Below are 72089 nucleotides of genomic sequence, written 5' to 3'. Positions count from 1 at the left end.
GTTTTTTGGTTTCAGAATTCTCAAATGTAACGTTTTTACTGTTGGTATACTATTCATGTGTACACAAACACATGGATCGTAATGCAAGGAATAAAAAGATCACGGGAAAGCAAAAGGGTGTAATTGTCGATAAGACGTAAATTCAAGATTTTAGCTTTATGAGTTTAAGATTATACGATTTTTAGTATTGAACATGTTATTATTTTTAAAAAAGTTATGAGGGATTGAGTTCATATTTATTACTTCTTGTAATTTTTTTACATAAATTTATATTTCACATCAAAAATATCGAAAAATAAATAAATTCGATATCAGTACCGTGCATCCGCTTTGGTGGATGATCTCTCTCTCACATACATAGATATATATATACACGTAATAAAAAGCGGTACAGGTAAATATAAATTTTCAAGAATATAAGTGCATCATTAAAAAAAAAATCTGTGAGAGTTAATCCCTAGTTTTATAGGTGAGTAACATAACATTCAATCAAGCGTACCATTTAACTTTTTTGTAGCATAAATGGCAGTAGATAATATTAAACTAATTTTAATAAGTATATACATAAAATATCTAATTTTACGAAAAAACCATATGTCCAATATTTTACCGATAAATTCTCCCATAAGAGACTGAAAATTTTGAGAGTCCTACAATAACTTAAAATTAATAATTGAGATCACAATAAAATATTCATAAATATCTAGTGTTTTTCTTAAAATATGTAGGTTCAAAATTAATGAACCCATATGCAACACGTAAGGATGACAAAATGATTGGAAAGAAATAAGTAACCATTCAATCTGATCCATTAATAGACATGAGTTGGATAACTGACTTTTTAAAAATGGATCAAATACAAATATTATCCACTAAAACAATTTAATAGATAAAAAAATAGATCTCACACTTAAGTTTTAACCTTCAAAGTATTCCAAGCCCATCAATTATTATTTTTATTTTACGAAAGTTTAAGCTTATTTTAACTTGTAACTTGCGTTTGTACTTGATGATTCCTATAAATATCTAGATTATATTATATATCGATCAACCCATTTTTAGTTCGTATCACATATTGATTGATCATTTTAACTTGTTCATATTCAATTTGACCCGCTCATTTACCACTTCCACATAATTTGAGTTAGTTACTATAGACTCTATTGAAATTTGTAACAACCCAGTACACTAGTGATATTGTTCGCTTTGGGCTTGGATCCGCACGATTTTAAAACACGTCACTAATTGGTAAAGTCTGTTTACTATATACCCAACATTTCTCCTGTATTTTGTTGTTGTAAGACTTTTTATCTTAAGTTGGGGTGCCATATAACCCATGCGCACGTCTAGCATCTAGCACGCACGACCGTCCATTGAAGAAGAAAAATTAGTATCATAATTAGTTTTAATCTTTTACGCGAGTTATATACATACACTAGTAGGTAAGTAGGTTGGTAGATAGGTAGAAATTTAAGAGAAAGGGACAAGGGAGAGGCAAAGAAGCTTTTGGTTTACTTTAGGTTATATATATATATATGGCAGAAGGTGGTATTATTTAGCAGGAGAAAGGAATCTAGACAGAAAGGCTCAAGAGTTTTGGCAGAGCAAAGGATGGAGAAATATCGATGTTTGAGGGCAATATTTAATACTCGTAGATGTTGATAGAGTGAGACAACATGTACTCACTATAGACACGTCCCTCTCTACATTTTTCATTGTTCCCAACCCCAACACACACAAAAATATTCTTTTTCCTAGTGAAGTTTTTTAAATTTAATCAGGGGTGGAGGGAGAGTATTAGTTACGAATTCATTTGTTCGAATCTTATTTGAACGGTGAGGATAACTGACTAAGTCGTGTTATAAGAAGTTATTCTTCAAATGGATGATGTCAGTGTTTAAGTTGTTGTTGGGTGATAGATCAGCCATTGGAGTACTCTGGATTTAAATTAGGACTTATGGGGGGTTCAGATGAACCCAATAACTTTTGGTTTGATTTTGTGTTTGTATTAGAAAATTAATTAAGTACATAAACAAGGTCTAAGCTAGGTAGGGACAAGGGGGTTTAGTGAAAAATTACATTGTTTATACATAATTAAAATTATTTTTATGTATATATAGTAGATGTTGAACTTTCTTCGGGTATTTACCTTTTCATATTATGAACCTTCAGGTATGAGTTCGATGAAAAATTCAAAACCCCATAAATTTTAAATTTTGACCACTCCAGTAGAGGATTCAAAATTTTCAGTAAAGAGATTCGAAAAATAAAAAATGTAATATTAGAATTTGAACTTGAAACTTCAACGTGAACTAATTTGAACCCCTAAACTAATAATTCAACCTCTAATAATCTTGTGTTATCAAAATCAAAGTATAATACTAAACATTTAAAAAAAAAACCTATATATATAATGTAACTTTTTACCGAGAAAATTCAGATGAACACCTTCACTTCCTCGTAAATCCGCCCTAGACCCACCTCTAAAAATAACCATTAATTAATGAGTGGTTCTAAGACTTCATACAATAACGAGAAGAGCACAAATTGGTCACATTTGCAGTAACATTGTGTCATTAATTGGAGATATAAATTGTGATATTGTTCTGAAAGAATCGAAAGAGAGAGAAGTCACATTATGGGATAAGTAGGGACTCTTGCGTAGGAGAAAATTGACATGTCCTCAGCTCCAAAATTAAACAACTTATGATGTCAGAATTGTTTATAAGAAGATAATAATTCATTCTCTCAATCAATGCGAGACACTTAGAATTTAACTCAATTCGAAAAGTTGATTCAAAATGTCCAAAAATATATACAAAGATACTTATTTTGTTTTAATTTATGAGACATAACTTGAATCCGGCACGGAATTCAAGAAACAAATAAGAATTTCTGAAACTTCTCGCGTTAAACATGTCATAGCTATTAATTTAGTATTTATATAATTACAAAACTATTAAAATTTAGAGAGTGAAAAGTGTGATACGGGGATGTCCGACTCTGATATCAAATAAAAGAAACAAGCCCTAGAACTTAACTCAATTTGAGAAGTTGATTCAAAAAGTCAAACACGTTTAAGAGTATATAAAAAGATACTCACTCTGTTTCAATTTATGAAACATAACTTGAATCAGCGTGGAATTTAAGAAACAAGAACTTAAACTTCTAGCTTTAACATGTCATATCTATTAATTTAATATTTATGTAATTATATAAAAAATTTAAAATTTAGAGAATGAAAAGTGTGAGACGGGGAAGTCTGACTCTAATACCAAATAAAAGAAACAAACCTTAGAACTTAGCTCAATTCGAAAAGTTGATTCAAAGAGTTAAACGTGTCCAAGAACACATAAAAAAAATACTCACTCTATTCAATTTATGAGAGATAACTTGAATCCCGCACGAAATTTAAGAAACAAATAAGAATTTTTGAAACTTCTCGCATTAAACATGTCATAGCTATTAATTTAATAATTACGTAATTATAAAACTCTTAAATATCAATTTCAAATAGGAAAACAATTTTCCATGCTTATTAGCGCGTAGATTAAACTTCATATGCGGCTTCGATGTTTGGGATTTTTAATATGGTATCACATTATGATTCAAGTTTTGATATATAAGTATAGGTAATTAAATATTAGGTGTTTTATATTATATGAACACCATTAACATTATGATATTTGTAGAAATTGAGGCTTAATCCTAAGCTAGAAATTTAGCAAATATGAGTCTTGACAAATTAGTTGGCATCAAGATTAGGTGGTTTCTTTTGTGTGGTGTGTTTCTTTATTGAACCTGTACGTTTGTGATGGTTGAGGTAATTATATGTCATACAAACATTTGATTGATTGAGACGCATCATCATCCCTTTTTGTTGATATTATATTGTGCACATGCATTGGCATGAGATTGAACATGAGTAAAGATCTGACACATAGAGATCATTCGTGTTGAGATCATTTTTATGATTATAAGTTAGGTACGTGGAGATCGTCTGTGCTGGGGAGGATTTGATTTTATGATAGTACATTGAAATCATTCGCACAGATAGGGGAGATCGCCCGTGTTGGTATACGCCTTGCGAATTCCCCATGGGTCATGAACTCTTGATGAATTTTCAAGAAGTATCGTATACATATGATTGAAAGAGTACTTGATATTTGAGGCATATCATTTCATGATGTTGCGTTGCATTGCATCTCATTATATCTTTCATTCTTGTTTGATTATGTGCTTCATTGGTGTTTGGACACTACGTGACATTTGATTATTCCTATTTGGTGAAACTTGGTTGATAAGTATAACGTAGACTTATAAAATTAAAGAATAATTTCTTATGTATACTCCTGTCAGTATTTTTTCGTTGTCGGTTTATAAGACATATTGGGTACACGTGATTTCGTACTCATACTACACTTGTTGCACTCTTTTGTGGTGCAGATTCGATTCTGAATACGAGCGCATCTTGTGGAGATTTCTGAGTCCGAGCTTGGATTATCTTGGAGTTGTGGTGAGTTGTTTGGCTGTTCTGCGACCCACACCTCCTATTAGAGTTTTGCCCTGATTTTCTTACCATATTTGAGTTTTATTCTTCTTTTGAAGGAAATTTAAAGTAGTAGTTTATGTGCTTTGACTTTTCCTTAAAGAAAAATATAATTCTCTTCCATATTTGGTTATTCTATCCTTAGAAGAACTGTATGTAACTCTATAAATTGAAGACCCCTCTTCTTATACTAGGAATACAATAGGATCTACAATGTAGACATTTGAGAGTTTTATTTATGAGGAGACTTCTCTTTACTGCTTTTATGCTTTTAATTAGTTTATTTTAATCATGTAGGCCAATTGGTCATATCATATAATGATATATGTTTCTATTAGTATAGTTTTATGTGTTGTCTAATTTATTGTGACATGATTTGAATTTGTAAGCTTCCACATGATACTCTAATTACTTTCGAACCCAACAAGTGGTAATAGAGCACTTGATTCAATGATATAATAAAATGAATTTGAAGACATGTTTAAGATGATTTCAGATCAATTTGTAATCAATGTGATCATAATAAAGATGTTCGTGCTACTACATGTGAAGAAAAAATTCAAATATATTTTCAACAATCCTGTTGCTCATCCTTAAAAACAAAATCTATTTTTAAACCATGCTTATTTAAACACATGGGCTTCAACTTTTAACCCCTGCAAACTTTTAATGCTCGGGCTCTACTTGAACTCATGTATCTTACTATTAATGCATCCGCTCCACTTTCAACTCCGTTCATAAATTTAAACAGAGAGCTTCTGTCACTCCCCGAGCCTACACCCTGGGCGAGACTGGCACTCGAGAATCATTGTTGGCCCAAAGCTAACCCTTGGCCTAACTTACTTACTCAGCATAAGACTTAAGTCAACATAATTGTACTTTTAAAAGTAAACTGAAAGCTCAAAGATAACTGAAAATAACATTCACTGGCCAAAGTGGCAACTTAAGTCTCAACATAATAAAATGAGAATGAAAAGACTAAAGAACTAACATCTGATTGTCTATCTATGAAGCCTCTAAAATTGAGATGGACGTCGAGACAAGACCCACGACATCCTAATGAACTAAACATACTGAAAGCAATAAAAGGGATCATTCGGAAGCAAGGAGGCTCACCAACAACTCTGGAGCTTAACCAGAATCAACGGTGCGCTGAATGCTAATCTTGGTTATCTGTGTCTGCATCATATAAAGATGTAGGTCAAATGGCATCAGTACAATGAATGTACGAGCATGCGAGAGGAATTCTAAAACAAGACATAAGCTTGAAAGGAACTGAAGAACAAACATGGTCTCAACTAAACTGAACTGAACTCATTTCAATATAAAGCAGTATAAACAAGTGCAATATAAAGAAAAGCCTTTTAAAACATGGATAACAACTCTGTGTATTTAGAAATACAATAGTAACTCTGTATGTATGCAAAGATACAATATAAACTCTGGATGTATATAAAAATACAATTTACTTTTGTGTATATAAGAATACAAAATACTGTTGTGAGAGTTTCTTTAATCGACAACCATCACTTAAGAGCTATTGTGATGATACAACGTTTTTCCTCACACTGTCAGGGCTATCCTATACCTTGCCGAGGGTATATAACCTTACTACTAAGTGGATCCACTAGTCTATGCTATAAAACACTAAGGAATCATCTAAAAAGTATGACCCTCTTCTACACATGATGACTACATGGTTTATGGGAGTTGGGAGTTGTTTGAACTCTCCCTCATATCGATGTTCAATACTACTCCCAAAATATAATACTATCTCTTATGTTTAAAAACATAACTTCTTTCTGTGATTTGAGATAATTGCTCAAAACTTAGCTCAAAGGATATCTTGGAAAACAAAGTTCCCTCTCTTGCTTAATTGTGAAAGAATTTACTCTTACTGAAAACTAGCTCAAAGGCTCTTTTGGAAATCAAAGTTTCCTTACTTGCTTAAATGTGAAAACATTTTACTCTTTGGGAATACATAGTCCCCATATACTCTTTTGAAAAAATGAACTTCAATCTTTACTCTTTACTCAACTCAAAACTCAAGTCTTAAAACAAAGTTAAAACATTTGTAATAGACTTTTGAAAAACTCTTATGAACTTCTCTTGACTTGACTCTTAACTTTGCTTGAATTGAATTATGGATTCAAGGCTCATGATCTCATGATGATGTTTAAACGTACCTTAGAGTGTAGAAGTCAACTAGAAAACATAGGTACGTTGCAAGGGAACTCGTACGGAAAGAAGTGGGAAAAAGTAGAAGACCTGGCGTCCCTGGCGCTCTGAGTGGCGCGGGGCGCTAGAGGCAAAACTACAGAACTGGAGTTGGGGCACACTGGCTGGCGCGGCGCCCCAGAGCCCCAACTACAGAAAACTTTGTGGGGTGCTCTGGCTGGCGCGGCGCTCCACCCCTTTTCCCTAGAATCTTTCGATTTTTCTTGCTCATTTTTCAACTCTAAACCCTCTAAATTCAATTGGTTCTTTCCCCAAACACTTAGATTCGACTACATAACCAAAATATGCAAGAATCTACTCAAAACAACATCTAATTTCATGAATTTAAATCAAGAACTTCTCAACAACTTCAACAATCAAGAACCCAATAGAAACTTCAAACAAATCCATTGAGAACTCAATTTCTATACTTTCAAGAACATAATTTCACTGAATAAAATCATGATTGGCGCGTGAGTGAACATACCTAACGCTATGTGATCTCACATACCTCGTAGGGATCAACCCTTGGCGGAATCCTCAAGCAAAACTTCAAGAACTTGGCGATTCATTGCTTCTTCTTCTCTTTTCTCCTCTCTCAAAATCCTAACTTATTTTGATAAAGCGTAAACTGAATCCAATCAATTTAGACCCCAACTTAATTACCAAAAATGAATTTAATTAATTGGGTAATGAAAAAACCATAATACCCTTCTAAAATCCGGCTTTGACTTTCCTTATCTAGACGGTCTAACTTCAAATGGGCATATCTCCCTCATACAAACTTGAAATTGATCAAACTAGGTGGCGTTGGAAAGATAATTCAAAGATCTTTCCTACAGTATCTTGTAGAACACCTAACTCATCCTGAGCTAGGAGTTATGGTCATTTGAAGTTGACTCAAAACTCATACTTAGCTTAACATTGTCAATTCCAAATTTGATTATTTCCAAAAACGGTTTCTTTCTAATTCTAAGTCTTTCTAGTAGCGGGGTGTTACAACTCCAATTTTCAATCCATATCAATTTTTTAAATCATGGTAAGCAGCAGTGATACATGAAGATTGTGTGGAGAAAAAGGAGCAAAATTATTTTGTCAAGAAAATCCAACCAAAAGAGGAGATTTGTTAGGGTTTTGCCTTGATTTTCCTACCATGTTTGAGTTTTATTTTTCTTTTGAAGGAAAGTTAAAGAATTGGGCAAATTACAGAAATCACATACTTTTAAGGCAAAATTACAATATATTCCTTAAAAGTTTATAATTATAGAAATCCCTCAAACGGATACAATAATATAAACATTGATACATTAATCTGATGCGCGAGATACAATAATATAAGCGATGATACATGCACGAGATACAATAATATAAGCGTTGATATATTAATCTGATGCGCGAGATACAATAATATAAGTGTTGATACATTAATCTGATGCGCGAGATACAATAATATAAGCGCTGATACACTAATCTGATGCGCGAAAATGAAGGATTTTGGAGATTTGTAAAACTTATAGGGGTAATGGTAATAAGTAAACTAAAATGTGGGATTTCTGTAATTTTTTCTAAAGAATTACCATAGATGTTTTAATTTTTACTTAAAGAAAAATATAATTCTCTTCCATATTTGGTTATTCTTTCCTTAGAAGAAATGTATGGAACTCTATAAATTGAAGACTCCTCTTCTCATACCATAAACACAATATAATTCACAATGTAGACATTTAAGAGTTTTGTTTATGGAGAGACTTTCTTTCTACAATTTTTATGCTTTTAATTATGCTTTTTGTTTTTAATTATGTAGGTCAGTTGGCCATATCATATAATAATATATATTTCTATTAGTATAGTTTTATGTGTTGTCTAATTTATCGTCATATCATTTGCAATTGTAAGTTTCAGCATAACGTCCTGATTACTTTCGAACCCAACACCTCCCTCTATCTTGTTATTTATTATATTGTTCTAGTATTCAGACAAGATATTTCTTACATTTAGACTGGTCACTTTAGTTTCAGGCTTGCACCGTATTTTAGAAGCTCTTATACTTATGACATCAAATCTTGGGTGGTACATCAGTTTTTCCGCATTTCTTTTTAAAAGACTTATTCTTGAGATATTATGTTTGTCACTTACCTTTCTCTTATTATATTAACTTGAATTGGTAAGATATTTAGATTGGCTTACCTATCGGTTTGAAACATAGGTATCATCACAACTTATGAGTTTGGAATCCGACTTTGGATCATGACAATTATAGAGTGAAAAGTGTGACACAAAGATATCTGACTCTAATACCAAATAAAAATAAACAAAAACCTTAGAACTTAACTCAATTCGAAAAGCTTATTCAAAGAGTTAAATGTGTTCAAGAACACATAAAAAGATATTCAATATATTTCAATTTATGAGACATAACTTGAATCTACACCGAATTTAAGAAATAAAAATTTCTGAATTTTTTGGCATTAAAACATGTCATGGCTAATAATTTAATATTTATGTGATTAGAAAGACTTTTAAAATTTATAGTCTAATTCACATCTTCTTTGACCTCATCTTTTTATTAATTTAAACTTTTCTCCATACACATTCCTCTCTTAAAGGGAATCTTTCAGTGCATGTTTGTTTCCTTTATGAAAGAAGCATGTTCTTGTTTCTGTCTCCTCTTCGAATCTTCTGTTATTTCATTGAATCACTTTTATACTTTTTTGTTAATTCCAACTATTATATTTTGTCATTATTCAAGTGTTCTATTCTACACTCTTAATAATCTAGATAAACGTTCTTTTAATTTTATATGACATTTTGTCAGGAATTTTTCATATTTTATTAATATTATTATTTTTGGACACTTTTAGACCTACCTTGTGGGGGTTAGAGCAACTGAGCAAGGGAAAAGTACTTTGATTAAAAGTAAATGTATAGTTCAAAGTTTTGAATGATTACTGAGCTAAGTTGAAAATTTGAATTTTTAATCGATTTTGGTACTACTTGGATTATCGCCCTCCTATGTTGTTGTCGGGATAAATCTGACTTGTTCTTCTATTCCCGCTTACATAGATAGGATATTTTAAAAAAGAAATATCCTTTTTAGTAGTAAATTTAGATACAGTAGAACCAATTGAGTTTTTAAAAATCAAATATGCGTACAAGCATTTTTTTTCTTTCATTTTTAATTTACTATTTAAATATAAATAACATCAACAAGATAGCATTTAATAAAGTTGTGAATTAAATAGGAAGAACAACTAAATCACTAAAAAAAAAGATGGCTAAGATGAATAGATCTCTTATAGGAACAATAACGGAAAAGGTCACACATTTTAAATAAAGAAATTTTTATAAATATATAAATAAATAGCTCAAATAAGAAAGGGAAAGTGCGTGTGGTTAAAAACGGATTAAAACCGAAAATCGAATTAAATAAATTAACTTTTATATGATTTAAATTTGGTTTAATTTGATTCTAAATTTTAAAAAATTAATATATTTGATTTTATTTTATTTTATTTGTCAAGTTATATGACGAAACACCACTTCCCAAGTTTTTCCCAAGTTTTTCTCAAGTTTTTTCCAAGTATTCTTGGGGCCAAACGGGTCCTAAATCTTAGGTCCAACAAAATCGTTTCCCCAACACCCTTTCTCTATTTCACCATCTTTAAGGATGTTAATAGTTCCACATGATTGTTAATAGATAATTAAAATCGATTTATCTATGAATCGAGAAATGCTATGGTTTTTACATATAATTTATGAACTTATATAGAAGTAATTCACGAGATCATGCACTTCTTTTTCTTGCTTATAACGGAAATAGGTATCGTTGGTTGGTCCAGCTTATTCTTAAAATAAACAGCTCACACACAATAGCTGAGTAATAAAATATCTCACCTAAATTCAACATCTAACCATGGAAACTTAAGTTGAATTGGTGGAAACACCTTTGGATTAAGCTATTTACATAACCAAGCTCATAAAACAAGATCTCAAATTTTCATTTAACAAGTGTTTTGTATCTCATGTATAATTATGTATATCACTCCTATCTATCATGTATACCGGTGCAAATCAATGGGAAGTTTGTGGGTGATATATAGAATATACAGTGTGATCTCACAAAGCCATTTTATAAGTTTGATATTTAACTTGAAATAAGTCCAAATCACTTTTAATCTTTCTCAAAATTTGTATATAATCTTGTATATTCATTTTCAACCTATTCCAACCATACTAACTCTCACATATACATGCAATCAAAGAGAGAAAAAGAAGGAAGAGAAGTTGAAATTTATGAAATCCTCAAATTTGGATCCAATAATCCTTTAAGAATCGAATAACACTTTTGTTTTAGATTTTGTTTTTCGATGAAAAAATTGAATCCTCGTCGACTATTATCAAGAATAAAAATATACGTAATTTGGGTATCTCAAAAAAATTATGAATCGATATATTATAAAGCGTGAAATAAGGAAGAGGATATTTACCTTCTAGTAAATTGTTGATTATAGATGAAATTTGCCCTACAATGTCAATCTTTTTGAGCTTCAATTGCTAAACCTAATCATAGGCTAAAACAATCACTAGAATTAAATATAAGTCTCAATATCCTAAAAGAAGAATTGAACAAGCTTTCAAAAAGACAGTGATGTCCTTTGACCAAGTCAAGGGTATTTTAATCAAAATACCCTTTTTATTAATAAAAAAAAAAACGTGTAAAAGAGAAACACGATAACTAACATGGACCAGAAACATACTAGTAATGATACATTAATTATATCTCTTCCAAATACATAGAGGAACAAAACAAATAGGCATACATTTCAGTATCCACCATAAGGTTGACCTCTAAAATGTGATAAAGTCTCTAGGACATGATGCTTTGCTTTTTCAAAATTAATCAATCCCATGAACCAAAAGTCATGACCATCTATTGTCACAATTTGAATGTACCTTTCTGATGGATTTTCTCTCATCACTACTGGATTGACACTTCCAATGTTTGCCAATGGTATTGCCACCTACATAGACACTCAAGTTAGCTATGAGCTATTTAGCGACAAATTAGTGACGAATGTTGTAGCTAATTTTTAAAAAAAAAGGTTAATTGCAATTTCACTTATAATACTCTCATGTTTATAATTTTTCCTTCTCAAATTCATTTTCCCTCACTAATAGCCATCACTTACAAGTGGTATAAGTTAAGTAACATTTTTCAAAGTAGACAAGTTAAAAGAGTTTCGATAGTTATATTTTTTGTAGTCAAAGAGGGAGATTTTGTTTAAAGCGATAGAGTTTTACTTTTTTTTTAAAAAAACTTGAGGTTATCGCTAATCACGAATTGCTTATACTTGTTCGTCTTGATATAGTGAGCTAATAGAAACTACGTCATGCTTGATTCATAAGACTCTATAATTAATCCAATATATTATTTTACTTAGCCTGCATCTCCCACGACTTTTCCGACCAAACCAAGAAATTGGTTGGAATGCAAGGTGGTAGCCTCTCAAGCAATTATGGAAGTTGTCAACAATCATGTTCTTATATTTCTTTATTGTTCAGTACTAAATTCACTTATTCACCAATCAACTAAAGAGCAGAGGTTTCCACTAGGCAAAGAAGCAACAACACAACAGTTGCACGAAAGCCAGTCTTACCTTCTATTATATTAGTAAAGGTCCTTAATTAGACCCGACTAACAAGATATAAAGGATTTTCCCCTTTACTAGCAAAAGACAAAGATCATCAACTTTGGGTCATCTATCTCGCTACAAAATGTACTTCACTACACCCTTGCCCCTTTAATTGAAGTATAAGTCATCAACTCGATCTATCTTGATGGAATTTTTCTATTAGGTAACAGAAGACTAAAGTATTAAAATTACCTTATAATAGCTCCAAGCTTCGTGTCCCGATGGAGCTCGAAAAGATAAGGGACGATCACTACAAAAAGCCACTTTGGTTGATGACAAATAAAGAGTTCCAGCAACAGGACCAGTTATTGTAGAAAGATAACAAGCAAATGTCTTCTTCAACTGCTCATTTGGATCTGTTGCAAAAATCTGCTTGTAAAGTGGTTCAAATCCACCTTCTGTCAATGCCTTGGCTGTCAATTTAAGTTTACCACATGCTGCTTCTGATACTGATGGACCAGTTTTCACTACAAAATGAAACACAAATAAAAAATCATTAGCAGTTGATAATAAGAGATATATAATTAAATAAATTAAAATTTGTATGTGGAATTGGGACTACATCAAAAAAATCTTTAGAGTCAATTAATATACAACAATAATCTAATTGCCACTAAAAATGTAATTTTAGCAGCATTTAACACTCTTTGTAAATGTCCCTAAAGCCTATAGCGACACCGGATCCAATGACAATTAACTAATGTCGATAAATGTTTTATCACTTTTTATTAATGTGTTAATTTATTACCGCTAAAGGTAGTTTTTGTTGTAGTGCGGCCACTAATGTTGGCATTAGGGTAGGATGTGTGGCCTTTCTCTGAATTTTGTTAACGCGGGATATTTTGTGCATTGAGCTATCCTTTTATCCTTATAATTTAAACTTTTCGTTTAGAATAATTCTGCGATTTAAGTCTCACCCTTGTTAGAGAGGAGCAATGACAAAAGAATTTATGGGCTATCCCCACTTTCCATTACTTAATAGGGCAATTCCTTGCACTTCGTTAAAAAAAACTAGTGAAAGATGACTAAAACACTAGAAAAAGCTAGCTTTTTTATCATAACAAGAATTTTGAAAACTTATTTTCAAATATATGTTTGGCCATGAAATTTATATAGATTTTGACAATTTGATCTTCAAATATTTGCAAGTTTTCAAAAACTGGTCTGAACAAGCTCAGACCAATTTTTGATACATCCACTCAAACAACTTCAAATTTCAAAAATTCAAATCTTCAAGTTAGCACAAGACTATCTAGTCTAAATAAATTCAGATGCGGAACTAAGATTTGAAGTTTATATAGATTAAGAATTATAGTTTATGGTTCTAAATTAAAAGAGTTTATACATATTTATAAGATAAATATAGAATTTGGATCAAAATTACTGGGTTCACCGAATCCCCATAGATTTAATGATAAGAGGCAAAAACACTTCCCACACAACTATTGATCACAAAAATATCGCGTAAATTCTTTGCATCTATCAATTAAATGAATACAACAAACTCTCTTACCAACCAATGTTAAAGGATATAATTAAAGAGTTTAAGTAATATACGCTGATAGTATAAATATTTTAGAACTCACAGTTACGCCAGACGTTACGGGCGATAGTGTCAGCTTTGTTAGTCCAAGAATTGAAGACATGAGAAACAGAGTCAATTGGATTGTTGTTAGGCTTAACAACAGGGGAATACACAAGGTAAGGTTGTTGAGTTTGAAAATCATGTCTCTTTTCTTGATCATGAGCTTTTTTGTTGTGATTTGGGACTGATGGAGGACTCATGATATGGGTGCCCAATTTTTGCTGATCCATATGAATATGGTGATGAAGGAACAGAGGGTTTTACTGGTTTTTGAGATTTGATAGAAGAAAAAAGTTTTAAATATTGTGCTGAGAATCTGCTTTAATTAGTAGAATGGGAAAAATGAATTTTATGTAAAGGATAAGTATATTCTGTAAAACGCCAACGCGTTTTCTTTTTGCTTGATTATATTAGTATGCTGTAAATTGAAGCTAAGATTTGATTCAAGGAAGTTGCTCGGACGACAAGTATTCTTCACGTTATGTAAGTTCGAATAGCTATAAATAGGGGTGTGAAAAATGAGTCTAGGGCCCATTTGGCCATATCATGATATGATATCATGATATGGAATCATGATATGGTATAATGATATGGAATCATGAGATGAAATTGAAGTTTTATTTGGACATGCGATATGAAATTTTTGTGTTGTATATTTTCTTATAAACATAAAAATCTCATAAGTTGTAAAACTATTAAAATAACCCCAATTGTTTATTCAATCTTATCAAATAAACAAAAATTTATAAAATCGCATAATAAATTATTACAAAACTATTTGTTCTCTACTCAAGTAATTGTTTCATCTAACTTTAATTTAATAAAAAAAAATTGAACATAAATTGTAGTGTACCAGTCTTTAATATAATCCTCCCACATAGTATGGACAATTTTCTCACGTTGAACTTGCATTTCTCGATCATGTGACCGAGAAGACGAACCAACATTGTTACTTTGAGCCATTTGTTGATCAATATCATCCGCAATTATATTTTCATGCTCATAGACCATAAATATTTCATCAGTACTTTGATATTCTCGCAAATAATTATGTAACACTGCACAAGCTATGACAATTTTCACTTGTATATCAATATCATAACGGTTCATGCTTTGTTTTAGTATTCAAAATCTATTTTTCCAAGCTCCAAAAGTTCGTTCAATCACATTGCGCAGAGATGAATGCCTATAATTAAACAATTCTTTGGGATTTTGAGGCTCTCTTTCACTTCCTCGGTAATCTTGCAAATAATAGCGTAGTCCTTTGTATGGAGCTAAAAATCTTTTTGTGTTTCGAAAACAAGCATCAACAACATAATATTTATCTACCAACAAACATTTTATAAAGAATTACTAAAAGCATATGTGACATAAATGAGACAGCTTTGTGTAAATAAATAATATTTATTCTAAGGATGTAATTTAAAGTTACCATATGACGGAAATGAAAATTGCGATGTTGGTTCAACAAGTGCATTCTCAAGTACTTTACTATCATGTGCAGTACCTTCCCAACCAGCAGCAACTAAGGTAAATCGCATATCAAAATCACAAGCACATAAGACATTTTGTGATGTTCTTCCTTTGTGATTACGATATGCTTGTTGCACCGTTTTAGGAACCTCCCTTTCTATATATGTTCCATCAATCGCACTAACACAATCCTATCAAATAAAAAATACATCAATATTAGTTTAGTGAGCATAAAATAAATTGGAAGCATTATAGAATGCACTTCATAAAAATAATGTTTGTAAGAGTAGTAAAAATAGTGCTTCCAAGACAATGCAAAGTCATAAATTAAATATTAATCTCTTTAAACAAAGTTGATAGGAAATATGTAACTAAATACTAATAACTTAAGCATAAAATATAAATGTGCACTTATTAAGGCCATAAAATAAATTTATTACTCAACAATCGATTGGTGTGAGTTAAAGTGACTATATGTTGATGAGAATAATAAATTTTATGTTGGTGATAATAATAAATTTTAAAAAGTAATGATGTGATTATAAATTTTATGTACATATGAAATAAATGGTTAGTAGATATAAATGTGGGGTTGTTTTAACAAAATATAAACTCGTGGATCAATTTTTGTATTAAAATATCTCAAATCATGATATGGAATTCTCATATAATTTCATATCATGGTTTTTGGAGAATATGGAATCACATCTAATGATATGGAATCGGGAGATGGAATCAGCGTAAAATTGCATATCCAAACGCTGATTCCATCTCACGATACCATATCGTGATATGGTATCGCATGGCCAAATGCCTACTAAATATAGGTAATCCGTTTAACTCGTTCAAAATTTTAAGGATCGGACTAAAAATTATTCAATTTCAAGTCAGTCTTTAACTCATTTTAAGAGAATCCTCAATTGAGCCCAATTTAATCTCAAATTTATCCTGTTTTAAAATTATTTATTTGCATTGATGTAATGTATGTTCCTTTCATGTCTGAGCATAGAATCCTTTTTTACCCCCTTCCATTCTATTCTTACGGTAGTTATGTTAGTATTGAAGGTATGAGTTTCTATCTATCTTATATCTTTTAGGATTTTATCTATCCATTTATAATTTTTTTTAAAAAAATTCTTGAGTTGAAATTCAAATTGTAGTTATAAAAGTTAAATAACAATATATTAAAATTATTGAGATTAAGCGAGTCAAATTGGGCGAGTCATGACCCAACCTGATTTTTAGCCCAAAGTAAACTTGGGTGGGTCAAGACCCAACCCAATTTCTATTTCAACTCATTCTAATATCTCTCATTTCAACCCAACCCGTCCATTTAACACCCTTACCTACAAATGTCCATGGGAAAATACATCAAACAAGTACACTTGTGGATCGTTTGATGGGTTGCATAAGAATAAGTGGTTAAAATTAGTTATACTAATATTATTTCTTATGTAGTGTAAATAACATGAATTGCATAATTTCTAAATAAAATTATTTGTTTAATTATGTTAATACAACATTAAAATGTTTTACATTTCTAATACAATAATATTTCATGTATTAGCTATACATATTATAATACCAAAATTAATGTATAACAAGTTGAAAAAATATACAAAGCTAATATATGCACCTATTTGTTTTTACAAATTGAACCATAAAATAAGCAATGGTCAAATGGTGATCACTAGATTCAAAATCATTTTTGCTGAGAAGATTATATTGCAAATCAAAGCAGATTTAGCTGGAGTACATCAAACTCAAAGTATGGGGAGATCCAAGATTTAAGTGTACAAATTTTATTTTTAACATCTTTAATATTGATTTAATTAGCATGGGAAGATCCAAGATTTAAGTTGTATAACAACATATTCAAAGTAGTATTATCACAAGTGATAAGTGAGGTTTGAAAAAAATAGCATATGAATCAGTCTTATTCATATCTTTAAGGTAGAAAATAAAGTTATTTCTAGTGGGTCATTGGCCTAAGTAATGCATATATATAAAAAAAATATAGTAGTGAGGAAGTTACGCTGAAAATAATGGAGAGAAGATTAGTAGCAATAACAAATAAATAATTTTCTTATTTCCGCAGTCTTCTTTTAGTTGTCATGTTGCGCTTTTTGAAAATCAATTTGACTAATTTTCAAAGTTAAACTAGATTACATTAATTCAATATTTAAATTAAAAATTTAGATATTCAAAAACTATAGAAAAAATATTATAAATAACCATTACAACTAAAAGGGGACGAAAAAAGTATAATTTTAGTGAATTTTGATACGGAAATTATGTTCACATTGAAAGTATTGATTAAGACGAATTCATTTTTTTTTTTGCATGTAATTAATTCAGGAAAAAAAATAAGGAACGGTCAAATGTTGATCACTGGATTCAAACTTGCAGTTTTTTTTTTTTTTTTTGGGGGGGTAGTCTACTATGTTAAGAAATGACTCATACTTGCGACGTTTCCTAATATTTCGTTGTTTTAATTTATGTGATATAATTTAAATTTTGAGAATCGAACAATTAAGTTTGATTGTAAATTTAGTATGAAATTTTCAAATATTTTGAAATAAAATTTAGTGACATCTTTTGGATTTCAAAATTTTAATAAGTCTATCACTACAACAAAATCATTTTTTAACGGTAATAAATATGAATATTAATAAAGAGGGTTAAAACATTTACAAGCATTAATTGATTGACATTGGATCTAATGTCTTTATAGACTTTAAGGACATTTACAAAAAAATGTTAATTGCGTTCAAAATTATTTTTGATATAGTATATCTTTGATCGTTATTTTTTCATATAACAATTAAATATTTTGAATTGTGCATTATTATATTTAGAGGTCGTTTGGATATGGAGTATTATGAGAAATAATCCATGTAATATGTATGGTATTATTTAGTACCATGTTTGGTAGAAATTCAAGCATATGTATAACTAATCCATGGATTAGTTATACACCCTACTTGGTATTATATTATGTATTACTAATACCTTCAATTTGGAGGTATTAGTAATACATAGGATTTAGAGCATATTTGACATTACTGCTAAAAATGACTTACTTTTGGAAGCACTTTTAAAAAGAGAATTAAGTGTCAAAAAACACATCTAAATTATCTCATTTTTTTGAGTTTCATACCTAAACTATTGAGAGTATAAGTTTCATACCTAAACTATCACTTATTAGTTTGAGAAACTAATAAATGATAGTTTGTTGGTAAACCATTTCCAACTTATTACTCAATATAAAAGACTTTTTCGTTTTGTAAGAACGTAGAAGAGGATAGATGTAGCATCTATACCTTCGGAGTTTTGGGCTAAAATTATTTTTGGCTTAAGTAATATGCGGCCTTTTAAATTTGTCTTCATATTTCAGTTAGACACTTTAACTTAGATTTGTACCTACTGAACACTTATAATTTAACAAATTTATACTTATTTAACACACAAAAGTGTGTGTCTCAAACACAAATACATAATTGATGGACCAATTAAATAATGACACGTGACAATTGAATTCAATTTCTTTAATCTCTATTTAAATCATTCAAAAAGAATTTTTTAAAAATCAAAAATTTATTTTGAATCAACCCACCCCACCCCTCTTCTTCTTTTGATCCTTTCACCGGTGGCAGCGGGCCGCACCATCAGTAAACCATACTCTTGCCTCTTTATTCTTTAGCATTGAACCTTACCACCCATTGCCTTTATTTTCTTCCCACTAATAATCAGTTATTATCATAAGTATATAAACAACAATAACGATTTTTGCCAGAAAAAATAATCAATTTATATTATTTTCATCGGAAACAATAGAGATTTGCTAAAATCTTTAAAATTTAGATCTATATAATAATGTTTGTACAATTTTATTGCTTAATTGTGGATTTTGTTGCGCTAAACAATAGAAAATTGTAATGCATATTGTTGGGTTATGAAGGTTGATTGAGCGTCATGCGGAAGATTACAATTTGCAAATCATATAGTTGATAAATCAGATAACAAAAACTTGTACTAAAAATCCAAATATTATTATTTCAAAACTAATATAAAGAAAAACATTGAAACTTTAGAGAAAATAAATCTCCCCATAAACAAAAGTCTTAAACGACTACATTGTGGATGTTATTGTTTTGTGTTAGAAGAAAACAAACCTATATTTATAGAGTCCTAAAACTTTTTCTTACTAGAAAAGGAGTCCTAAAGGAGAGAATAAACCAAATATAAAATAATATTATATTTTCCTTTCAAGAAAAGTAAAACCATTTATGGTAATGTTTTATTTTCTTTAAGGAAAAATAAATCTTAAATTGTGGTAAGAAAATCAGGGCAAAACCCTAACAAATCTCCCCTTTTGGCTTGAATTTTCTTGCATCATAATCTTGATCCTCTTTCTTCACACAATCTTCATGTATCACTGCTGTTTACCATGATTTAAAAATTGATATGGGTTAAAATTGGAGCCCTGTGTTAAAAGTGATGAACGAGATTGAAAGTGGAGCTCATGCGTTAAAAGTAATATGCATGAGTTGAAAGTGGAGCTCATGCGTTAAAAATAAGATGCATGAGTTAAAAGTGAAACTCATGCGTTAAAAGTAAAGATACATGAGTTAAAAGTGGAGCCCGAGCATTAAAGTTTGCAGGGGTTGAAAGTTGGAGCCCATGCTCTAAAATAAGCATGAGTTGAAAATTGATTTTGTTTTAAACGATGGAGCAGTAGGATATTGTTGAAAATATATTTGAATTTTTCTCCACATGTAGTAGCACAAAAAACTTCATTATCATCACGTTGATTACAAATTGATTTGAAACCATCTTGAGCCTTTCTTCAACCTCATTGAACCATAGGACCTAGGACCATGGGATCGATGGACCATGTGCTCTGATACCACTTGTTGGATTATGAAGGTTGATTGAGCGTCATGCGGAAGATTACAATTTGCAAATCATATGGTTGATAAATTAGATAACAAAAACTTATACTAAAAATCAAAATATTATTATATCAAAACTAATATAAAGAAAAACATTGAAACTTTAGAGAAAATAAATCTCCCCATAAACAAAAGTCTTAAACGACTACATTGTGGATGTTATTGTTTTGTGTTAGAAGAAAACAAACCTATATTTATAGAGTCCTAAAACATTTTCTTACTAGAAAAGGAGTCCTAAAGGAGAGAATAAACCAAATATAAAATATTATTATATTTTCCTTTCAAGAAAAGTAAAACCATTTATGATAATGTTTTATTTTTTCTTTAAGAAAAAATGAATCGTAAATTATGATAAGAAAATCAGGGCAAAACCCTAACACATATTTCAGCATTAACAAATGCCCAGCATAGAGCTAATTTTCCAAATTTAGTGTTTCTGTTGTCTTCAACTTTAAACTGAAATCATTCTTTAATAGATTTATACTATGATTTTATAAAAATAAAAATAAAAAGAGAGGCATCGAAGATGGTTGCAGAGGAACATTGAGCTGGGAAGAAGATGGACTTTCCTTTTTTAAAAAAAATAATTTAAGCGTATAAGTGGGAAAATAAAAAAGGAAAATATTATTTTTAATTGGTTTACGCGCTGAAGGAATGTGGGGGTAAATTTTTTTTTGCCATGTCTGCATTTTATGTTTAATATGAATGATTTTTGAACAAATAAAGTATTTAATAGGTACAAATCCTAGTTGAGATGTCCAAGTAAAATATGTGGATAACTTTAACACTTTGTTTGGATCATTGTTGCCCATTGTATTGTATTGTACCGTTACCATACCTACAATGTTTGTTTTGATTGTTACTTAAAATGTATTGTATTGTATTATTAAATATCGTTGTTACGTAACAATGAAAACTCTCATTTTATGGAACAACCGATTTGGTGTGTTCCCATTGTTACTTAATTTATTTTTCCAACTATATCATGGCATAATATTTCATAATACTTTTTTACCTTTTACCCTATATTATTTAATTCTAGTCAAACCTCCTACCCTAGAATAATTAAGGATATTTTAGTAAATTTATAAATTACAATACAATACGATACAGTCAAACCAAACAATAAAAATGTTATTAAACAACAACAAACAATACAGTCTAGCCAAATATTGTATCTACCATACAATACAATACAATAGAGTACAATACAATACAATACATTATGAAACAATAGGTAACAATGATCCAAACATAGTGTAAGAGGTCGTGGATGATTTAAGTCATTATTTTTATTTACGAGAGTTATTTGGATCCGTACAAGAAGCACATAATAGAAAATGTGTGTCAGTGTATGATAGAGACAACTTGACTTTAATCCTTCTCGTATTGTTAATTTTATCAAGCAATCTCTATCTTTTTGGCCAACTTCAATTAATTAAGTGAGAAATCTATTATAGAATTGATTCTACTTGATGTTTTTAATTGGGAAGTTGAATTTGAGAAAATATATTTGATTTCTCCATTGTCAAGTTGAAGCATCAAAATAGGTTTCAATTAAACTAAAATTTTGTATTGAAAATCAATGGGGGCGTTACTCAATCTGTTTAGAAATAACTTGGAGGAGTACTATGAGGATTGGGTGGATCTAGAACTATCCAAATTAATCATGGTATAAAAAATTGAAGAAGATAATCATGTATGTTATATTAATATCATCGTATATCATGTACGTATCTTGTATATATTTTATGTATATCACGTGTATCAATATTAAACATAACATACAAGTGATATACATATAATATACACGTGACATATATGATATACACCTAAGATGTTTATGACATACAAGTAACACATGAAACTTTGAAGTATAATATTCGATCCAAAACTTCATCAAATGAGCACCAAATCCTCCCAAGCTCAAGATATAAGATTATCAAAATATTCCCAAGAATTGGAATAATACAAAGTTGAAAATTATTTCAATTTATCAAACCTAAATTTCAACTTCATCAATAATGTCAATAGTGTCAATTTAATTTAACGATGTAAGCTTCACGATACTATAAAAACGATTTCATTTTCAGATTTTAATGTAAGTTGTAACTATAGCCTTGTGATTATGGAAACTGTTTTATACCATCTTCTCCTCGATGTGGTTTTAGATATTTCCTCTCTTTTTTTTTTCTTTTAATCCATTTAAAAAGAAAATTCTTTAAAAAAATTTCCTTAAATGTTATAGTACCAAAATAAATGGTAATTACGTTATTGAGATTAAGAAAAAACAATATTATATATCAAGTAACGTGATGTAATAATATTGGGCATACATTTTGAAAATCCACTCCCCCCCCCCCCCTCCCCACAAAAAAAAAACATATAAATTAAGATCAAGGGGTAATCAATCATATACTCCACGTTTTAATTCTTTCCTTTATTTCTGATTTTATATGAAATTTTAAAAATAATATTTATTAAAATCTTATAATCTTAAATTAAAAATATATAATATACCAAAAAATATATTCTTTAATCTTATGATTTTAATATTCATATAAACAAATAAATGAAAAATTACTAAAAATAATACTCCCTATATCCCAATGACATATTTTAGATTTTGAAATTCAACAAGTCTATTTTTAACCATAAATTTTTCATATATGCAAATTCTCGATCAAACATAAACGGTTTGACCCACAAATACTATTAAACTAAAGGCACAATACATAAATGTGCCCTTAAAACTTGACTTCATTTCACATTTATGCCCTCAAACTTTGGGACATACAAATAGACACTTAAACTTGTATACAATTGAACAAGTAGACACATGAGTTCTACACAACACAATACACGTAGGACAAAAAAATGACATGTAGGACATGTGTGTCTATTTATTCAACTTTATACAAGTTTAAGTGACTACTTGTGTACACCCAAAATTGAAGGGCATAAATATAACTTAAAGTTAAAGAACATATTTATGTATTATGCCTAGGGGTGTCAAAATGAACCCAAACATAGATAACCCGCCCAACCCGCCTAAAATTTTAAGGGTTGGACTCAAGATAGTTTGAATTGGGTTCAATCTCAACTCATTCAAGCCTAACCCATTTTAAGAGAATCCTCAATTGAGCCCAATTTAATCTCCAATTTCAACCCGTTTTAAAACTCTTTACTAAAATATGCTCCTATATTAAAGATATGAATTATTATCTATTTAACATCATTTAGGATTTATATATCCATTTGTTACTTTTTAAAAAAAAATCTTGAGCTGAAATTCGCATTGTGATTATAAAAATTAAATATCACTAGGTTAAAATTATTGAGATTAATAGAATCAAATTGAGCGGGTCAAAATCCAACCCATTTTTTAGCCTATTTAAACCTAAACTAAACTTAAACGAGTCAAGACTCAACCTAATTTCTATTTCAACCTAACCTGCCCATTTGACACCCCTAATTATGCCTACGCTAAACTACCTGATGGATCATGATGATCACGGAAAGTACTGTCTCTGTTTGCTAACACGTGAATGACTATCATATTTATATCCTCTTTCTAAAATTTATTTGTTTCAATTCATCTTCTCACCTGACCTGTGCCTTACCGCCTAAGTATTAACATCCCTTTATTTAGCTCATCTGCCTACCCCTCTATTCATTTATTTTCATTCAAATCACAATGAGTTATCAACATGTTCATGAAGGTCCTTACCCTGACTACCCTCCACCAGGTAACAATTCTTTCCCTATTTTCCAATCAATCATCGATGAGTTCGTGTCGGATTCTTAAAAAAATGTGTATTTTTTTTAAGAATCGAAAGTAGAGAGTCTACGCAACTATTATTAGGGGATTGATTTTAATTGATTGTTGTGTGATTGAACTTAATTTGTGTTTTGAATTGACAATTTTATTTTTTAGGGTATGGACCGCCACCGCCACCGCAACCACAAGGGTACCCGGGGCAGGGGATGCCACCGCCACCGGGGTTTTATAATGGAGGGTATCCTCCACCACCACCTCCTGGGCCTCAGGGTTATCAGGGGTATTTTAATGATCAGTATCCCCCACCACCACCACCTCAGCATATGTATCATGATGGTGGTGGCTATTATCGTAATGACGATGGATGTTCTTCATTTCTAAGAGGATGGTATGTTATCTTGCTTTTTCTAACTATGTGTTTTGAGTTTTAGTTATTAATACTAGTGTCTGGGTTGTGTGGGATTATTCACATGTTTGTTCCTAAGTTCGGATAGAGAAAGAAGGTTGCGGTCAACTAGCCGATTTCATGATGTAATGTAAAGTCTGGGATATTAGGGTGTATTCGGACTTCGGTATGATGGAAAATGTTTTCTAGGAAAATAAGTGGTTTTCTTACATATTTTCTTGTGTTTGGTACGCAAGTGAAAAATATTATTCTAAAAGTATTTGTATATAATCTAGACAAATACGAAAACACTAAGAGAGGTGAAAGTGGAGGGTAGGGTGTGGCGTAGTGGGATAAGGACTACGAGGGGGGTGGGGGTGAAGATGAAGTTTGCTGGAAGGTGGGGAGGATACTATTAATGTGGAATACCTATCCTGTTTGTTGAGAGGCCAAAATGCAACTTATTCTAGACTCCGGCACTAGATTACCAGAAAGACAAGCTAGAGTGGATAATAAGTGAGGATATTGCATCATTTATGATCATTGGTTAGGTTGAGTTTTGAAGTATGTGCACTTCTAAGTCATTTAGAACTTGGTGTTTGTCTCTGCATGAGTTGTTTGTATGCTGCGATTCTTTTGCCACATAGATTGCTTTCAGTAAAAAAGTGCGTTAGGTGAACAGTGGTGGTGAGAAGACGGATCTCTCTCCAGTGTGAAGTGTTCTATCATGTTATTCAGTTATCATATAAGAAAAGAATGCGATAAGTAAACAAATAATGAACATAGTGATTTCAGAATGAGTTGTTCAAGGAGCAGACTCTAGGAACCTATCTCTTTTGTTTGCCATTGTCATAAGCATAGCCATCAGTTCATATGAACATCACGATTTGGTTTTAGTATAGCACCTTTGGAATGGCTAGTTGCAAAAAGTGAGTGAGATTCATTCTTTCCATTTTTCCTGGTTAGAGACATTCTATCACATTCGACGCAACTCAAATTTTCATGTTTTTGGGAACTTGTGTGTTTGAAGAGTACTCATGAGGAATTTAGATTGCTGATCAACCCATGTAACATGACACGGTGGATGGTGAGATTGAAAAGATCCTTTATCATAAACCTATTAACAACAGAAGAATCATTCTTTTCTTTTGGTGTATTTGTATTCACTTATCTTAGATTCTGTTTTGCGGTGGAGGATTCTGGACTGGTTCATGCTGGGATCTGAATGGATCATGCCTAGTTGAGATTTTAGTTAGGAGCTTAAGTAGAAAGGTTTTGTTTACTTGCGTGCCTTGATATATTATCCTAAATTTTGTCTTGTCATGTGTTGTTTACAGTCTGCCATTTTTTTGCAACATATAACTGTTCTGAGTAAACAATGCTTTAGGCAAACTGTATTAGTAACGAGTACAAAAACATAGTTCTGCGGCCCACTCTTAGTTGATAGCGAGTAAAAAAATTGTTGGAATATCCTTATAATTTATGCATGTGTTTTCTTACATCTGACGTCATTATGATTAGTTCTGGCTAATGCCGATTGGAGACAGGGTAATTTTGAGAGAATAAGGATCTCTTCGTATGTGTAGTTCTTTTCTAATGTTTTTCAACTATCATATAGAAAATGAATTCGACAAGTCAGTAAAAGGAATAGTGCTACCTGAATGAAACCATTCAGGCAGGCAGATTCAAAGAACTCAGCTCTCTTATTTGTCCCTCTTGTAAGCATTGCCATCAGTTCACTGGATCAACAAGATTTGGTTATGTCTTACCTTTGGTATAACAAGCTGCACATCATGATTCTTGCCAAGTTTTCTGGTTGAAAACATTCTCCAACCTATTAGCAAAACTCATTGTCTTGTCTATCTTCTGCTTAGCACTTCAACATGATTAACACAGTCTTTTGGTTTTTTCTTTATTAAGATATCTTTTTTTTTTTTTGATAACCGAGGAATCTCCAAAGTGTCAGCTAGTGCACGGTTTGAAACTCAGAGGATAATGGACCTTTCTTCCTCTTATCTTCTTCCCTGAAAAGACTAGGTTTTTGTCCAATGTAGAGTTTGACCTCGTGAGATGCGCCTAACCCACAGTTGGGTGCTGCTCTCTTGACACTAGACCAAAACCTCTGGAGCTGATTAAGATGGCCATTGTTGCCATCCTAGAGAACCATCTTACACAGATTTCAACTATATTGCCTATACTTGGAGTTTCTTACTTGCCCTGGGATATACTTGAAGAAGGTCAATTCAATGTTTGAACATGAATCGGTTAGCCATTTGTTCATCTTGTAGCTAACAACACCAATGAGCTTTTCCCCTCGTTATTTTGTGAAACCACAAGAGGTTTTTATTTCTGTCCTAGTCTAATTAAAATTCTTTCATCTTGTGGCTTAAAGCTGCATTTCACTTTTGCTGCTCATAAAGTCTTTGTGAACCTGCAAGGAGCTTCTGTTTTCCTTTTTTCTGTTGCATTACAGAGAGTTTCTAAGGTTGCCCTTGGTAGAAAGAGTCAAAGAGGTGTTATGCAAGTGCATTTTCGTGTTTTAACCGCCGAAATCATTTTTTTCCCACTTGTTACATCTCAACCAGTGAGCAATCCTTGCAAGCAGTATAAGTTTGGTGAATTTACGTAAGCTAATGCAATGCTCTTATGTGTTATTGCATCTCTGTCTCTTACATGTGTTGAAATTCTTGCTTATGGGGGATGGTTGAAAGGAAGAGGGAGAGTTACAGGCCGAAACATAGAAGAAAAATGATAAGATAAATAGGGCAGGTTAGCTAAGAAAGATAGAGCATATCACATGCGAAATAGAGGGAAAAACTAGACGGTGATAAGGTGATACATTACTTGATTAAAGATGCGAAGAAAAGCATGATAAACACACACACACAAAGGAGTGTGTATTTTTGGTTTTGATTTTCTATTGCTTACATTTCATCTATTTATACTGTTTCCTTAAAAATGATGTTTTCTGCAGTTTGGCTACTCTTTGTTGTTGCTGTCTTTTGGAGGAGTGCTGCTTCTAGTTTGCTGGACGCCATCTTATTGGTTCGTCAAATTGCTACGATTTGTGGGATAATCTTGAAGATATCACCAGACTCCTCTCTACCTCTATAAATTACGTATATGCGAAGAACTTGTACTGTCAAAACATTTATATTGTTAGTTATTTTGTGTTGTGGCAATTGAATTATGAAGGATGCGTTTGTGCTAGAAATGTTATTTACACAACTTCTGGCTTTCATAAGATGTAATCTTCCTGTTACTGTCATGTTTGTTAGTGAATGTCATGTTGCTTGTATTTACAGATCATATAAGTTTTTCTCACTTAGAGCCAATACATTGTTATTGAAGGGAAAAAGGTCAAATATACCGCGATTGGCATAGTTTTGTCCTAAACTTTTTTGGTCCAATATTGCCCCTACCCTCCCACTAATGGTGCTTCAATGGGGATGAACCTTAAAATACGCTTATAAAAGTTGTGTTTCAATTTATGTTGGCATATCACATTAGAAAATTTTAAAGTAAATCAAGTTTTTCTTTAATTGGAATTTATTTATATGATATTTTAATTTTAAGTTGTTAATTATTATATGAGTAATACTATTTTAGTGCTGCCATGTAATTGGGGCAGGGGTGGCTTCTTTGTTGACTTATTGCCACCCCAAGGTGTCCAGGGCACCCTTTGTCAGAAAATTACATTGTCAAATTCTTTTGTTAAATGATATATATTTAAAATTGGATACTCTAAATAAAAGCTACATTTGTGGCACAATGATAAAGAGTGTCCATTTGAATCAAGTAGTTTTGTTGTTCATGTGTTCAGATAATATGTGTTACTCTCTCTGTTTCAATTCATGTGACACGGATGAAATCTGAAAAATCAACCAAATTTTTTATATGATTTTAAAATAATATTTAAATAATACGCTCTCTGTTCGCTATTACTTGTCACTGTTGGACTTAACACACCTATTAAGAAAATAATAATTAACTTGACTATTTATTACGCTACCCTTATTAATTGATGTTAGTAGATATCAAAATATGATTTGAAGAATACATAATTAATATTAAGTATCTATTAAAAATGATAAATCAAAATGAATATATTATCAAAATGAGTAATGTTAAATGGCCAGAAAAATTTGACCAGAATTTGGTCAGAAATGTAAAAAGTCTATAATATCTTTTTTATTTTAAAATAAATTGATTTTTTTTCATTTTTAATTAAAGAGTATTAAAGTTAAAAGGGTGAAAATGTCCAATAAAAACTAGTTTATAGTGTGAATATGTTATTTTTACCATTCTATCCAAATTATGGCTAAATTTTCTGACCAAAAAGATTTTTTCAAAATAATAGACAAATAAAAATAACAAGTTAGAATAATTAGCACATTTTCCAACGCGCACTCTCTACTTGCACCGGGTTCATAACTCTAGAAATTCCTAACTTTTTTCATAGTCTCATTTTACTCGTGCAAACACTCAACTAACTTTCAGACTTCCCATATATACATAAAACTCATGTTTAAATAAATGTTTGTTTAGTTGGTGAGATAAGAATAATAATTTTTGAATATTCAATGGGATTATTTTATCCTACATTTGATAATTTCATTTAAAAGATAGAATAAAATAATCTCATAAAATATTCTTATCTATCTCATTTCACCAATCAAAACGACTTCAAAAGAGTTATATCTAGAGTTGTCAAAAAGGGCTGGTCTAGCCCGGCCCAACCCAAGCCTCGCGGGCCAAGGAATTTGAAGGGCTAAGGTGGGTCGGCCCTTCATTTGGTAGGGCCTGAGAATACTCAACCCAACCCAACCCTAGAAGGGTCGAGGGCTGGAGCGGGCTAGCCCTTTCTTTTTTTTTTCTTTTTCTTTAAACTTATAATTCTATAACATCAAAGAAAATGAGAAGATTTTCAAATCAAATATGACAAACAATGGTGCTGTTTCAATAACACTACCAAAAGATCTAGTGTAAATAGCATGTATCTCGCATACCAAAAACGCGAGCGAGATAAGAGAGTGACAAGCAAGATGGGAGGGAGGTGAGGGTGCAAGATTTGTCTATGTATCCAAGATACATGTGAATCTACTTGGATAAAGTGTATCTTGAATAAATTAACCTAATTTTGAGTCCATATATTTCAAAATACATGTATTTGGACGTACCATAATCTGGTAAGATTCATAATATTACAACATAACGTGTATTTAAGTAATTAGATTATATACTAGTGAGATTATTGTAATTTGCCCTTAAATAAAAAGTTTTGGCCGATGGGTCGACCTTAATCAAGCCTCAAGGGCCAAGGGCTTATAAGCCCTAGTTTTAAATGAGTTTGAAAAATCATATTCCAACCCTACCAAAATAACGGATTGGATTGGACCGGCCACATGGGCTAAACCCTTGTGACGGCTCTAGTTATATCAATGTATTAATTCCTTCAAGAAGTAGAATTTTTAAGTCTTTCATTTGGTACTAAATTTCTTTGAACTATAAGATTGAAGATAGCCGTCTCTTGTTAGGACACTCAAATACGAAGGAAATGAAGCCTTTTAACTTAGCTAAATATTCGTCTCTCGTACAGTGGCAGATCAAAATTTAAAATTTATCGATTCAATAATTTTTGGTTATATACGATAATAATTGAATTTACAAATAAATATTTTAATATATTTATAAAAAAGATTTATTAAGCTTTGATGAATCCTTGAACCACCCTATAGGAAATGTGGATTTAGAAATATTGAGAAGCATAGTTGGTGCTATATATTTTCATCACGAATGAAAACAAACCTCAGAGCTCACATGATTTGGGTGAGCAATACGGTGAAGTCATTTTATCATCACATAAAGATTCTTTTCTCAATCTCAAAACTATTTAAAAGCAATCACGTTTTATATGCTGAATAAGATGAAATATCTCAGAATTAAATTTTAAATAAAATTTATATTGTATTTGATTTATAGTACTAAGCTATTTTATCTCATCTCCCATATGGAATAAAGAGAAACGAGATAAATTAATCCAAAGATGATAATCTCAAAATAATTTAATTTGTATATCAAACGACCCTAGAACAATAATATTGTATTACATGCCTAGCTAACTCACTACACCTCAAGGGTAATATTGTGTTATTCCTTCCATACCACCATATGGCACCATACTATTTGAGTAGTCAAAACACATTTTTAGGGGTGTTGTGTACACAACACTATCTTGTGAAGATATAGAAGTTGTTTTCGATAGACTTTCATTTCAAGTAAAACGTGTATTTAAAAAAAAAAAAGAATCAAGTATGTAAAGCAAATACATTAGTGAAGATTTTGAAGAAGAGAATAGTAGCAATATATAATGAATAATACGATAACTACGATAAAAGAAACAAGTAATACTAAAATCGAAAAATATAGCATAACTCATTATGATTATGTATGTTTTGCAGGCTGACTATGGTGTCACCTTATGGCTTCACCCAGTCCTCTGAAAACAATAATTAACAGAAGATACAAGTATCATACATACAAATAATATTGCTGACGTATATTATATACATATATGTGTATCTTAATGGAAATGTTCTAAAATAATATTCCAAGGGTTGGACGGTCTAAGATAGCTTGTTCTGCCCTCTTTTTTAGGATAAATTTGTATCCTTGTGTTATATTCGGAGGTAAGACCAAGCCCCCCTCTTGTGTGCGTATTCCGATATATTACACCCCAGACATGAAAATTTTAAAAAATAAAAATGGAAATGTTACATTTTGGGATTTGGTACTACTAGTCTTATATATGTTGCTAAATGTCAATTTTCCTGTCCCCGATTAATATGGATAATGAATTTATGATTAATAACCACTATTCATATGTTCTTTTTATTTCTAGAAATTCAATTTCCTCTTCAAGGTTTTTGATGGTTCTGAATTTGTTTTTTTGAATTTGAACATGAATGTTTTAGTTTGTAAAAGAATACCATTTCTTATGATTTGGGTGTTCTTATAATTAGTGACTTATATATAAACTGAAACTTCATAATGTTTTGATTATATCGCTCTCACCATAATGTTGGAATTAAGTATAGTTCAGTACTAGATGAATGTCTTGCTTTCAGAGGCGTATTCGGGATTTCGATAAGATGGGATAACGAAAAAATGCATCTTAAATATAAATTTGATCGGTTTGACTTTTAGGTTCTTAATATGAGCCATTAAATTTTTAAAATTACAGGTCCAAAATATATAATACTACAAGTTATAAATTTTAATATACATATTTAATTTACTTATATAAAAATTATACAATGCTAAAAAATTTAGGAATTTTTCAATATAACACACTTGAAAATTTTTGAAAGATCAAAGAAAAAAATAAAATAAAAATTAGTTGAAACGCCAAGTGTAACCAATAATCGCTTGGAGAGGTGTAACTCCAAAAGACAAGATAGATATAAGGTATGAATTTTTATCCTCACTTAGAGAGGTACACCCAAGCAACACTATATTATTATATGATACTTTGAATGTGGATTTACACATCTGTATTTAAATATTTTTTTAAAAAATATAACACTTCTATATATGATCTAGAAAGAAAAGCATGGATCCACGTGAACCCACGACACCCCCTCTAGATACGTCCCTTCTTGTGACACAAACGTTTGGGGACATATATATTAAGAAAGGTTTAAAAAAAAGTAGGAACTAGTGAGATTTTTTCAAATTCATATTTCTCTAATCTTGTTTTTTTTTTTTTTTGGCTTAAAATAATCTTGATGTCTCTTTGGAATGCGGAAGGAAAAGCAAATCAAAATACAAAAAGAATGTTTTCACAATAAGTATCCAACTTCTTTGAGTTATAAAGTTTAAATATTTGTAGACTCAATAAATGTTTCATCTTTTTGTGGATAAAATTATTTTATCAATGATTTTTCATGTTGTGAATGTATTTTGAGGTTGAAAATCAGGTTTATGTTACTCTATTCGTGTAGAGAATAGTTTTCTGTTCATTGCGTATATCAAATTAAACAACGTATCAGTAACATATTTGTTTTAAAAAAATTGTTTTAAAAACACAGATTGATGATACATTGAAGAATCAACAAGAAATGAAGGATGTTTTAGAACTCCAATCCTCAGATGCAAATACTCATCATACTGCAAAAACAACTGAGCATAAGAAGGTACTATTGTCATCGAAAATTTACTATTATTATACATCAACTTTGTATTGAGATACATCAAATTGTGTCAATAGGATACATTGCAGTTTAATTTGTGTGAATATGATACATATCACTTTTGTTACATCAACATTTTTTATAAATCAATTTCTGTGTATATGATACTTTGCATTTTTTTCTGTGTATATGATACATTTCATTTCAAGATACAAACCAATGTTGATACATTAAAGTTGTGTGTATATGATACATTGATACATCAGGAGTTTTTGAAACATTAAAAGTTGTGTGTAATTTGCAGTTTAATGTAAGCTGTGTTTGATACATTAACGTTTGTGTGTATATGATACTTTACAGTTTAATGTATCATTACTTGTACAATATGTTGTTATTCAGGATGATGCATCAGGACAAGTGCCTCAACATCTCTTTGAAGGAACAAGAAATGAAGATGCTTCAGATAAAGTACAACAGAACATCAGTCAATTTGTGCCAGATCCGGTTACATTTGATACATCGATAAAATTATTATTTATATTTTGATGTATCATTTATCTTTCATCTGGTTAATTAAACCTTATTAAAATATCAATTTAAATCATATAGGATTCTACCACATCTGGTACAATATCATCTGAAACTCGAGAAGCCATAGATACACTTATTGCTGATCTAGGAAATTGCCTATTCCTGCTAAACCAGTTAGTGCGGTAAATCCACAGAAGTTAATCGGCAACCACAGTTTCCTTTCGGACAGTCAATTACCCATTGATATTTCAATCACAAAGATTGTTGTTCGAAGCGATACAAATACTCCTCTGGCACGTAACATGATGCCTTAAAAAATATTCAAATCTCCTTATTTTGACTTCTTTTGGGTCAAGCGAAAAGGAAAAAGAGGTCTTGGAGGATGACATTCTTCCGTATTTTCCATTTGAAGGCTGTGGGACTACAAACCAACAACTGTCTTATCTGATTGATGAGTATATTCAGTTGATTAATAAAGGTCTTCTCAAAACTCATGCCAATAAGTAAGTTTTGTATTTATTTTTGATAATTTACTACAGTTGTTCTATTTTGTAATAATAACTCTTCAATACAATTAATAATACATGAAACCAACAAAGGATAAGTACAGAGCAAAAGCCTCTTCATTTGGGTTTGAGACGATGGAAATTATTGTTGTATTTTCAATCGACAAAAACTAATTCTATGCCATATCACAACTCAAAAAATATTGGATTGATCAGGTAAAGTTGCCATGTATATGTATATTTAATGTATCTAATACATTTATTTTAATGTATATGATACATTTAAGTATCATACACCACTACCAATCTATAACTTTTTTTTCATCATTTTTGTTTCCAAATGTATAATTATGTTTCTAATATTTTGTGTAGCACATCGATGTTGTTTTTTACTACCTTCATAAAAAATCAAAACTTCGCAGCATGAATCAATACAAATGCACAATAGTCAATTGTTTGTTCAATACACACATCCACAATACCCATGAAAGGTACTATAACACTGAGGCTGATGATGATATTAGTACCAAGAACACATTGATCGTGCGTCGGTTGTATGTGTACATGAGAGGTCAATCACCAACATCATGAAATAATTTTTAATACCAGCTGGATTACCATGGTATCTTGTGGACGATGTTTACATTCCAGTTAACTATGATGGACGATTCCATTGGGTGTTGGCTGTTGTTGAATTGAAATAGAGGTTGATACGTGTGTATGACTCTTTTCTAGGCACAAGAAAAAAGTATATTCTGGGGAGATAAAATTTTTATCAAGAATGCTACCTTTTTACCTCCTTGACAGTGGTTTCTTCGAAAAAACTGAGCGAACAAACTGGCAGAACTTGATGCATATAAGGACAAACAAATCGGTACACTTTTAGAGCTACATCATCCTTTCAATGTTGAATTCTCCCAAGACATCTTGCAACAAGAAAGTGATAGTCTGTAAGTATTTATATTCTTGACTATAATCATATGTGTAAGCTTTTTTTACAAATTTATATTCTGCATTTTGTTGTAGGGACTGCGGGTTATATGTAGCTACATTTGCAAAGTTTTTGAGTGATCAACTTGTTATACCACCTGATGGTTATGTTTCAAGTTATCTACACAATAGATATGCAACATTGTTGTGGAGATACGACAACGACAAGGCCAAGGGTGGATATATTAGTGTGAATGACGATCCACAAAAATCTAAGGGTGAATTCACAGCACCATCGGAAGAAGATTTGGTTAACATGTAGTACTCAACCATGTTTGCTTAAACATTGTTGTATGTTTTTTTTTTGTTTTTAAGACAAATTCACTTAAGTTTTAGACTGTTTCTCTAAAAACTTATTCATATTACAATATTTTGTTAATTATTAAAAATTTGTGTTTTCCATATATTGCTTTAGATACATTCTACGTTGTTGCTTTATAACGTTAAGCTTCACACTCCATACTGATTGAGTTAAAGTAATTTAATAGTTTAGATACAAAATTAAGTAAATGATACGTAAGTTTAATGTATATGGTACATGAATTTTATTCACCTATATCAATTACATACATGTATCTGGCACATGAATTATATCCATGTATATGATACATCAACACACAAATCGTAACAAACTATTAAATTGAACGACAACACTACTAAGAAAAAATGTATCAAAATTACTAATGTACCCAATTCAGTTTTAATGTATATGATTCATTACTAGTTTTCCTAGTATATGATACAACAAATGGTAATGTATACGATACATATCTTATACATTTGTAAAAGTCAAATTTGAGACACTTTATTTTGTTTAAATTATGAATCAAATAGTGAATCAATTTTTGATGCAATTACATAACAATTATTTTTCAAAGTTTATACGTTTAGAATTATTTATTTATTCAACAGTATAAGAATAATTTTATATTTAATAGAACATTGACACACAAATCTCAACAAATCATTTAGTTGAACAACAAATATCATAACAATTAATGTATTAAATTAGATTGTGTAAACAATACACTTTATTTAATCCAAATATTAAAGTGAAAAATCTCTACAAGTGCAATTTATTGAGCATGAACACAAATGTCTTTTTTTAACAAAAAAATTTCACTTCTCTTTCGGGAAGAAAGTACAAGTTCTCCTGTTGTGACCTTCTTGTCCATAGTGCCCACAAGAATTCTTGTTCACTGTTATCTTCTCATCCACATTTTTCTTTCTTCGTTTTCTTGGTCGTCCAACCAACCTTCTGTACCTAGGTGGCAAGACAATTTCATATAATACATAGTCTGGAACTGACCAATCCTCCTTATCTGGCATTGGAACCATTGCAACCTCATAAGTTTTTTCTAATGCATTAGGCTTGTAGTAATCAGAGCAATATGGGTGCATATTTATAATATTCTTGTGCTTTAAAACTGCAATTGCGTGTGCGCAAGGTATTTCATCTAGTTGAAATCTTTCACACGTACATACTTTCTGCTCAAGGCATACAATGTATCTTCTTCCATCTTCATACACTGAGAAAATATATTCAGACGATGGAACAACCTGAAATCACTAAGAAGTTATTGATACATTACATGAAATAACATTTTTGTATCCTTTCCAAAGCAATGCTGATCAAACAGTTAAATGATTCGAGTTTGTGATACATAAAATATAAAATTATGGATATTGATAAATACCTTCATCTTTTAACATTTAGATGCATTTACAATCAATACCTCCTCAAATCTTCTGCCCAATGTGTCCTTTGTATATGACGCTATTTCTCTATTTTTTATAGTTCCAAGAACCAAATAGAAGTCTAGCCTCTTTCAAGAAATCTAATATAGGTAACTGACGTGCCTCAACAAGGCAGCCATTGATACATTCTGCGATGTTCGAAGTCATCATTCTACCTCTGTTTATTGTTGAATGAACTCTCGACCACTTCTCATACCCAACATCCTAAAGATAATCTTTCACCCTATGATCAACTTATACCACCTTAGCCATTAATTTATCAAAATCCTCCTTTCGGTATGCCTTTGCCATTGAGTAGAATATATCATTTAGTGTGTTTTTGCTCCTTTTGAAGTTTGAACAGATATTCTTCCAAATGTGCCATATGCATGTACATTTGGGAACACAATGCTTACACTCTTCATAATACTTTCATTTTTATCTGATACAATACACATGTTTTCACGCTCACCAAATGCATTTTTCAATTGTTCGAAGAACCATGTCCACGAACAATCATTTTAAGTGTCTACAACACCATATGCCAACGTCAATACACAACCTAATTACAAAGCAAAACACATTTAACTACTTGATACATAACATTTACACTAAAGATACATTAATTATACATATAAAACGAGTTCACAATTATAACAGTATTACAAAAGTCACACCTGCACCATCGAGTGTGCTCGCTGATACAAAAGTACCTTTGTAAGCCCCACCAAGATGTGCACCGTCCACTACAACTACAAGTCTGCAGTAGTCGAACCCTCTCATCAATGGCCCAAGGCTATGAAAAGATACATGAATTCATTATTTTCTGACTTGTGCATCCTTATATATGAATTTGAATACATAGTATTTAACATGCATATGTATCTCGGTATGTGCCTATATCCATCTAATGGTTTACCCCTTAGCATTTGTAGTGCACGTTCCTTAGCATGCCATGCTTGCTGGTATGATATTTCAACCCCACAGAATTCTCGAATATCTTCAATTACATCTTTCGGCGTATGAATTCGTTTATGATTTACCAATTTAGGGGAAGTCACACTACTAATAAACCCAATTGTTGCTTGTACTTTTGTTAGTATCCTATCCCGCATTGGACACATATGTTCACTATTGAAGTATCTCACTTTGAATACATCAAATTTCTTTATGCACAAAGCCTTTAAACTCCAGCCACATTCATCACTGAAGCACACTAACACATACCTGTACAAATTTTTTCATCAGAATAATTCATATAACATATACATTTCAAATATACAATGTTACAGTGTTTCACAACTTGTCACATAATTATCCACATTAATGTATAATCCATAATAACGACCACACCAATTTTTTTACAATATTTTTATGTATCAGATTCACAAGTTTATCACGATACACCTAATCCAATAAACAATACTAATCCTACTAATAATCATTACCAATTTGTTCAAATCTCAAACACTAACAAACTTATCAATATAATACATATACTAATAATACTTATGTATCACACACATTAGCAAATAGAAGTGTATCATCATTCATATATCTAGAAACTGAAGAAAACCAATTCAAATTAGAGATCAAACACTTCAATACCTTTTTTTATCTGATCTTTTCACTCTGAAATTGAAGTTGTTCTTTATTTAATATTTCGCCATTACATCGATGAGTGTTGCTTTATCCTTATACAACTGACCTGTCTTCACATTTGTACTCTTCGAATAAGTTATGTAATTTGTAGCATTTAATTCTGAAATATAATATGAATCACAAATTCTTAATTCAATCATAGCAAGAGCTTCTATATCTCTTTCTATCCCTTCGACGCATACGATTTCTCCGGATGTACCATCAAAGTTATGTATCTCTCCACCCATTTTCTCTATTGTATCAATACATAGCGGATAAATTCTGAATCCAGGCTCATTCCTTTTTACTTCCAAATACAGTTTCACATCCATGTCGTTCTTGATTTTCAATGGACACGAGTTACCTACTACGATATATCGGATTTCAATATCTTTCCTAACATTATCGATATCCAACTCGGCTAAAATCAACGCTTTCAAATTCATAAATGTAATTGATTGCCCAACGACAATTCCATCAACTTTGTAACCTTCGTAATCAACATCGCTCACCCAAATTCCAGAATGCCGTAACAAAATTGATATATTCATCTTCTAAAGTTGCTTTCTTCAAGTTCTTAGAGTATATCTCAATTTTATGACGATAATTGTTGATAGATGGAGAAGGTCTAGTTTGAAATTTGAATTTCTGAATCAGTTACGTAATGGGATGGAAGGTTAACAATTTGTCATACGTGAATTATAGGAATTAAAATTATTAAAATCAAATTTACATTTTTCTTTCCTTTTTAAGCGCAACAACTCTTAATTAGAATGTATCATAACTAATGTATCCCGTAACTCCTTATGTACCCGACTGCTCATTATTTTAAGAGATTTATTGTAAAATGAAAATTAGAAGGGATAGGATGTTATTTATATCTTATACTATGTCATTCCTATAATTTATACTTTCTTTTAGAACTAGGTAGAGATGGCCCATGCAAGCACATGCCCAACGTTAAAATTTTTTTGTAAGCTGGATGTACACAAACATATACAAGCGGGCTAAATGCACGCACACAAACATATATAGGGAGAGATACTATTAAATAGTTGGCAATACATTTTGTTTGTAGTTGTGATTGTATTATTTACATTGGATATATTAACATCCTAATCCTTCTCAAATTTTAAATCCCTGAAATCATTCTCTTGAAGCCTTCTCTTCATGATATAAATGATCCACTTGCCCTGAAATGACCTACATTTTGGCAACTTTTCAGTGTTAGTCAACGTATCTCATATTTACTTCACACCCTAAAGCCGTGCATGGATATTTTGTTCATGGAACTGCTAATTAATATTCACAGTTTTATATTGGATACTAATCAATAGGGTAGGCCTAAGCACCACACTACACATATAGACACGAGCCTCCCTCGTTATCGTATGTGCGACTCTCACCTCATACGACTTGCACAAAAACTCTAAAATTCCTTACCTGCATTATATCCTTTGGAAGCTGACTTAGAAGCAATAGGATATCTTACCAAAGAAAGTGAAATTCAGTTCAAAACTGATATTTTATGAGAACAACAACTATGTAATAATACTTTTACTCAACCTCTTATACAAGTTGAAATGTGCATCAAACAAACATAAAGGACTGGAAGCTATTTCTTAGACTGGAAAAGCTTCATTCTATCCTCTCAAAAGCTCCTTCATTTTATTGAGGTCTCATATTTCATCAACATATCTATTTGCATCTCACCATAGAGTGTATCAAGTAAAAATAAATTGAATACGTTGTTGGACAAAAGTTGTATCTGAAGATGAAAATAGCACATACTTGTGTAGAGAATCCGTTGACTATTGAAAAAATGAAAGACATGTGTAGAGAATACCTTCCGATCTTCTTTTGTCATCTCAATAACAACATTAAAACATATCTAGTATAATTCTATAAGTGAATTCTAGAATTATGATGAAAGAAGACCAAATTAATTATCGTGTGTGACCAAAAAGCTTAGAATTGCAATATAGATGAATAAAAGTACAAACTAACAAAACAAAACTTGAATAATTTCAAACGTCAATTCAATGAGGTGAAGAAACTCCAAGCTAAGCCCACAACACTGAAAGACTTAACAAACCCAGAAAGTCTATTCAGTTGGAATCAAATGTTAGTAAAATTTTCTTCTGTTAAATTACATCAAGAACCCATATGAACAGAGAAATTCAAAAGAATCATGACGAAACAAGACCAAATTAATTATTGAATGTGACATAAAAGCATATCCGAGGAAACAACATTATGAAAATCCAAAAGGGGACAACAAACTACAAAATAACTATAACATCTCGAACCTCAAAATAAAGAAAATCCTAGTTGTCAGAAAAACTGGTGCCAGTACCGAAGGAACCACCCACGGACCATAGGTAGAACCACGGACCGTAGATGGGGTTTCGTCGTTAAGGCCTAAATATTGATGATCTCTGATCCCACCCATGGTAGACTAGTACGATCCGTGGTTAGACCGACGGACTGTAGGTGAGGGTCAACATCCAATTAGAGGGAATTTGTTATTGGATCAACTTCAAACGGTCATATCTTTTAGTACATAATGAATTAGGTGGCCCATGACCTATCAAGTTAAAGATAATTGAATCATCTTTCCAACGCCACTGAGTTTGCTAAAATTCCATCTCAGAGTAGCAAGTTATGCTTGTTTTAGTGAAGCCCTGTCGGGCAGACCATGAACCACAACCACGGACAACGGTTGGTAGTCCAAACGACGGTACGTAGGTCCCTCCGTGGATGGCCTGCGTCAGCTTTTAAGTTATGGTCATTTAGATCTTTTTCTTATGCGTTAAGGCCCTTATACTACGTTGTTTAATGCCTAAACTACTTCGTTTTACTGCGTCTAAGCCTAATAACTTAGTCAGATTAGCCAGAACCCTCATTCTCCAAAAATCATCCAAATTTGGAGCAAAAAGAAGAGGAAAAGTCAAGCAAACCTCCTAAGAACAAGCAATAGTGTTCATAAAAGTTGAGCCCTGAAATCAAAAGATTTCTCCGTAGATTTCATCACCAGGTATCTAGTGGGTTCATTTCATCCACTAGGTCCCTAGAAATCAGTCAGTTCTTTTATTCTCCATATTTTGTTTAAACCTAAGATTTTGAAATAGCATGTTTCTTTGAAAGTTTGTTTAGTTCCTTGTATGAAGCTCAAAACCCTAGTTGTGTAGATTCTCTAGTTAATGAATTGCACTTGCTAGGTTAGTTAAACAGATAATCATGCTCTAGATTTCGAATGATACATGAATGTGTTTTACCATCCTGGTAAGGCCAATGTAGTGGCTGATGCTCTTAGCTAGCAGTTTATGGGTAGTGTAACACATGTTGAAGAAGAAAGGAAAGAGCTTGCCAAAGATGTTCACCGGTTTGCTCGTTTAGGAGTTTGCCTTACAGACACATCATATAGTGGGGTGATAGTTTAGAATGGATCAGAATCTTCATTAGTAGCGGAGATTAAGGAAAAACATGATTGTGATCGTATATTACTTCACTTGAAAGGTGCAGTTCACCGACAGAAATTTAAGGTTTTTTTCCAAGGGGGACATGATGTACTTCGTTACCAGGGTCTCTTATGTGTTCCTAATATGGGTGAATTGAGGCAGCAGATCCTTACAGAAGCCCATAACTCCAGGTATTCCATTCATCCTGGTGCCACTAAGATGTATCATGATCTACGGGAAGTCTTTTGGTAGAACGACATGAAGAAGGACATAGCAGATTTTGTGGCTAAGTGTTCTAACTGTCAACCAATTAAGATAGACATCAGAAACCAGGAGGTATGACTCAAGAGATTAACATTCATATATGGAAGTGGGAAGTTATAAACATGGACTTCATTATGGGTTTAACTCGTACTCGCAGACAACATGATTCCATTTGGGTGATAATAGACAAAGTTACTAAGTTCATTCACTTCTTGGCTATTAAGACTACCGAGCCAACGGAGGACTATGCCAAGCTCTACATCCATGAGATAGTCAGGTTGCATGGGGTTCCCTTGTCTATCATTTCAGATAGAGACCCTCAGTTTACCTCTTATTTCTAGAAATCGTTTCAGAAAGGTCTTGGTACTAAGGTAAATCTCAGTACAACATTTCATCCACAGACATATAGTCAGGTAGAACGTAACATTCAGAACTTATGGGACATGTTGAGATCTTGTGTGATCGATTTCAAAGGTAGTTTAGATGATTACCTACCTCTCATAGAGTTATCCTGTAACAATAACTTTCATTCCAGTATTTAGATGGCCTCGTATGAGGCACTATGTGGGCGTAGATGCAGGTCCCTGATTGGTTGGCTTGAAGTAGGTGAAGCAGCCTTGATAGGGCAAGATTCGGTTCATGAGGGTATGGAAAAACTTAGGCTCATCAAAGATAGACTAAAGACAACCCAAAATCGTCCTTAGAGTTTGAAATCGATGATTGGGTTTTCCTGAAGGTGTCACCTATGAAGGGGGTGATGAGATTTGTCAAGAAAGGCAAGCTCAGTCCTAGATATGTAGGTCCTTACAAAATCTTGACAAGGGTTGGTAATGTGACTTATGGGTTAGAGTTGCCAGCAAAACTAGCAGCGGTTCATCCAGTCTTCCACATTTCCTTATTGAAGAAGTGTGTGGGTGATCCGGCATCAAAGTATCATTAGAGAGTGTGGCTGTGAAGGATAGTCTCACTTATGAAGAGGTGCCAGTTGAGATTCTTGACCATCAGGTTCGTAGGTTGAGAAATAAGGAAGTTGCTTCAGTGAAGGTTTTATGGGGGAGTCAGTCCGTAGAGGGAGCTACTTGGGAAGCAAAAGCATCCGTGAAGGCCAAGTATCTTCACTTCTTTCCTTTTGATTCCGTTTCAGCTTGAGGTAATAGTTCCTCTCCAGTCTCTTAGTTTACTCTTGCATAAATTCAGTCTCAGTATCCTATTCCTTTAGTTGTTCTTTCATTTCAGCATATTTGCATGTTCTTGGAACTCAGTTCAGTTAGATATTAGTTTCTAGTACTTAGTGGTAGGGATTACAACTCCTTCCCTCCATACTTAACTTGTTTAGACTTTATTCGAGGATGAATGTTCCCAAGGGGGAGATAATGTAACACCTCGGAGCTCAAAATGAAGAAAATCCTAATTGTCAGAAAAACTGGTACCAGTACCGACGGAACCACCAAAGGAACCACCAACGGACCGTAGGTAGAACCACAGACCGTAGATCGGGTTTCGTCGTTATGGCCCAAATATTGATGGTTTCTAATCCCATCCACAGTCGATTAGTATGGTCCATGGTTGGATCTACGGATCGTAGGTGAGGGTCAGCAACCAATTATAGGGAATTGGTTGTTGGGTCAACTTCAAACGGTTATATATTTTAGAATGAATTAGGTGGTCCATGACCTATCAAATTAAAGATAATTGAATCTTCTTTCTAATGCCACTGAGTTTGCTAAAATTCCATTGCAGAGTAAAAAGTTATTCTCATTTTAGTGAAGCCCTGTCAGGCAGACCACGAACCACGACCACTGACGACGATTGGTAGTCCAAACGATGGTTAGTAGGTCCCTCCGTGAATGGCCTTCGTCAGCTTTTAAGTTAGGGTCATTTAGGTCTTTTTCCTATGCATTGAGGCCCTTATACTACATCGTTTTACTTAGTCTATGCCTAATAACTTATTTAGACTTACCCAGAACCCTCATTCTCCGAAAATCATCCAAACTTGGAGCAAAAAGAAGAGGAAAAGTTGACCAAACCTTCCAAGAACAAGCAACAATGTTCTTCAAAGTTTAGCCCCGAAATCAAAGGATTTCTTCGTAGATTTCGTTACCAGGTATGTGGGATTTCACTAGTGGGTTCCTTTCATCCACTAGGTCCCTAGAAATCAGTCAGTTCTTTGATTCTCGATATCTTGTTTAAACCTAGGGTTTTTAAAACCTTGGATATTTACTATATTTTAGCTATTGTGGTTTCCTAAATCGAAATAGCATGTTTCTTGGAAAGTTTGTTTAGTTCCTTGTATGAAACTCAAAACCTTAGTTGTGTAGATTCTCTAGTTTGTGAATTACACTTGCTATGTCAGTTAAACAAATAATCATGCTCCAGATTTCGAATGTTACATTATCAATATATAAATGTTGCATTCTCAGATTGCATGTCAGTATTTTGAGCTATTCAGTAATTTAGCATTTCAATTACATTTGTGTCATATACATATTCAGTTGGGAGTAGACTTAGCAACGAGTTGGACTAGGGTTCAACGTACCTCATAGTCCCTAAACTACGTGCCCCCGCAGGAGTATAAGTCCCCTCTGTTGGGCATCAAATTTAGTGATCACGCCAGTCATGCCTTTATACCCCTTGCAAGATATATTGTGTCCTCTCGATGGGGCGTGTACATCAGACTCCATGTTTAGCTCACGTGGTTTTATGTAGGTTAATTGTAGCTCCCACAATCAGACTCTTAGTGCATTTGACCAGGTTTTCAGTATATACTTCATCATTTAGTTTAGCATGTTATTTTCATGATTAGTACTTGGTCATTGCATTCAACTTAGCTTTTCAGTTATGTTTCAGTATTTACATTCTTGCTCAGTTATGTTTTTTTCAGCTTATATATATTTATTCAGCTTAGTATCTATATCCTGCATGCTCAGTACATTCCAAGTATTGACGCACACTCTGCGCTACTTCCTTTCATGATGTAGGTTCAGGTACTCAACATCCAGATCGCGCTTAGATCGATTCTCGGTTCACATTTCAATAGCTTTAGTGGTGAGTCCTTATATTTCGAGGACAATAGACATGCTTTCATTATAGTCTTTATTTTCAGTTTTTTTTCAGTTTTGTTAGAGTTAGCTTGGGGGCATGTCCCAGCTACTTAACTCAGGTAGAGGCTTTTTAGACATAATAGTATTATCAGCTTGACTTGTTATGTTTTGTCTTTCAGTTGTTATTAAACTTTTAGTATGGTTTATACATTCAAACTAGTTGGGTATTCCCCACTTTTCAGATAACCTTTGTTTAGCTTCTGCATAGTTCATGTCTTACTTAGTAATTTCGAGTATACTTATGATATGCTAGACACATGATTAGCTTGGGGTCACTCGTGATCCTAAATCCCGTGTTATGCCAAGGGGGTAGCCTTGGAGCGTGACAGTAAAAAAATCAAAAATTGAAACTATAATGATGCAAAATTGAACATCAACAACAAATCCAAATAAAAAAAGAAGAAGAAAATATGAAGTCACAAATGATAAAACTGATAATTGCATAATTAAGACACTCGGACCAAATTTCATCATAGTTACGAAAGATTAGCATTTACAACTACAGGGGAAAAATCAATCATCATAGTTTTTGGAAAAACAAAAAAAAAAACAAAACAATCTGAAGCTAAAAGACAAGATTTTTTGGTGAGCACTGAGAAAAAGTTGGAACCAGAAGCTAGATGATGTGTCCATTCAAGAATATGTATAAGCTCTCGCCTTAGTTTTATATATTATGTCTGATATGTTAAGCCAAAGATTAACCTGTAATCACTCGTGATTGTAGGTACCATGTCTCAGTCGGAGTGTAGACTCAGATCGTGAAAGATATATATATTATTATATTGAGATATTACTGAAAAAGTCTCAACAAAATATTATTGTGGTTAGTATTTATATTTTATGAACTTGGTATGATAAAGTACTAGTGCTGTAGTATAAGGAAGGGAGTATGTAGCATAATATTATTATGTATAGCCGCCATAATTCACATTAGCGATTTGTCATATTATGATTTGTATGATGAATATTAATGTAGAACATATTTGTTTTATGCGTAACTAATGAATGTATCATTAAATATTGAGGAAGTTATATAATTAAGCAAACATATACTAGTTAATTATTTAATATAACTATAGTTTGAAGAAATTACTTTTCGTCGCTAATATATATAACCATATTCACATGGGCCACATCCAAATTTTGTATAATTTGACTCCGAATTGTATAAATTCAGAATTTGTATAATTTAGTTCATAAGTGTACAAATCTAAAATTTGTATATGCTTACCCTAACTTGTATATGATATCATGTTGATACATTTGTTTATACATTTGATTTTGTATAAGTTTTGATTTTTTTTTAAAACATATTAATACATAATTTGTATATACTTACCTTTTTTGTGTATTGACAAGCAAATTATACTAACCGACTTACTCTATTTGTATTGACAAATGAATTATACAAACAGAAATACCCATAGGAAATGAAACTATAGTTATGTGGCAAAATTAGGTAAATTGTAGCAAAGAGGCTTATTAATTTTAATCTCTTTGTTATTTATGATATTTTCTCTTAACTATTAGCGTTATGTGGTTATTGGGCCAAGTGGAAAAATGTTAGACTTCTTATTATTTTATGTGTGGCCCAATTAATGTAAAGTACATCATTAATAACTACTAAAGACTCAATCTATCATTAGATGGCTTGGTTGATGGACGTGCCAGATTAAATCTAAACCTCTATAAATTTATCTTTTTCACCCATTAGGGTTAACATAGTTTCTTCGCACATTTCCATTGCTGCCGTTGGTGGTAACATAAAGTTAGAGGAAGGAGTTAGAAACATTTTTTGAATCAACGTTTTTGCTTTGTGATAATGTCTTCAGGTATATTCCCTTAATATCATCCTTTAAGATTTTTATACTCAAGATCTTAGAATTCAATAAGTGAAGTTTATAATAGATTTCAAATATTTTTTGATTTATTTAGATTTATAAAGTGGAAGTTGAAGATAAACTTATGTTTGATTGTACGTTTTGCAAAGGAGAGAAGATGACACGTTATTTGATTTATGAAGAGGAAAATAAGAAAACACGTTAAGAACACTTTTTCCCAAATTTGAGATTCAACTTTAAATTGAATTTTGAAGTTTTATAACCAAACACTTGACAAGAATCTATACTATTATCACTTGAGGTTAATTGTCGTTTTTAGTTGATGTTTCCTCTTTAAAAACACACGCAAATTCGTTATTTGTGCACTTTGTGTGATGGAGGGTCCTTTCCACTCAACTTAACATTGTAGGTGTCAGTCCTAATTTTAGTCCCGTTTGGCTATATTTTTTGAAGCTGAAATTTGAAAAATTAAAAGATTTAGCTAGTGATTTTCTTATTTGGAAATTGTACTTGAACATGTATTTATTTGGAAAAAAAATTAAAGTGTGACTGGAAGTTCCAAATAAATCAAATTTTCAGATAAAATTTTATGGTCAAATAAATATTTAAAGATAAATTGTCAAAATATACTTTTAGAATGTTTGACTAAACGCTTAATTAATTATTATTTAGAATTTAATTTGTTTTTCGTGTTATATTAAGTTAAAATTTAGTTCAAATACAGGAGCTATCTATTGTTATAGCCTTTTTAGGACATATCAATCTTACAGTGTCATAAAGTGTGAGAATATAAAAGGTAAACAAAAAAAAAAATTACTACAACATTAAACGTAGTACAATAAATTTTAGGAAAGTAAACTTAAAATACACTAGGTATATAAAGTCAATAATTTAGTACTTCCATGCCTACATTAGATATTACTATGCTTAGCATGTAATATACTGATTATGATTAAATTTATATTAAAACTAATAATTTATTAATATAATGAAAAAAATAACTTCTATTAATAACATAACTTAAGTAATTGAATTGTTTTTATTTTTTAAATAAAACAAATACAATTAAAACTCTCTATAACATGTCGGTTTTGAGATTATTTTTTTTTGGATATTGTCGCGATATTTGAATAATTGGTTTTTACAGGTTAAAAAGATGCATAAAAATAATTTTTCATTTTCTTAATGTTATAGAAAATAGCAAAATTGTTTAAATTTTAAACTTAATCTCACTTTCTATAAAGAAGGAAAATCTTTAAATGAAGAAGGTGTGTTAGTTAAGGAGAAAAGTAGTTTTTTTTCAACTTTTCTTTTGATTTTCTATATATGGTTGAATTATATAGAAAATATATTTAAAAATAATTTTTTTTGCTTACAAACTAAATATCAGAAAATAAAGAAAAATTTCACTTATTTTTCGCACCTAAATTTAAAAGTGAAATCACCTTTGGAGGTTTTAATTTTCCTTTCTTTTTCACTAATTTGCTATAGAAATTCATCAATGAGTATATGTTCATGCGTGTAAGTATACATATATGTTTGATTTATCTCAATACAAAGTATATCAATAGTTACAAAGGAAAAATCCAGCTAATTAACATTGAATTCTAATTATTTTTCCTTGTGAAATTTTCTTGTAGGTATTGATAATGTGATTGGGAAGACCAATCCCAATGAAGTTCTGAAAAACGCAACAACAAAAATTGTGACGCTGAGTTTTATCTGCGATGAAATAGTTGAGATTTTTAATGTCTCGAGGGATAAGGTTAATTTTTATTAATCAAATGTCATTAATCCTAGAACCTTTTCCTTTCACTATTGAATTGGTTACATATAAATTGTGGTTTTTGAATTTGTTGTGTATGTAGGCGGAGGAAATTCTAAAGTTTGCAGATAGCTCAAATGTTGTGAATGTCTCTTCATCAAAAAAACCATTGGGTGTGGAAACACAAAGTCAAGGTAAACATTTTTTGAGAATTTGATGAGTGTTTCAATAATCTTGATTTTCTATTTATTCTAAATGGAGGAATACTGTGTTGGTTTGTTTTTGGATTTAGACATCTCAATGGCGAGGAGAAACTCTCAACTTAGATTCTTGGAGAACCGAAAAGAGAGGTTGGTATTTTTTTTTTCAAATTAAATGCATATCAATAGCAAAAGGGCGCTTTTAAATAAAGAATTAAATAATTTGAAGATTAAAAGAGTAATTTTTGAAGATATAAGATGTAATCTTTATCAAATAGAATCAAAAGAAGTTGAATTGTTCTATAAAGAGAGCACTTGATTAAATTACATTTATGATTAGGAATTAACTTAGCAATTAACTGTCATAGTAAACCTAGGAATCAAATTTCTGCACAGCCAAACATCCCCCCTCTCAAAAAAAAATTATGTGTAACAATAAAATTTTATCGCTAAAAGAATATATATATTTAAAAATTATAAAAGAATAGAGATTTTTTGAGCAAATATAACGTTTGTAGGGACTCGATTAGTATTTCAGACAATGAAAAAAAATATTGATTGATCTTTTTGTTGATTTTATTAATTAGGCTTTGTGGTGGCTTGGAAAATGGCATGAAAATTGTGCTTTTGACTATTGGGTGCAATGGAAAGATTGCAAATTTCAATGTCTTCCGCGACAAGGTTTTTATGTCATTAATCCCTAATCTATTTTCTTTCACTTTTAATTGGTTTCACGTAATTGTATTTCTAAATTATTCGTTGTGTATGTAGGTGAAGGAAATTCTAATGTTTGCGGAAAAGTCAAAAATTAAGAATGTCATTCCACCAAAAAAACAATTATCTGTGGAAACATTAAGTGGAGGTTAAACATTTTTCTTTTCCTTCTCCTTTGAAAATTAAATTTGTATAATGTTGTTCATTTTCAAACTATTTCAGTAATGTGTTGGTTTATGTTGTATGTAGATCTACCATTGGCGAGGAGAAACTCCTTGCTTAGATTCTCGGAGAAGCAAAACGCAAGGTAAATTCTTTTTCACTCACAATTTATTTTTTTAAGTTAATTAAATGTATATTCAAACACAATTTTAGAAAACCAGGAAGCTAAGATATTAATTATTTTTTTCAAATTAATCTTAACTTCAATAAATAATCAATTAGTTTGACGAGAGGATATAAAAAATAAATTTAGGAGATAAAGAGAGGAATAAAGGAGTTATCATCATCTATCTAATAATGTACTTTTTTGAGTACTCTCCCTATAAGTCGGAGAAAAGAAATATCTTCCCTTTTATAATTATTTCTTTAGTAATAACTCTCTTATAATTTGAATAGAAAATATATTCTTTTATATATATTGATTAATGCTTTAGACAATGAACACATCGATTAATCTTTGTGTTGATTGTATTAATCAGGCTTGACTCTGGCTTGGAAAATGGCATAATAACTATTTGCTATGATGGAACGAGTGTGAGTTTCAATATATTCAGTGATAAGGTTTGTAATAATCAAATGTCATTCTTCTAGCTCTGATTGGTTTTGTTTCACTATTTAATTGATTACACATAATTGTGATTTTTGAATTATTTATTATGTATATAGGTGGCAAATATTCTAGAGTTTGCAGAAAGGTCAGAAACTAGAGATGCAGTTTCATCCGAAAAACAATTGTTTGTGGAAACATTAAGTGGAGGTTAAGATTTTCTTTCCCTTCTTATTTGAAAATTAAATTTGATTAATATTTTTCTCATCTTCAAATTATTTTAATAATGTGTTGGTTTTTGTTACATATATATAGCTCAACATTTGGCGAGAAGAAACTCTATGCTTGGATTCTCGGAGAAGGGAAAAGAGAGGTGGATTTTTTTCCACTTCCGAAATTTCTATGTTTTCAAGTTATTTAAATGCATATCCAAATATTCATATTTTTTAATATCCCTTTCTAACATTTTTTGTCCAACATCACTTTTTTTTTTTATGTCCGAACACCTACTTAACCTCTCAATTACTTTACTACCTTCAATTTTTTTCTCTAAATTAATCCTATCTTCGATAAATGAGTCAATAGTTTGAAAAGACAGTAATTTTTATGAAAATATAACAGGTAATCTTTACTAAAAAAGAATTAAGGAAGTTGTGTTGTTTCTTAAATAGAGTACTTAATTACATTATATTTTTTTTATCAAGAATTAACTTAGCCATTGTAAACCTAGGAATCATATGTCTGCAAAGCCAAGAAGAATAAATAAAGGAAAGAAATAAAGAATTTATCATGATCATTGTATTAATTAGTGTTAACAATGAAGATCTCTCGTAAAAAGAACACTAAATGTTTTTAAAATATATATATAAGAAAAAACTGACAAACATATACATGTCTGCATTAATTTGGTTAATGCTTTAGAAAGTGAAAATACCCATCGATTGATCTTTATGTTGATTTTATTAACCAGGGTTTGTGCTGGCTCAGAAAATGGCATGAAAATTGCACTTTTGACTATTTGCTACAATGGAATGATTGCATCTTTCCATGTCTCTAGTGACAAGGTTTTTATCAATCAAATGTCACTGATTTTTGATTTATTTTCTTTCACTTTTAATTGGGTTCATATATATAACTGTGATTTCTGAATATTTGTTGTGAATGTAGGCGAAAGATATTCTAAAGTTTGCAAAAATGTCAAAAATTAAGAATGACTTTTCATCAAACTATGGAGGTTAAACATTTTTCTTTCCTCATCCTATGAAAATTAAATTTATATAATGTTTTGTTCGTTTTCAAATTATTTCACTAATGTGTTGTTTTTTGTTGCATGTAGATTTACCATTGGCAAGGAACATCTCCGTGCCTAGATTCTCAGAGATGCCGAAAACAAGGTGAATTTATTTTCACTCACAATTTTTTATTTTATTTTTTCAAGTTAATTAAATACATATCCAAATACAATTCCATACTTTATTATACCCCTTATAACTTTTGTTTTGTCAAATATCACCTTCTTTTTATAATGTGGAAACGCCTATTTAGCTTTTCAAATCTAGTTTACCATAAACTTCATTTTAGAAAATCAAGAAAATATTAATTATAATATAAAATTAAAAGATATATTTTTAAGCAAATGCAATACATTGACTTGGTTAATGTTTGTACACAATGAAAATACCCATTAACTAATCTTTGTGTTAATTGTATTAATCAGGCTTGACTGTGGCTCGGAAAATGGCATAAAAATATTTCCCATGAATTTTTACTATGACGGAAAAACTTCTAGTCTCAATGTCTCTATGGATAAGGTTTGTATTAATCAAATGTTATTCATTACTAATTGGTTTCGTTTCATTGTTAAATTAATTAAACATATTGTGATTTTCAAATTATTTATCATATATGTAGGCAGCAAATATTCTAGCGTTTGCAGAAAGGTCAAAATTTAATGATGCATTTCCATCCGGAAAAAAAATCTCCATGGAAACATTAACTAGAGGTTAAACACTTTTCTTTTCCTTCTCCTTTACAAAATTAAATTTGATTAATATTTTGCTCATATTGAAATTATTTTGATAATGTGTTGGTTTTTGTTACATATAGATCAACATTTGGCTAGGAGAAACTCTATGCTTGGAGTCTTTGTGAAGCAAAAAGAGAGGTGAACATTTTTGCACTTTCAAAATTTCTATGTTTTCAAGTTATTTAAATACATATTCAAATACAATACATATTTTTTAATACCCTTTTCTAACATTTTTTGTCCAATGTTACATTTTCTTTATATGTCCGAACGCCTACTTAACCTCTCAAATCTAGGTTATCATAACATTAAAAAAAATTCTCCAAAATTAATCTGAACTTCACTAAATGATAGTTTGAAAAGATGATGAAGAGTAGTTTTGTATGAAAATATAAAGGGCAATCTTTACCAAAAAGAATTAAGAGAAGTTGGGTTGTTCCTTAAAGAGAGTACTTAATTAAATTATATGTCTGCAAAGCCAAGAAGAATAAATAAAAGAATGAAATAAAGAATTTAATATGATTAGTGTATTTATGTGTGTTTTAGGGTCTAAAACGTTGGTTAGGTTTCCTCTCCTTTTAGGTGAGCTACTTCGTTTCAAACCTTTTCCTTTAGAACTTTGAAAAAATGTAATCTTTTGCCCTTTTATAAATTTTTTTTTTTGACAATAGCTCTCTTATTATTTAAAAGAGAATATTTTTTAGATTTCTTATGTGTAAAAAATGAAAATATCTCATATGTTAAAATTGAAGATTTCTAGTAAAAAAAACATCAAAATTTAAAATGTATAAAAAAAAGTTGACAAACATATATAACGTCTATATTAATTCGATTAATGCTTTAAATAATGAAAATATCAATCGATTGATTTTTGTGTTGATTTTATTTATTAGGCTTTGTGGTGGCTCGGAAAATGGCTTGAGAATTGCACTTTTGACTATTAGCTACAATGGAATGGTTGCAAATTTCAATGTCTCCAATGACAAGGTTTTCATCAATCAAATGTTATTGATTCATGATCTATTTTCTCTCAATTATTAATTGGCTTCATGTAATTGTAATTATTGAATATTTGTTGTGCATGTAGGCGAATGAAATTCTACAGTTTGCAAAAATGTCAATAACTAATGAAGTCTTTTCGTCAAACAATGGAGGTTAAACATTTTTCTTTTTCTTTTCCTTTTCCTATGAAAATTAAATTTGTATAATATTTTGTTCATTTTCAATTTATTTCAATGTGTTGGTTTTTGTTGCATGTAGATCTACCATTGCCGAAGATAAACTCCTCGCTTAGATTCTTCGAGAAGCCACAAATAAGGTAAAAAAGTTTCTACTCTCGTTTTTCTAATTTTTTTTCAAATTGATTGAATACATATCTAAATACAATTTCGTACTTCCTAATACCCATTATAAGTTTTGTTTTGTCAAATATCACCCTTATTTTTTAATGTGGAAACTCCTACTTAGCCTTTCAATTCAGTTTATCATAAGCTTCACTTTTAAAAAATTTAAAAGATATTAATTATTTTTCTCGAAATTAATCTTAACTTCAATAAATGATCAATTAGTTTGACGAGAAGATATAGAAGATAATTTTAAGAGATTTAAAGATAATCTTTATAACAAACAAAATTCAACTAATCTTTGTGTTGATTGTGTTGATCAGGCTTGATTGTGACTCGGAAAATGGCATTAAAGTTGCACCTATGACTATTTTCTATGATGGGAAGATTGCAGTTTATGATGTCTCTAGTGAGAAGGTTTTGATTAATTAAATGGCATTCTGATTAGTTTTGTTTCACTGTTGAATTGATTACACATAATTGTGAATTTTAAATTATTTGTTGTAAATGTAGGCGGAAAATATTCTAAAGTTTGTAGAAAGGGATGCATTTTCATCTAAAAACCAATTTTCCGTGGGATCATTAAGTGGAGGTTAAACAATTTTCTTTTCCTTCTCATTTGATTAATATTTTGTTGATCTTCAAATTATTTTAACGATGTGTTGATTTTTGTTGCATATAGATCTAGACTTGGCAAGGAGAAACTTTATGCTTGGAGTTTTGGAGAATCAAAAAGAGAGGTGAATATTTTTGCACTCCCAAAATTTCTATGTTTTCAATTTATTTATTTAAATGATATTCACATTCAGTTAATATTTTCTAATACCCTTCTCTAGCATTCTTTTTTGTCCAACGTCACATTTTTTATGTCGGAATGCCTACTTAATTAACCTCTCAAATCTAGTTTACCATAACCTTCAATTTTTTCCCCAAATTATTGATCCTAACCTCAAAAATAAGTAAATAGTTTGAAAAGACATAGAGTAATTTTCATGAGAATATAAAAGGTAATCTTTACCAAAAAAAGAGTTAAGAGAACTGTTGTTCCTTCATGAGAATACTTAATTAAATTATATTTTCAATTAGGAATTAACTTCTCCCTCTAGAAGAATATTAAATAAAGAAAAGAAATAAATAATTTATCATGATCAGTGTATTAATGTTTCTTTTTAGTTCTCCCAGGGGGAGATGCATTTTCTTGCTCTTTTATAAAATAAAAAATAAATAAAATTGGCAGTAGCAGTCTTATAATTTAAAAGAAGAAAATATTTTTTTACATTTCTTATGTGTGAAAAATAAAAAATCTCTTATATGTTAAAAATGAACATTTCTAGAAAAAAAATATATATAAGAAAGTTGGCAAACATATAATGTTAATGCTTTCAATAATGAAAATAGTCATCGATTGATCTTTGAATTGATTTTATTAATTAGGTTTTGCCCTTCGAGATTCGGCATGAAAATTGCGCCTCTGACTATTTTCTACAATGAAAAAGTTACAGTTTTCGAAGTCTTCAGTGAAAAGGTTTTACTGTCATTGCTCCTTGAATTATTTCCTTTAATTTACTTTTGAATTGGTTATAACTGAATTATATATTATGTTCGTAGGTGGATGGAGTTCTAAAGTTCGCAGAATCGTCAAAACTACCATTGTTTGTGAAAACCTTAAGTGAAGGTTAAACATTTTTTCCTTCTCCTTGTAATTTAAATTTGATTAATGTTTTGTTCATCTTCAAATTATTTTAATATGTTGGTCTTTGTTACATGTAGATGTACCATTGGCAACAAGAAAATCATCGGTTAAATTTTTGGAAAAGCGAAAAGAGAGGTTGGTATTCATCTAATTTATTTTTTTAAAGTTAAATGCATATCTAAACGTAATATCATACTTTCAAATATTCCTTCCAATATTTTTCTATTTTCAAATATCAATTTTGTTTTGTGTCTGTGTAGACCTATTTAAACATTTTAAGTTATAACTTCATTTTAGAAAATTAAGCAGGTGAATTATTAGTTATTCTTCTCAAATTGATCTTTAAGTTCAACAAATGATCAAATAGTTTTAGAAGATCAAGAGTAATTGAAGTTGTCATAGTAAACCTAAAAAGAATATATCTTCACAATCAAGTTTGAATAGAAGAAAATTATCTGTCTTTTTCAGATCTTTTATATATAAAAATAATGAAAGTATCTTAGGTATAAAAAATGAAAATTTCGAAATTGTGAAGAACTAGAAAATGGTTCCTTCCCTCTAGTCTATTATGACTGTTTTTATAACTTTTAAATTTTGAATGCTCTTTCTCTACAACTTTCTAAGGTATAATAATATATTTTAATTTTTCATTTCATACATATTTGTATTATCCTTCTAATTATATATATATTACATTTCTTCACATTAAGAAGACTACCAATATAATTAATATCTACATTACTAATTTTGCATAACTTGTTTCTAAACCGAATAATCATTTATGTTTTGCAGGATGACTATGGTGTCACCTTATGGTTTTCCCCATGCTGACCCTGGAAACAAGAATTAGCAGAAGATGTTAATGGTATACATATATCGTATATGTATGTCATTTATGGATGTTAATGGAAATTTTTTGAGGATTTGGTTGTTATTTTACTAGACTGTATCATGTTGCTAAGATGTTAACTTTGCCAGTCAAAGCTAGAATATAAAACTTGCATTTTGTATTATTTTGTGTGAAAGATTTGTTTGGTTTCGTATATTGGTTTTAAAATAATGTGTGGGTTTTTATTCACAACAGGGGTGGTGGCGCAGTTGGCTAGCGCGTAGGTCTCATAGCTTCTGAGTAATCCTGAGGTCGAGAGTTCGAGCCTCTCTCACCCCATTCTATTTTTCCATTTGCCTTGTTTTTTAGTATACTAATCCTTGTATTAGGGGAGATCACTCGCTAATACGGGACGGTTTGGTTACTAATGCTAGCATTGGACATTACATCCTTTGGGGTGTGGGCCCTTCTCCGAACTCTGCTAATGCGGAAGGGTTTGGTTACTAATGTTTGTATTAGGGTAGACTGTTCATATTACATCTTTAGGGGTGTGGTCCTTCTTCGAACTCTGCTAGTGTGTGATGTTTCTATTTTTCCATTTGCCTTATCTTAGGTATAATCTCTCGTAGTAATGCTTGATTTAGGTAGACTGTCCAAATTACACCTTTGGGTGTGGCTTGTATTAGGGTAGACTATCCATAGTATGTCCTTTGAGGTGCGACTCTTTTCCGAACTGTGTTGACGCGGGATGCTTTGTGCATGAGACTACCTATTATCGTTTGCATTTTTAAGCTTGATCATGATTCTAATCTATTAATTACATCCCTTGTTGATGCCTATTCTATTTCATTGTATGTCTTGAACTCTTGATGCTATTAGTTTTTCTTGTGTGCTGCAAGCATGTAAATCATTGGAGACTGGGCCTTGGGAAGTAAATTAATACATTGTTATGTCTATGTCACGAAGGTTTATCTTGAATAAGATGTGTTTGTTCAGAATTATGTAATGATTGAGTAAAATCAAAGTGACGTTATTATTAAATTATATATAATGCGTGTATTCTTCAACGTCCATGCCATTTGGCTGTTCCTCCTTTATAAATTTGCTTACAAAAATAGTGTTTAGGCCTATCTTGGTTATTCCACCGAGTATTTGTTATTTCTTATTATCAGGCAGCAGCACAAGTAATGAGAAACTTTGTCAACTAAGGGTTATGTAGATGGGAAGAAATAACAACGTTTTTGTGCTTTGTTGGGATTTGAATCCCAATTTTTAAAATTGGAAAAAAGGATAAATATATCTTCGAACTTTCGAAAATGGTATGTCAATATCCTCCGTCATACTTTTCGTCCACAGTGCCCTTGCCGTCCAATAATCAGTGCACATTTGCCCCTCCCACTAACAGAACACTCATTATGTACACGTGGCGCAATCCTACGCAACAATCCGAGTTGACCAATTTTTTAACCCAAATTTTAAAACCCTCCCATAACCTATTTAACCCACCCGATTTACTCACAAATAGACTCTCTAAAATCCTAAAGAAAAACCCCTATACTCGTTACTTTCGTTCATCTCACAAACAAAAATCCTAGTCCATCAGACGTAAACTACTCGCTTGTTTCCATTATTCTTGGTGGATTCACTTAGATCTGGTCATAGGTACTCGCACTTTTACTATGTTCATCTACGAGATCTTATTTTATGTTTGATTTTTTCTTGTATTGTCATTCCTAGCAGAGGCGTATCCAAGATTTTGAGATGATGGGTGCACTATTACAAAAAGGTGGATCTAAGTATAAATTTGATCAGTTTAACATTTAGATTCTTATCACTAAAAATAATTAAAATTTTAAATTATAGGTCCAAAGTTATTTTTATCTATCCAAACCACTTAGAGAGGCGTTACCCAAATTTAGAAAGGAAAATAAAACGAGATAAATAAAAGATTCAAGTTTCTAACCTCACTTAGAGAGGTGCACCCAATCATAATCGCACGCTATGATACTTCAAATGTGGGTTCACATATCTATATTTAAATATTTTAAAAAAAATATAACACTTCTATATATGATTTCAAGAGGGGAGCATGGGTTCACGTGAACCCGGTGACCCCCTCCTGGATACGCCTCTGATTCCTAGCTAGTAAGAAAGATGTTGAGTTTTGATTTTCACTAGTAGCTGTAATTTTTTGTCTAGAATCTGCTTTTTATAGTGATTTGTAGGGATTTGTTCACGTTTATCTTAAAAATGAACTATGGTTGTTCTTTCGTTTTCTAAGGTTTTACTTTAGTGTCGTTTTATGCGGATTTGTTAGGGTTTTGTGCACCTTTATGTTAAAGATGTGTTTTTGTTTGTTTGTGTTTCAGATGTGTTGCTTTTGTAGTGTCGTTTTCTGTGGTCTATGGATATTTTTCTTCTTCTTTTGTCGATTGTCTCCATCCCTGTCTTTATTTCATTTCTTTATGTCTTTATTCCATTTCTTTATGTCTTTATCCCCTTTCTTCTTGTCTTTATTCCCTTTCTTTATGACTATTTATTTTGTATAGTTAGGTAGGTCCATAAGAACTAGACAAGTATATAATTGACAGTTGATATTAATTACATTCTGTGCAGTTAGGTAGGACCACTTGTTTAATCTTAATTTACCCAGTTTAATTGTTAACTAGTAGTGTATAATTAGCTCACATACTTAACAATGACCACTTGTTTAATATTATTTTACTTAGTTCATCTGTTAATTAGTGTCACACCCCAAATCCGAATGTAATGACACGTGTCCATTTTCCACCAGACACGTCAGCCTAACCCAACCACAACGATAGAGAAGTAGAAATACGAGAATAAAAGATAATAAATAAGCGGAAGACTTTAATTAAGAATCAACACTACCCAGAATTGGTTGTCACATGTACAAACCTCTAAATACAGAATTCGAATAAAAATATACAAGTCTCAGAGTATAGTTCTCGAATGGAACAAAACTGAAAGTAAAGATAACTCAAAGGCACGTCTGGAATGAACCGCTACCTCTCGAGTATGTCCCGAAGCTCAATCTGCTAAAGAAAATACTAAGCCGAATCTGAGAGAGCTGTCAACCTACACAATTGTGTAGAAGCAAGGGTGAGTACCGAAAACCACAGGTACTCACAAGTAACTCTAAACGAAGCAAAACTAGCAGCTACAAACAACTCCTTTCAATCCCAACCGAAACTTCAATCTAGCAGCAAACCAACCAACCTATACTAAACAGATCATATTCAACAACCAAATCCAACAGTATATCCTCATCAACCTCAGATCAACAAATAAGAGCAAGTAGATCAAATTCCACGTAAGAAGGGTAAACCGATACAATCCACACATCACAGACAAAGATAAGGCAAATGCGATGCAAAATGCAATAATGATGTCATGTAGTCGTGATGCATGTCTGTCCTACGATACACATTTGTTGACGTAATCAGTCCGCGCTGAATACTCAAATCAGAACCCATGGGGCCACAGATGGACCATGTATCACCGCCGGAACTAGATCCCATCGGCATCCAAATCGCTAGCCGGAGCTAGTCCATCTCATATATCTCTAGCCGGAGCTAGTCTCAACTGTGTCTCATATCCATCCATCCTCATATCAATGTCTCAGAACTCATGCAACAGATAGTTCACACATGGGATGAATAATGAATATGCACATGTCATCAATCACAATCATATCACGATCACATCATAGTATTACACACCATCTGTCTCAATCACAACCATATCACGACCACATCATAGTATTACACATCATCTGTCTCAATCACAACCATATCACGACCACATCATAGCATTACATATCACCTGTCTCAATCACAATGCCTGTATCATTCATAGCCTACTCATGCTCTTTTATCCCCTCAATATCAGTTATCACATGACTTATTCAACAATTTCAAGTCACATATAACACATTTAGCTCGTTTTATTCCCCATCATTCATTTACAACAATTTCGATCAACAAATAAAACCCATCCTCAATCCCCATTACTCCCCAACACAATTAGGAAAGTAGTCATGCGTAGTCTAAGAGTTTTACAAAGTTTGGAAGTCACTTGACTTAAAACGAACTCCAAAAGTTACTTGACTTGAGCCTTTCCTTTCCGAGTATAATCCGGATCGCGATAATCTATTCAAACAATTATTCACAATCACAATTCGAGTCCAATGACACCAAAATCAAGAAATTTAGGGAAAAAGGGCAAAACAGTCCAAAAGTCTTATACCGGAAAACGATACCCAAATCTGGAAATTTTTGATGTAAAATGATCCTTAAAGTAGTTGGAAGCTAATGGTGAAAACCAATTTGAAAACGGAGTTGAAATCAATTCACAAACTCAATTTGAAGGAAAATTCACGTTCTTGAAGAAGCCTAAAATATTCAGATTCGAAACCCCGACTCGAAAATGAAATATCTCTTGAAAAACATCTTACCCATGCTTAGATAAGATCAAATATGAAATTTCATCAAAAACAGAGTTAAGATCGACCTTGAAATTCTCAATTTATCAAACTTTAACTTTACCGGGAAAGTCCAAATTGTACGCGGTTAATATGATGAAAATAATCGATGAATCAATAATTTTATGTTAAAATCAGTTTACCCATAACATACGGATCGTAAATATACCTTTTTCATCAAAAAGGGAGTACAAATCGATAAAACCCCAATTTTTCCCAAGAGATTTACGGATAGGAAAAAAAACCATATAAAGAAATTATGAGAAAATGTCGAATTGAAGATTTAATACTAACCCTCATATTAATTCAAGAAGAAACCCGTAAGAATCACTCCATTCCGATCTCTAGAACTCCCGATATGCTCAAAATACCAAATGAACACACTCTGAGATTTTTATAACAGTACATGGCTGTTATGCACCAGAAAAACAGCAGTTAATCTTTCACTAAAAATGCCGTAATTTCCTCATACGATAGTGAAATAACCCGATTCTTTTTTGTAAATGGCTTAAATAATGATACGGACCTGCTCTTTCAATCGGAGCTTAATTTCATGCTCGTTTTCCCAGTCAAATATCATTTCTACTCGGTAAGCAATTATTTCTTATTTGTGATAAAAGTCCAATCTCGGGTTAGCGAAAATGCACCAAAATTTGTAGATAAGTCCTATAATTCATGCTCAAAATTTCAGAACCTTCGGAATAATTTTTCGACCTTTAAAACTAGTAATGAACCCTTTAGTTGCCACAATTTGCTGAAATAGTGTCAAAGCATCCAAAAAGCTTAAAAGCTCACCCAAAACTCATTTGGCACTTCCCGAACACAAACCAAATATGCTACTAGCTTGAATATGACATTTCGGACTCAATGAAATCGTCGGAATTTGAATTCGAGGTCTCCTTGACCCAGTATCCGATAAGGCGTCAAGAAACTAACTTTAGGCTCAAATACTCGAAACGCACTCGAGGCCTCTAAAAATTCAACCAAGACTCATTCTAGACTTAGAATCACCCCCTGAATCCAACGGTGCCCTCGAAATTCCATTTCGAGCACCGGAACCTCGTTTGTTGACCAAAGTCAACTCTTGATCAAAATTTCACAATTTTAGCAACTTAGGACCTCAAATCTTCGTTTTAACTCCAAATTCAACTCCATAAATTCTCATGGACTCGTTTCAACATTCTAAAACTGCTGGAATCGACGGAAATCCGATTCGAGTCTCGAAACTCCAAATGACTCGAAATAGCACTTTATACCAAACTTTAACTCTTAAAAACTCAACTTTCCAAAAACTCAACTTTTCATCAATTTTCCTTCAAACCAACTTCGAAAATACAACAATTAGGACTCGGGGCAATTATCGGGAGGGGTAAAATGGTCATTTTATTAAAATTTCCAAAAATGACCTTTAGGGTCATTACAATTAGTATTGTGTAATTAGCTCAAATACGTAACTGACTTAAACCGTCCTTGTTTGACTGTCACTTTTGATTTTTTTTCTCCTTTATTCCTAATGTGAGTACTAACTAATGTAATGTGACTTACTAACCTTACTCTAATGTGAGTACTTACTAACTAACCTTACATTAATGTGAGTACTTACCTTGTTTGTTTGACATTTTTAATTGTTTCTCCTTTATTCCTAATGTGACTACTAACTAATGTAAAGTGACTTAGACTAATTAATGGGAGTACTTACCTTGTTTGTTTGATTGACTGTCACTTTTCATTGTTTCTTCTTTATTCCTAATTTGACTATTAACTAATGTTATGTGACTTATACTAACTAATGTGAGTACTTACTACTTACTAATGTAACTTTTTATTTTTTTTCTCCTTTATTCCTAATGTGACTACTAACTAATGTAATGTGGCTTGTTAATTTCTTTAAGTCTGACTTATGTGACTTAATAACTAACTAATGTAACATACTTATATGCCTTACTAACTATGTGACTGACTTATGCTTACTAATATGACTGACTGAGTTACTTGTTAAATTCTTTAAGACTTAAATTGTAACATCGTGCCTTAAAAATAACTAGATTTAGAAAGAACTAATTTGGAAAAAGCTAAATTGAGAATTTTGCAAGTTATGCTTAAGTTGTGAGTTTTGGGTCAATTTCAAACGACCATAACTTTCAGTACATGATGAATTAGGCGGTTCATAAGATATCAAATGAAATGTATTTAAATCCTCTTTCAAACGCCACTGAGATTGCTAAGTTTCGAGTTTTGGATGAGGGAGATATGCCTGTTTAAAGTTAGTTTGTCCAGTTAAGGAAAGTTACCCGAATTTATGAGGGGTATTTTGGTCTTTTCCTTACTCCTTCAGCTTAAAATGTTTTTAGTAATTAATTAGGGGTCTAAACTGATTTGATTCAGTTTACATAATCCTAAATTACACTAGGGTTTTAGAGAAAAGAGTTCAAGAGGAGAAAAGAGTAGAAAAGTCAAGGTTCTTGGAAATTTCTTGCGGAATCAAAGGTTTTTTTTGCCAAGGGTTGATCCCTAAAGAGGTATGTGAGTTCACATAGCGTTGGGTTCGTTCAACCACACTCCAATCATGATTATTTCAACGTAATTTCGTTCACCCACGCGCCAAGGATTTGATTTCTTGATGAGTTTCACTGAAGTTTTTTTTCATAATCTTGATTGTTGAGGTTTTAATAAGTTCTTGAGATAATCGTATGAGTTTTAAGGTTGTTTTTTAATAGATTCTTGTGTAATATTGTTGGGTATTCGATTCTAAATGATTGAGGAAGAAACCATTCGATTCTAGGTGAATTGGGGTTAGAAAACGAGGAAGGAAAAAATCAGGCAGAATCTGGCACGCAAGTCCGCGTCGTGGACTTGCTCTCCCAATGAACAAATTTTCTCTCCACGTCACAGAGAGGACGCGGACTCTACTGTTTAAAAAATATTTCATGACCAAATATTTAAATTCATCTCTGCGTCGCGGACTTGCTCCCCAGACAGTGTTTTTCGACCATTTCTCGTGATTAACTATCTAAAAACAATTTTAATCATCAAGATATCCTTCCTATCACAAATCATAACCTTGAATTCATAATTCAAATTCAAGGTAGAGTTAAGAGTCAAGTCTTGAGAGTTTTTCGAGTCATTTTAAGAAGTCTTTTACAAATCTTTTAAACTTGTTTAAGACTTAAGCATTGAGTTTGAGGAAGAGTAGAGTTGAGTTCATTTTCTTTAAAATGATATATGAGACTTATGTATTTCAAAAGAGTAAATGTTTTCACATTTAAGATGAGAGGAAACACCAATTTCCAAAACAGTTTTCATGAGCAATTCTGAGTACCATCTCTTTTAAGAGATAGATTTTTGAGTAATAATCTCAAACCACAGAGAAAGTCATATTTTAAAACATATGAGCTAGTTATATTTTGGGAGTAGTATTGAGCACCAATATGGAGACGAGTTCAGATAACTCAAAGTCTCCATAAACCATGTAGCCAATGTGGGTAAAAAGGGTCATACTTTTTAGATGATTCTTTAATGATTTTTAGCATAGACTAGTGGATCCACATAGTGAGTTGTCCTATACCCCAGAAAAGTATAGGACAGTTTTGGCAGCATGGATGAGATGATGTATCATCACATAGCTCATAGTGATGGTTGTGAGTTAGAGAATTTCCCACAAAGTTACTTGTATTTTCATATACAAAACTAAGTTATTAGTGTCTTTTTCAATACAGGGAGTTGTTATATATATGTTTTAAAGCTTTTCTTTATACTGCATCTTTATTATTGCTTTATACTGAAATGAGTTAAGTTGAGTTGAGACGAGGTAAGTTACTTCAGTTCCCTTTCAAGCTTATGTATTGTTTAAGAATTCTCCTCACATGCTCGTACATTCCATGTACTAACGCCATTTGGCCTGCAACTTTTATGATGCAGATACAGGTAACCAGGATTAGCATCCAGCACATCGTTGATCCAGTTGAGCTTCAGAGTTATTGGGGAGCCTCCCTGCTTTCCAGAGGATCCCTTTCTGTTATGTTTCAGTTATTTCAGTTGCTAGGATGATCGGGAATCTTGTCTCGACATCTCTCATAGTATTAAAGGCTTCATAGATAGATAGACAGTAGTTCATGAGTTTTTTTCATTGTCAGTTGTTAATGGTTTAGAGACTTGAGTTGCCTCTTTGGCCAGGTAAATGTCTCTTTTAAGACATTCTGAGTTTATTGCATAAGTTTATCTTCTGAGACTATTTCATGTTAGTTAAGTCTTTCACTGAGTAGTAAGTCAGGACAAAGGTTCACTTGGAGCCAATAATGGTTCTCGATTGCCAGTCGCGTTCAGGGTGTCGGCTCGGGGCGTGACAAGTTAAGTGGATTATAAGATATCAAATGAAAGTTATTTGAATCCTCATTCCAACGCCATCGAGTTTGCTAAATTTCGAGTTCAGATGAGGGATATATGCTCGTTTGAAGTCAGCCTATCCAGATAAGGAAATATACCTGAATTAATGAGGGGTATTTTGGTTTTTTCCTTACCCCATCAGCTTTAAACATTTTTAGTAATATTTAGGGGTCTAAACTGATTTGGTTCAGTTTTCACAATGCTGAAATACTCTTAGGGTTTTGAGAGGAGTTCAAGAAGAAAAAAGAGGGGAGGTTCTAGGTGTTCGTCAAGATTCCTGAGATTTGTCGAGGAATTTAGCCAAGGGTTTGATCCCTAAGAGGCATGTAAGTTGTTCATAGTGATGAGTTCATTCACCCACACGCCAATCATGAGTTTCTTGAGTTAATTTTGTCCATGATAATCCATCTAATGAGCTTCTTGATTAGTTCTTGAAGTTTCATTCGTAAATCTTGATTATTGAGATTTTGATGAGTTTTTGAGATGAATAGGAATTTGAGGGTTGTTTATGAGTGGATTTTCATTTACTAATGTTGGGTATTCGAATCTAAGAGAGTTTGGAAGAAACCATTCCATTCTAAGTGAATTAGGGCATAAAATCAAACAAGAAAATTTGTCGGAAAAAATCTTGAGTAGGGGGCGCCAACAGTCACCAGGAAATGTGTTATGTAGTTGAGGAGCTAGCACCCCGCGCCAGTCAGTGCACCAGGGTTGCCTGCCCCACCTATTTTTCCATCGATTGTCCCGTCTGAGTTCTTTTAAAGTATATCTTTACTCCTTTCTGATTCTAACTACTCTAAACTACATCTAAACATCAAGAAATCCTTCATAACATGATTCAGAACCCTTGAATTCATAATTCAAATTAAGGTAGATTTAAAAGTAAAGTCTTGAGAGTTCTTTCCAGTCAATTTGACAAGTCTTTTAAAATCTTCTAAAAATTGTTTGAAGACTTGATGTAACATCTCGCTATTTGAAAGAACTAAGAATATTTAAAATTAGAATGAGTTGTTTTTGGAAAGAATGAAAAATCTGGAAAAGTGATTAAGTATGTTAAGTTTGAGTTTTGGTCAACTTCAAACGACCATAACTCCTAGCTCAGGATGAGTTAGGCGTGCTACAAGATACTGTAGGAAATATCTTTGAACTATATTTCCAACGTAGCCGATTTTGCGCGATTCTGAGTTTGTATGAGTGAGATATGCCTATTTGAAGTTGGGATGTTCAAATAAGGAAAGTCTAATCCGGATTATAGAAGGGGATTATGGTCTTTTCATTACCCAATTAATTAAATCCATTTTTAGTAAATTATTTGGGGTCTAAACTAAGTTAATTCAGTTTACGGTATTGAGAATTAAGCTAGGGCTTTGAGAGAAGAGAAAAAAGGAGGAAAGGAGAAGAAAAATCAAGATTTCATCATCTTCGTGAGGAATTGATTGCGGGTTTCGTCAAGGATTTGATCCTACAAGGTATGTGAGTCTTTCATAGAGTTAGGTTCGTTCACCCACGTGCCAATCATATTTATTTCAGCGATGTTCGTTCTAGAAAGTTGAAAGTTGATGAATCTTGAATGGTGTTCTTGAAATTGGCCTTTGTTCTTGAGTTAGGTTGAGATTGAGCAGTTCCTTGAGTTTATAATGTTGTTTCCCTGAGTAGTTTGAGTTAGATTCGTGTGTATACATATTGGGTATCTGAATCTAAAGAAAATTTGAGAAAAAGAATTGAGTTTAAGCGAATTGGAGTTAGAAAATGAAGAAGGAATAAGTTGGAAAAATCTGGGTACTAGGTCCGCATCGCAAACCTGTTCCTCAGGATTGGAAAATTTTTCTCCGCATAGCAGAGTGGTCACGGACCATTTTGCCTCAAAAATTTATTTGCGACCAAATAATTAAATACATCTCCGTGTTGCGGACTTGCTTCCAAACAGTGATTTCTTGATTATTTCTCATGTTTAATTATCTATAAACACTCCTAAACATCATGAGATCCTTCCTATCACAAATCACAATCCTTGAATCCATAAATTCAATTCAAGGAAAGTTAAGAGTTAAGTTAAGAAGTTAAGAATCAAGTCAAGAGAAATTCATAAAATAATTCAAAAGTCTTTAACAAACGTTTTAACTTCATTTTAAGACTTAAGCTTTGAGTTGACTAAAGAGTAAGAGTAAAAGTTCTTTTCTTCAAAGATTATACGGGAACTAAGTATTTCCAAGAGTTAGAAATGTTTTTACATTTAAGCAAGAAAGGGAACATCGATTTCAAGCAAGCTTTTAAGCTAAGTTTTGAGTAATTATCTCAAACCAAAGAAAGAGTCTTGTTTTAAAAACACATGAGCTAAGTATACTTTTGGGAGTAGTATTGAGCACCGATATGGGGATGCGAGTTCATAATAACTCAAGTCTTCATAAGCCATATAACCATCATAGGTAGAAAAGATCATATTTTTTAGATGATTCCTTAGTGCTTTTAGCATAGACTAGTGGATCCACTTAGTTAAGGCGTTCTATATGACAACAAAGTATAGGACATTTCTAACAGCGTGGGCAAGACGTTATATCACCACTTAGGATCATAGTGGTGGTTGTCGGTTAGAGAAACTCCCACAAAAATTATATTACTTTATTATATGAGTAAGTTGAGTTGTTATTGTATTTCTTTAACAAACTGAGTTGTTTTCTACTGTTTTAAAAGCTTTCCATATATTGCATATGTATTGTTGTTTTATATTGAGTTAAGTTATTCATGAGTTGAGTAAAGCCAAGGTAAGTGTTCCTTTCAGATTCTTTTCAAGCTTACGTTATGTTTTAGTATTTCCCTTGCATACTCGTACATTCAATGTACTGACGCCATTTGGCCTGCATTGTTTTATGATGCATGCACATGTAACCAAGATCATCATCAAGTGCCTCGTTGATCCAACTGAGCACTCAGAGTCAGTTTGTGAGCCTCTTTGCTATCCGGAGGACTCCTCTTTATTATTTGTTTTAGTATTTAGTTCATTAGGATTTCGTGAGTCTTGTCCCAACATCCCTCTTTGTTTTAGAGGCTTCATTGACAATCAAATAATTATGTATGGGTAATTTAGCTTTGTATTGCAAATGTTTTGCTATGAGACTTGAGTAGCCATTTTGGCTAGTTTGAATGTTTTCTTTAAAGACATTCTAAGTTATTTCATAAGTTCCTTATTTGAGGTATTTCTGATGTTTAAGTCTTTCGCTGAGTAAGTAAGTCAGGCCAAAGGTTCGCTTGGGAGCAGCAATGGTTCTCGAGTGCCAACCCCTCCCAAGGTGTAGGCTCAGGGCGTGACAAACTTGGTATCAGAGTACAGAGTTCAAGAGTCCTAGGGAGTTTATGATGCCATGTCTATAGGGTCCTAGTTATCGGTGTGAAGCGTGCCACATCTATAATTAGGAGGTTGCGACACTTAGGAAAATATTCTCACTTCTTTCATACTCACTTCGTGCGATATAGTTCATCTCTATAAAAGTCTCTTTCTAATTCGTGTTTGTGCGTGTTTTTCAGTTAATCATGTCTGCACGAAGAACTGTCTGAGGTCGTCCTACTCTGAGGAGTTCAGGATCAACGGGTACCTAATGCACCTGAAGTGCAACCCCAAGGAGAATGAGTTCAGGAAAGCGATCAGGATGTTAAGCCAAGTTGTGACCAACGAAGCTGTGCAACAAAGAGGGGCTCGACAAGAAGAGGCTAATACTTCGAGGATCCGTGAGTTCTTGAGGATGAATCCTTCAAGTTTCATTGGTTCAAACACTATTGAGGATCTAGAGAACTTTATTGAGGAACTGCAAAAGGTATTTGATATTATGCATGTTACCGATGCTAAGCGAGTAGAACTAGTTGCATATCAATTGAAGAATGTTGCTAGGACTTGGTTTGACCAGTGGAAGAAGGGTAGAGCTGAGGGAACACCACGTGCAAGTTGGGCTTCTTTTGAGGAGGCCTTCTTGGGGTGTTTCTTTCCCCGAGAACTGAGAGAGGCCAATGAACGAGAGTTTCTCACCCTTAAGCAAGATTGGTTAAGTGTTCATGAGTACAACTTGAGGTTCACCCAATTGTCCCGATATGCTCCGCAGATGATTGCGGATATGAAAAGCAGGATGAGTCTTTTAGTTGCTGGATTGTCCCGTCTATCAAGAAAAGATGGCAAGATAGCCATGCTAATTGGGGACATGGATATAGCAAAGGTTGATGGTCTATGTGCAGTAGGTTGAAGAAGAGAAGCTGAGGGATAATGAAGAGTTTAAAAACAAGAAAGCAAAGGCAGGGAATGAGTCCGGGAAGAAGAGAAATAATGTGAACCAATCTTTTTTCCAACAAAAGTAAAAGGGACTTGCTCCATCATCTGCTAGTGCACCTACACCCGAAACAAAGGAGAGTATAACAGTCAGAATTCCCAGCATTTCAGAGCTAGACCTGCGCAGTCTCAAGGTAGTGTGGCACAAGGAGGTAACTGGGCTCCTGCACATGCTAAGTGTGGTAGAACCCACTCGGGTAAGTGTCGCGATAGCTCCACAGGTTGTTACAAGTGTGGACAAGAGGGTCTCTTCATGAAAGAGTGCTTTAAGAACCGACAAGGTAATGAGAATCAGGGCAATAAAGTCCAATCTTCATCAGTCGCTCTATCAGAAAGGGTTGCACCTAGAGGAGCTACTTTCGGTACTGGCGGAGGAGCGAACCGCCTTTATGCGATCACTAGTCGTCAAGAGCAAGAGAATCATCCAGATGTTGTCACTGGTATGATCAAAGTGTTTACTCTTGATGTTTATGCTTTGTTAGACCTAGGAGCAAGTTTATCTTTTGTGACTCCTTATGTTACAAATAGTTTTGATGTTCTTCCTGAGTAACTCTGTGAACCCTTTTGTGTTTCTACACCTGTCGGGGAGTCTATTCTACTGAGTGAGTATATCGTGATTATGTCATTTCCATCAATCACAAGGACACCATGGCTGATTTAATTGAGTTAGACATAGTAAACTTTGATATCATTTTAGGTATGGACTGGCTTCATGCCTGTTATGCCTCCATTGATTGTAGGACTCGAATTTTTAAGTTCCAAATTCCTAATGAGCCAATCTTAGAGTGGAAAAAGTAGTTCAGCAGTGCCTAATGGTCATTTTATTTCGTACCTTAAGGTAAGAAAGTTAGTTTCGAAGGGGTGTGTCTAACGCTTAGTCCGAGTTAATGACTCTAGTGTTGAGATACCTCATATTTAGTCAGTTTCAGTATTAAAAGAGTTTCCAGAAGTCTTTCTAGATGACATTCTCGGAATCCCTCTTGAGAGAAAAATAGACTTCGGTATAGAAGTTCTTCCAGATACTCGTCCTATATCTATTCTGACATATAAAATAGCACCAACAGAATTGAAAGAGCTTAAAGAGAAGTTGAAATATATCCTAGATAAAGGTTTCATTCGACCAAGTGTCTCACCATGGGGTGCTACGGTCTTATTTGTGAGGAAGAAGGATGGTTCCCTTAGGATGCGTATAGATTATCGCCAGTTGAACAAGGTTACCATCAAGAACAAGTATCCTCTTCCAAGGATTGATGATCTCTTCGATCAGCTTCAGGGTGCTACTTGTTTCTCTAAGATAAACCCCTGATCAGGCTACCATCAATTAAGAGTAAGGGAATGTGATATTCCAAAAAACAACATTCAGGACTTGTTATGGTCATTATGAGTTCCTAGTTATGTCCTTTGGTTTGACCAATGCACCTGCATCATTCATGGACCTTATAAATAGAGTGTTTAAGCATTATATAGATATGTTTGTTATCGTATTCATTGATGACATACTAATCTATTCGAGGAATGAAGAAGATCATGCTAGCCATCTCAAAATAGTTCTCCAAACTCTAAAGGATAGAGAGTTGTATGCCAAGTTCTCTAAGTGTGAGTTTTCGCTTGAGTATGTGGTATTCTTAGGCCACATTATGTCTGGAGAGGGAATTAAAGTTGATATCCTGAAAATAGAGGTAATGCAGAATTAGCCTAGACCCATATCTCCAACCGATATTAGGAGTATTTTGGGTTTGCCTGGCTGTTATAGAAGGTTCGTAGAGGGGTTCTCATATATTTCATCCCCTTTGACCAAGTTAACTCAGAAAATAGTGAAGTTTCAATGGTCTGAAGCTTGTGAGAAAAGTTTTCAGGAATTAAAAAAGAGATTGACTATTGCCCAAGTATTAACCTTACCAGAAGGTACGCAAGGCTTTGTTATTTATTGTGATGCGTCTAGAGTTGGTTTGGGTTGTGTGTTAATGCAGAATGACAAGGTTATAGCTTATCCATCTAGATAGTTGAAAGTTCATGAGAGGAACTACCCAACCCATAATCTAGAGTTGGCTATCGTAGTATTTGCTTTGAAAATATGGCGTCATTATCTTTATGGTGTTCATGTGGATGTGTTCACTGATCACAAGATTCTTCAATATGTGTTTACACAGAAATAGCCTAATCTCACACAAATGAGGTGGTTAGAATTACTCAAGGATTATGATATGAGTATTCTTTATCACCTAGGTAAGGCTAATGTTGTTGTTGATGCTTTGAGCAGGTTGTTTATGGGTAGTACCGCCCATTTTGAAGAAGATAAGAAAAAGCTAGCAAGAGATGTGCATAGACTTGCACGCTTAGGAGTTTGACTAATGGTTCCGGTGATGAATGAGACTGAATCATCATTAGTGTCAGAAGTGAAAGAAAGCAAGACCAAGACCCAATTTTGCTTGAATTGAAGACAAATGTTCATAAACAAAAAATATTGGCTTTTGAACAAGGGGAAGATGGTGTATTGAGGTATCAAGGTAAATTGTGTGTACCAAGGGTGGATGAACTCCAAGAGAGGATCATGGAGGAAGCTCATAGCTCCAGATATTATATCCATCCAGGTTCCACAAAGATGTATCGTGATTTGAGAGAAGTCTATTGGTGGAGTAGTATGAAGAA

At 32.2% G+C, this 72089-nt stretch overlaps 2 protein-coding genes, 1 non-coding gene and 1 pseudogene across 3 annotated transcripts; 2 read left to right on the top strand and 2 right to left on the bottom strand.

Moving 5' to 3' along the window:
- Nucleotides 1-11520: 11520 nt before the first annotated feature.
- Nucleotides 11521-14371, bottom strand: LOC125809809 (GEM-like protein 5). Its single transcript, XM_049489391.1, has 3 exons — nucleotides 14046-14371; nucleotides 12652-12926; nucleotides 11521-11787 (listed from the first exon to the last, which is right to left on the bottom strand). The coding sequence occupies exons 1-3, from the start codon at nucleotides 14272-14274 to the stop codon at nucleotides 11590-11592; spliced, it is 702 nt and encodes a 233-aa protein (XP_049345348.1). The 5' UTR covers nucleotides 14275-14371; the 3' UTR covers nucleotides 11521-11589.
- A 9656-nt stretch (nucleotides 14372-24027) lies between these two features.
- LOC125809820 (cysteine-rich and transmembrane domain-containing protein WIH2-like) lies at nucleotides 24028-27947 on the top strand. Its single transcript, XM_049489402.1, has 3 exons — nucleotides 24028-24221; nucleotides 24410-24641; nucleotides 27613-27947. The coding sequence occupies exons 1-3, from the start codon at nucleotides 24170-24172 to the stop codon at nucleotides 27659-27661; spliced, it is 333 nt and encodes a 110-aa protein (XP_049345359.1). The 5' UTR covers nucleotides 24028-24169; the 3' UTR covers nucleotides 27662-27947.
- An 8029-nt stretch (nucleotides 27948-35976) lies between these two features.
- LOC125809825 (uncharacterized) lies at nucleotides 35977-38786 on the bottom strand (annotated as a pseudogene).
- A 17709-nt stretch (nucleotides 38787-56495) lies between these two features.
- TRNAM-CAU (transfer RNA methionine (anticodon CAU)) lies at nucleotides 56496-56580 on the top strand. The gene is given in 2 exon segments: nucleotides 56496-56533; nucleotides 56545-56580. It is a non-coding gene; the product is annotated as a tRNA-Met (tRNA).
- Nucleotides 56581-72089: the final 15509 nt, after the last annotated feature.

The sequence above is a fragment of the Solanum verrucosum genome, unplaced genomic scaffold (genome assembly GCF_900185275.1).
Source record: "Solanum verrucosum unplaced genomic scaffold, falcon-dt-bn FXZP01000474.1, whole genome shotgun sequence".
Lineage (NCBI taxonomy): Eukaryota > Viridiplantae > Streptophyta > Magnoliopsida > Solanales > Solanaceae > Solanum > Solanum verrucosum.
The sequence above is the reverse complement of the archived record's forward strand: the minus strand, read 5'-3'. Positions and strand labels throughout refer to the sequence as shown.

Excerpts from the sequence above, each read along its gene's own strand:
- LOC125809809 (XM_049489391.1), bottom strand. The coding sequence starts at position 14,274 with ATGGATCAGCAAAAATTGGGCACCCATATCATGAGTCCTCCATCAGTC. Across the intron at positions 12,927-14,045 it reads CCGTAACGTCTGGCGTAACT|TGAAAACTGGTCCATCAGTA; the intron begins GTGAGTTCTAAA and ends TTCATTTTGTAG. Across the intron at positions 11,788-12,651 it reads AAGCTTGGAGCTATTATAAG|GTGGCAATACCATTGGCAAA; the intron begins GTAATTTTAATA and ends GTGTCTATGTAG.
- LOC125809820 (XM_049489402.1), top strand. The coding sequence starts at position 24,170 with ATGAGTTATCAACATGTTCATGAAGGTCCTTACCCTGACTACCCTCCA. Across the intron at positions 24,222-24,409 it reads CCCTGACTACCCTCCACCAG|GGTATGGACCGCCACCGCCA; the intron begins GTAACAATTCTT and ends TTTATTTTTTAG. Across the intron at positions 24,642-27,612 it reads TCTTCATTTCTAAGAGGATG|TTTGGCTACTCTTTGTTGTT; the intron begins GTATGTTATCTT and ends TGTTTTCTGCAG.